The sequence below is a fragment of the Nicotiana tabacum genome, chromosome 18, assembly GCF_000715075.1.
Source record: "Nicotiana tabacum cultivar K326 chromosome 18, ASM71507v2, whole genome shotgun sequence".
Lineage (NCBI taxonomy): Eukaryota > Viridiplantae > Streptophyta > Magnoliopsida > Solanales > Solanaceae > Nicotiana > Nicotiana tabacum.
Genome location: NC_134097.1, coordinates 66,903,700 through 66,975,788, shown reverse-complemented (window position 1 = coordinate 66,975,788; position 72,089 = coordinate 66,903,700). Strand labels below are relative to the sequence as shown.

At 38.4% G+C, this 72,089-nt stretch overlaps 3 protein-coding genes across 5 annotated transcripts; 2 read left to right on the top strand and 1 right to left on the bottom strand.

The window, feature by feature from the left end:
• The first annotated feature begins 49,170 nt into the window (after window positions 1–49,170).
• Window positions 49,171–54,363, top strand: LOC107766618 (cyclin-T1-3). Of its 2 annotated transcripts, XM_016585429.2 has the most exons (8): window positions 49,171–49,309; window positions 49,418–49,504; window positions 50,654–50,971; window positions 51,148–51,229; window positions 51,582–51,716; window positions 51,799–51,974; window positions 52,086–52,237; window positions 52,958–54,363. In XM_016585429.2, the coding sequence occupies exons 3-8, from the start codon at window positions 50,742–50,744 to the stop codon at window positions 53,464–53,466; spliced, it is 1,284 nt and encodes a 427-aa protein (XP_016440915.1). In that variant the 5' UTR covers window positions 49,171–49,309; window positions 49,418–49,504; window positions 50,654–50,741; the 3' UTR covers window positions 53,467–54,363. The 2 variants fall into 2 exon arrangements, with proteins under 2 accessions (XP_016440915.1, XP_075093053.1); XM_075236952.1 differs by lacking the exon at window positions 49,171–49,309 and having other exon boundaries at window positions 49,337–49,504.
• A 186-nt stretch (window positions 54,364–54,549) lies between these two features.
• On the top strand, window positions 54,550–55,014 carry LOC142172527 (uncharacterized). The gene has a single exon (XM_075236167.1). It carries the CDS (start codon window positions 54,550–54,552, stop codon window positions 55,012–55,014), a length of 465 nt encoding a protein of 154 aa, XP_075092268.1.
• A 3,384-nt stretch (window positions 55,015–58,398) lies between these two features.
• LOC107766619 (conserved oligomeric Golgi complex subunit 4-like) lies at window positions 58,399–63,446 on the bottom strand. Of its 2 annotated transcripts, none has more exons than XM_075236950.1 (3): window positions 63,326–63,446; window positions 60,077–61,693; window positions 58,399–59,165 (listed from the first exon to the last, which is right to left on the bottom strand). In XM_075236950.1, exons 1-3 carry the CDS (start codon window positions 63,356–63,358, stop codon window positions 58,536–58,538), a joined length of 2,280 nt encoding a protein of 759 aa, XP_075093051.1. In that variant the 5' UTR covers window positions 63,359–63,446; the 3' UTR covers window positions 58,399–58,535. The 2 variants fall into 2 exon arrangements, with proteins under 2 accessions (XP_075093051.1, XP_075093052.1); XM_075236951.1 differs by lacking the exon at window positions 63,326–63,446 and adding an exon at window positions 61,824–61,997.
• Between the last annotated feature and the right edge of the window lie 8,643 nt (window positions 63,447–72,089).

Genomic DNA, 72,089 nt, shown 5'->3' with positions numbered 1-72,089 from the left:
CTCGTGAGACATAAGTGAACCTAGTGCTCTGATACCATGTTGTCACGGCCTAAAATCCATTAAAGGTCATGATGGCGTCGAACACCACTGTCAGGCAAGCCAACAATTTAATACTTAATTTAAGTCTCATTTTAATATTTTTGAAATCATAGTGTTCCTTCAATTAGATAGCAGAAGGTGGAAAATTCAGAGTAAATAATAATGTTTGCAACAAATATCAATACTAAATAACCCATAATCATCCCAAAACCCGATGTCACGAGTGCATGAGCATCAACTAGGAAAAATAAAATAAAATACAGCATCTTTCCGGAATATAAATTTGGACAGGAAAGAAAATTATAATACTCTAAAGGAGACTTTGCTGGCCGCAGATCGTAGCATAAGATGTTGCTCACCTAAGTCCTCGTATCGACCATGTCGTTGCGCCCACTAGGCCACTAGATATACATGTACATGTACAACAAAATGTACAGTAAATGTAGTATGAGTACGAAAATAACACGTACCCAGTAAGTATCCAGTCTAACCTCAGAGAAGTAGTAACGAGAGGTCGACTCCGACACTTACTATGGCCAACAATAATATACTAATAATATAATTAATCAAGGATTTTTATAAAACGGATGTAACTCAATAGCATGAAGCAAGTAAACAATTCTTTTGTTAAAAGGAGATTTCCAAAAGTTTATTTTCATCATTTATCATATGTATCTCAGGCCAATGAAGCAATATCAGCTACTATAAATTTCCAAAGCAACCAAATAAATCATGCACAAATCATCCCAAGGTCGTACAACCCTATCTAACATATAAATATAAACTGTGCACTGTCGAGGGTCAAACGACGCGAACTATAGATGCATCTATTTAATCTGCCGAGGCGTTCGGCCTGCTCCATGAAAGAAAACACAATCAAGCAGTCAATCAAGAATTCATTAAGTAGCAATTATCCAAGGTAATGTCAATTCTCATTTAACGGTCAAGAAAACGAAGTATAACCTTTCAAAAATTCATTTACCATGTTCATAATGATTTAAGCAATTTAAATTAACAACAAGGTTGCAAATATCGCAAATATAGCATAATTATGGTCCTAGACTACCCGGACTTAAGCATAATAGTAGCTACGCACGGACTCTCGTCACCTCGTGCATACGTAGCCCCCACAAATAGAAGCACATATTGAATTATTTCACATATGGGGTTAATTCCCTCTTACAAGGTTAGAAAGGAGATTTACCTCACTCTGAAGTTCCACAGCTGGCTCCCAAGCCTTTCCAACAACTCAAACTGATGTCTAACGCTCCAAAACTAGTCAATAAATGTGCAAACACATAAATATATACTCTAATACTCATTAAAATCCAATTTATAATAATTTCCAACTCCGCTCGAAAAGTCGATAAAAATCACCCTCAGACCCACGTGCCCGGATTCCAAAATTTTTTGAATATAAATTTTACCCATAACCTCACGAATTAAAATATATAATTTATTATAAATTTCATGCCTAAATTCATGATCAAAAATACTAAATTCTAGGTTTTCTACCAAAAACCCCATAATCTACAAATTTTCATGCTCAAATCCTTATAGAATCCATGTATTTAACTTACAATAGGTGGGAATCACTTACCTTATGTTGCTTGATGAAAATGCCTCCACCAAGTGAGAAATGGAAGAAAAATAAGCCAAGTCCCGTTTATAAAATCCTCCTCTGCCCAGCGATCCTCGCACCTACGGTCACTTGACCACTTATGCGGTTCCGCAGATGCGACAAATGATCCGCTTCTGCGGAGATGCCCCCAGCTGGCTGCTCTGCTTCTGCGCCTTCCATTCTGCAGTTGCTGTCTTGCTTCTGCGGCGAGATGGACGATGACCGCAGTCTCAGCATTTCGCAACCAAAATTGCATCTACGCCCTTCTTGGCTGCTTCTACAGCTCCACACTTGCGGCCCAAACCTCGCAGGTGCGGTTACACCAGAAGGTAGCTGCTTCAGCCCTTCTTCCAAGTCCAAACTTGATCCGTTTACCTTCCGAATTCCACCCAGGCCCTCGGGACCTCAACCAATTTTACTAAGACGTCCTGAAACACATTACAAACTTGTTCGAGGCCTCAAATCACATCAAACAACACTAAAATCACGAATCACACTCCAATTCGAGCTTAATGAACTTTAGAACTTCAAACTTCTACATTCGATGCCGAAACCTATCAAATCACGTCTGATTGACCTCAATTTTTGCACACAAGTCATAATCAACATTATGGACCTACTCTAACTTTTAGAATCGGAATCTGACCCGATATCAAAAAGTCCACTCCCGGTCAAACTTCTCAAAAACCTTCAAATTTCTAATTTTTGCCAAATGACTCTAAAATGACCTATGGACCTCCAAATTCAGATCCGGACGCGCTCCCAATACCAGAATCACCATACGGAGCTTTTTCCAGACTCAAAATCTCAAGAAGACATCGATAACATTGAAATGCACTTCAACTCAAATTTATGAAATTCTTCCAAAATGCCAACCTTCCACAATAGGCGCCGAAATGCTCTCAGGTCATCCAAAACCCGATCCGGACATATGAACAAGTCCAAAATCATCATTCGAACCTGCTGGAACCTTCAAATCCCGATTTCAAGGCCGTTTACTCAAAAATCTAACCTTAGTCAATTCTTCCATTTAAAGCTTCCAAAATGAGAATTTTCTCTCCAAATCAACTTTGAACTTCCAGAAATTCAATTCTGATGAAGCGCCGAACGAAGCGCTAGAGCTCAAAACGGCCAATTGGGTCGTTACAAATTGAGTCTTTGCAATTGTAGCCCTTTAATCATTAACCCTTAAAGTTAATTTAATTAAGCTTAGTTAATCTTAATTAAATATGGTGCAAGTATAATCATCAAATACTTTGTAAATTACTGTATTTAATTAATTATTTATTAAAAATACTTTATTTACTCAAATTATGAAGTTAATTTTGGATTATTTAAATAATAAGAGAATTAATTAAAAATCAAAATTAATTTGTTGAATTAATTATAAAACTTGTGTATCAAAGTATAGAAGTAAATTTGATAATTTTAAAATAGTAAGGGTAATATATTTTATAATTATCTATTACCAAATTATTAATTTAACACCAATAATTACTAATTTATATTATATTTACATAAAAATAAATATTATTGATTAGAAAATATTTTCAACTTATTTATTGTAAATTATTAAGTATAAATAATTTAATTTTAAAAGGGAGGGTCCAAGTTGGTTGTCAGCACCCGCGATCGTGATGCACAGTGTCACGACCCAAAATCCCTCCAAATGAGTCGTGATGGCACATAGTCTATAAACTAGGTAAGCCTGGCATTTTGTATAATAACATGGATATTTACTAACTTTAAATTAAATTACTCTGAACAAATTACAATTCCCAAAACCGGTGGTACGAGTCATAAGCCTTCCTAAGAGTAGTTAAACAAAATAAATACAACATTGTTCCAGAACGATAAGGAACCAATGGAACGTAAATACAAACAAAGGTGACTCTGAGGCCTGCGAACGCAACAACAGGTTACCGTGAGTCTTCACCGCGACGACCCCCACAGCTATTATCGATCAATACCTGGATCTGTATACAAAAATATACAGAAATGTAGTATGAGCATACCACGGTGATGCCCAGTAAGTATCAAGACTAACCTCTGATAAGTTGGTATTTTACCAACTTATCTTGTCTTTAAACCTATACTTTTTGCTATATTTGAGTGATAAAATCGCGTGTTTAATGTCATTCACTTCTATTTTACAGGTTGTATGTGATTTAGAGGTAATGGTGAAAAAACTAAGTAAAAACAAGTCAAAAGAGCTAAATTGGACAATGAGAAATTGCCCAATGGTTTACTCTTCGCGAACGCGAAGGTACTATGTGAACGCGAAGAAGCAGGCAGCTAGACCTTGGCGAACGTGAAGTACACAATGCGAACGTGATGAAGCAAAACATGAACCTTCGCGAACACGAAAGTGTGAACGCGAACGCGATGACTGAGTAAAGCAAACCTTCGCGAACGCGAAGTCGTCACCGCGATGAAGAAACTGGGCAGTTCTGGAATTTCACATTTTTGAACCCAAACCCTTTAATACCCAAACCAACTCATTTGTAAAAGATCTTTGGCTTATTTTAGTTCCAAAAGACTAGAGAGAACAAGTCTTGAAGCTAGGGTTTTGCACACACACTTGGTTTTGAAGATTTCAAGCTTGTGGTTAAGGATTTCTTACCCATTTATGTTTATTTCTTCATTTTCTTGCTTTGTATTGAATATTTAAGTGTGTAGTATTTATTTCCAACACTTGAATCTTGTTTATGGAAATATTCATATTTAAAGTATGGATTAAATACCTTGTTGTGCTTATGTATTGAATGATTTTTATTCTTTTATGTAGTGAGTTATTGTTACTTTAATTATTCTTGTTCTTTAATGTTTCCAAAAGGATTAGATAACCCTAGGACTCGCCCATTAACTCCGAATTGATTTTGAAAAAGATAATTTGGGGTTGGGAAAGATTAATTAACAAGAACTTGAGGTTTTAACTCTCATTTTATAGATTCTACCTAGGGATAGGATTGAAATACTTGTAGCCATTCCGGGTGTGCTTAATCTCTTAATTGTTTTAGGGATAATTCAATTAGAAAGTCTTGTTAGTCTTTGGAAGAAGCTAATTAAGAATTATTATCCGTGGCTAATTAACATAAAGTCGTTCATATTTGTAAAATCGTGAAATACATTGGATCGTCACTTGAGTGTAATTCTCGATGCATCCATACTTGTAGCCATTGATCATTTTACTTGCTTTCTAGGTTAGTTTATATTTTCGCATTTAGGTATAAAACATTTTCTCAAATCAATTTTTAGTGTTTGGCATTGGGCGATAAGTGATAATTCTCTTACATTCCTAATCGTCTACTTATTGTTCTCTGTAGGATTCGACCCTGACTCATAGTTGGGTAAATTATATTGCATGCGACCGTGTCCATTTACTTTTTAGTAGTGGATTTGGACGTCATCATAATTGGCACCGTTGCCGGGGAACAATTTGGCGTAATTTAGGTTGTTTGAGAAATAAGCGTAAGTGCTTTGGTCCAAACTTGTGAATATTTGTGTAATTATTTTTCTTACCTTGGTCTATTTTTCTTGTTTGTTTCTTGTATATTTTCTTATTTTTGAAAAAATGGCATCATATAATGAAAATTGGTCGGATGGTAGTTGTTCATACTTTGATGACCCTTGTCCTTATTGTGGAGGACCACACTCGTGGCAAAATTGTTTAAATTCTCCCGGGGGTGGATTGTGCGCACAATCTTAAACCTATGAGTGAAGTATTTGTGATAAGTGTGGTTTTTAAAATGGTCATTGGGATGATTGTGCTTATTTTTCCTTCCCTTCCCCAAGCCCCCGCTATGATGATTCTACTTTTTGTGATGAAAATTTTAGGGCTATGGAAGTGGAAGAAGTTGAGCATGGCCGAAATGGAGAGTTCAAGCTCATGTTGGAGTGCCTACTTGAAGGAGGAAATAAAGAACAAAGTGTCTTGGAGGAGCTTTTGGAAAATAGTCTCCAAAATGACTTGGCACTTGAAAGGTTGCACTCACAAATGGGAGAAATGCTTGAAGCTTTAGAGGTCCAAAAAGCCTCGGAAGTTAATGATAGCCAAGAATTTTTCTTAGATGTGGAAGCCGAAAATCCTTCCTTGGCGCTTGATAAAAACCAAGAAGAACTCTCAGATGCTCAAGATGAGAAGATGATGCTCATGTTGGAGACCATTCTTGAAAATGAGGAGAAGCACAACTTTGCACTCGAGGACTTGAAACAAGGCTTGGCTCATAATGATGAACATATCCACACTTCGGAAGAGCAAATGAAAATATTGGTTGAGGCTCACTAAGCCCACCAACTTGAGAGTGTGGAAGGAAGCAAGAAGAGTCCAATTCCGAGGAAGAAAGTGAGCTTTACTTTGAGGATTCAAGAATTAAACATCCGCCAACTGACTCCATGAGTATTAATGATGTCGAGAAAAATATTGAATTAGAGTCAACCGACGTAAATGAAAATATGGTTGATATTGACTCTAGTTCGGGGGAAAAAGAGGATGTCAAAATCCGGGAAGCATTGCAATTTGGAGGTTTGAAGTCACATTCCAAGCATTTTTCAACATTGAAATTGTGTGGTGATATGGAAGATGAACTACACGAATCAATGGAGGATTGCGAGGAGGAAAAACTCATGTCATACATTTTACAATTTGAGGGAAAAACAAGGCAAAATGACATTCCTCACATGAGAGACAAGAAGTGCAAAATGAAGAATTTAAGGCTTGGCTTGATTATCGACTTACCATCCCCCATCACCCATGGTCACAAGCTTGATTCAAAGTCAGGTTCCCAGTTCATATCATCCAAGTGGCGAGAAAAGTGATAAAGTTGACTTGTGTCGTGCCACGACGTTAAATGGGTGCTTGGTGGGATGCAACCCATCGGTTTTTCAAAATTTTTAGTCATTTTTAAAATTTTCTTTTTTAGAATAGCTTAGAATATTATTTGTAATTAATCTGCCAAGTTTTAGATTTTTTGGAATAGATTTGAGCAGGTCGGAGTGTTCCGGAGAGCCAAAATTAGTAGCTGCCAGAACTGTTGAAGTGTAGGAAAAAGTTACTCTTCGCGAACGAGAAGGTTTAGAAAATTGTAACCCTTCACATTCGCATTCATTTCACTCGTGTTCACGGCCTTCAGCATGGTTTACCCTTCGCGTACGCAGACAACCCTCACGAACGCGTAGGGTTGGGTAAGTGGAAATACAAATTAGCTACTGGAAACGAGAAAATTCACCCCTTTTGCTCAAACAACACTCCCCTCTACTCCTTAAGCCCCAAAATCAATTCATCCCTAATCTTCAAGTTTCTTGCAATTTTTCATCTCCATTCTCAACGTATGTGATTTCTTCGCTTCCCTCTTAAATTTTTCTTTTCCTTCTTGGTGTGAAACAATGGAAGAACTTCCATGGTTGATTGGTGCATAGGGTTCAAAAATTTTGTGATCTTAAAATGTCAAATTTGTGTGTGCAATTGGTTGTGCTTGCTGGGTGAGGTTGATTGAGTGTGAGTGTTTGTCTTTCAAGAAAAATTTAGGCAAGATCTGCTCTTAAATTGTCTGTAATTGAACAAAGAAAAGTGGTCACCCCAACTGTTTGAAGAAAATGCTGAAAGAAAACATGTTCTGGGCGAGGAAGATGACCTTCACGAATGCGAGGGTCTTCCCGCGAACACGAAGGCAAAACAGTGGAGGCAAAAAATTTTGACCTTCGTGAATGCGATGGTCTGCTCGCGAATGCGAAGGTCTGATTCTGGGCAAAACTTTTTTGCTCTTCGTGAACGTGATGGTCTGCTCGCGAACGCAAAGAGCAATCACTGGCAGTCCCAAAACTGGCAAAAATAGTAGCTTCGCACAACTTTGCCCAGGACCTTTTTTGCCCATTTCTTCGGCCTAAATACTTCCTAATACATTGTTTTAAGTGTCTGTATGAGCTTTTAACATTGTTGGTCTATTTTGTAGGTACTTTGGGCATAAAATGGATCCGGAACACCATGAATGTGAGCACGAACATGTCTTTGGACCTGAACAAGAGGAACCTTTGATCATGAGCGGTTTCTATCAGCAGCTTGTGAGCGAAAATATGATGAACTCCTATCCAAGACCATCGTCTGGGAAAGAGGTATAAACTTGGAAAAATTTAAAGCTAAAATGCCGGGCTTCTACACGTGCTTGGTAGAAAGTAGGTGGATTTGTTTTCCCGAGCAACCAAATAATGCCAACCACACAATAGTTCTGGAATTCTATGCAAACGCCTTGAGGACCGACTTCCAAGGTGCCTTTGTTAATATTGTGTGGGGCGTGCAAGTCCACTTCAGCCCTGAGATAATCAATGATATTTATGGACTTCCCAATATTGATAATGAGGACTACAAAGACAGAGCCAAAGCAGGAGGAAACTAGTGGCTAGTGGATAAGTTACATGATGGGGTTACCCCGAAGTGGCTGACAGTACATAAGGGAGTTGATTCTCATGATTTCACGGCTGAGGCAAAGACATGGCTCTCCATTATCTGTTCAAGAGTGTCTCCCTCTACAAATGACACTGATGTGACACCAGACAGGGCACTGATAATTGCTGCTATCATGGATGGACTACTTGTGAACGTGGGGGAGCATATTGTCTGAGAAATTGAGGAAGCCACTCATGGGAGGTCCAAGAGCCTTTTCTTCCCATACTTTATCACTAGACTTTGCTATGACTCTGGGGGGGCCTACACACCCCAATGATGTTGAGAAAGGTCCAGGAAAGCCGATGATCCATCCCTTGCTAAAAAAGGGACCCAGTGACAAACAAAAAAAAAGAGGAGAATTGATATTGCTTCCCCTTCATTTGGGCAGTTCTCTGAGGCCACCACTGATCCCTCCAGATCTTTTGCACCTTCATCAGGGTCCTTTGACCCCATGGGACCACTCCAGTCCGGTCCTCACACTGTGCGCCACTTATCGAATCAGATATATGGAGTAGATGCGCATGTTAGGCAGCTTATAGCTGACCTTCCACTGGCCCACCTGGGGCCGGCACATCTACTGGGACTGGCACATCTACTGGGGCTGCTACCCCACCATCCATGGAGGATATGGTCAAAGAGCAAAAAGAAATCATGGGCAAGATGGAGGCCATTAACACCAGGCTGGAGAACATGAGTCGCCGGCAAGGAAAGATTGAGAAGAGGCAGAGAAAGTTCAAGGAGAATGAGAAGAAGAAAAGCAAACTGATGTCCAAGATGATGCAAAAGCTGAGTACATTTTGTGGTTCACATGAATCGGAGGATGATGATGATACGAATGTGGAGCTCAAATTTCCCACCACCTCCAGTTCCGACTGATGCAGTATTCAGGGAGCACTTTCCACCATTTTACTCTATCATGTTTAGTTGCATTGGGGTTATTGCAACATCTTTAGCTGGGGGTGACTTCTTGTATAACTGTTGTCTTGTATAATTGTGGATAACTGTGGACATGGCAGATTGGTACTTTGGTTGTTTTTATTTTATTGTTAGTATATTTTTATGTGATGTGTGATATTATTATATTTAGTAGCTTCTTAATTTTTTTGTTTAATATATATATATATATATATATATATATATATATATATATATATATATATATATATATATGTTTTAGTTACTTGATTTTTATTAGCTTCTTAAATTATTTTTTTATATATAGTATGTTTTATGTTAGTGGCGATATCCTTGGTTTTCTTTGTACCACGGTTCTTTTTTCAAGGCTGCAAATTTTTCTTCTTGAACCGGGTAATTGTAGAAAATTTTTGTCGACTTTTCCCGATGATGGATAGATAGACAACTTTTTTAAGGGAATTAGTCTTGTAGTTAGATATAGCTTATGTTAATTTAGGAAAATAAATGGTTTGAGTTGGGGTTTTAGCCCATTGACCAAGTTGTGGCTTGCTTGATACCAACATGATTTAAACCTCGACATATGAATTTTTGGTTGTTGAAAAAGAAAAATAATTGAAGTAAAAATGTCATGACTTTTAGACTCAAATTTTTTATCTTTGATTCACTAAATAGCTTCCTATGCTATACGCAACCTCTTTGAGTCATTGGTTTCAATTGGATTTTGGATTTGTATTCCACTTGAGTGTTCATGTTCCATGTGTGGTGAGATTTATTATGAGTTCTTTTGCATTACTTGTAGTCTAGAACTTGCCCGGAATGTGCTTCAAGGCAAAATCATAGACTAACTTGGTTTGAAAAATGATATTAGGCCTTCCTTGGACAGCTATTGTGCCTTTAATTTCCTACCCTTAAATATTTTCCCTAGTCAACCCATTTTGAGCCTTTAACCTTGTTCTTTGGCAACCATGTTACAAGCTTTAATCCTTTGTTCTTTATTGATCTAGCTTTTGGCACCCTACGTCCCTAAGTACTTTGAAAGTGTAAACATAGGCTAAAAGCCTAAGTTTGGGGGTGAAGGTTGGAAAAGTTGTTATATGGAAGTTGCTTAAAAAGGTAAAAGGTAGAAAAAAAAAGTGAAACCTTCCTTGATTTTGAAAAGGAAAGAAAATGAAAAACAAAATATAAAAAAAATAATATATAATAAAGGGAAGATTAGGTGTGGAATGAAAAGTGAAGAAAGGATGGAAAATATTTTTGAAGGAAGTGGACTTTAATTGTAAACTTTGTAGTGCTTGGGGAGGTTTTGAGTCACTCTAACCAAAATTGTGCCCTACCTTAACCAAAAACCTAAACTACAACCCTTTAAGTCCTAATTGATTTTGAACCAAGTTGTCTACATTAGTGGAGGAATACATGAAGGGCAAGCCTATGGTACTACTTGTATGCATTTGAACATCTTTTTGAGAGAGTTAAATCTTTCCATTTGATATCATATTTTTGTTTTGAATTAAGATTTATGAGTGTGGGATCCTCTCTTAAATGTGAGGGCACATCAGATTTGAGTTGTGAATTTAATCTCATTTTCAATTGGAAGGAATGACCAAAGAAAGTTAATTGTGATAGAGAGGCAAATTTTGAAGTTTTAGTGCCATGACTTGATTGCTACTTTGATTTGCATTAGTGTTTGAGCACTTGGAGTGTAATGAAGTTCATGAGAAGTGCTTGATAATTCATATGCTTTGGAGTAATTGTTGGTACCAATCGAAGTCATGTGTTTGTGCTTAAAGTATACCTTTTTGGCTTAGCATGATAAGGATGCAATGTTGAGTTAAATACTTGGGAGGAGATTTTGTCGCTTTCATTGCTTGAGGACAAGCAATAGTTTAAGTTTGGGGGTTTGATAAGTTGGTATTTTACCAACTTATCTTGTCTTTAAACCTATACTTTTGCTATGTTTGAGTGATAAAATCGTGTGTTTAATGTCATTCACTTCTATTTTACAGGTTGAATGTGATTTAGAGGTAATGGTGAAGAACCCAAGTAAAAACAAGTCAAAAAGGAGCTAAATTGGACAATGAGAAACTGCCCAGTGGTTTACTCTTCGCGAACGCGAAGATACTATGCGAACGCGAAGAAGCAGGCAGCTAAACCTTCGCGAACGCGAAGTACACAGCGCGAACGCGATGAAGCAGAACATGAACCTTTGCGAATGCGAAAGTGTGAACGTGAACGCGATGACTGAGTAAGCAAACCTTCGCGAAAGCGAAGTCGTGACCGTGAATGCGATGAAGAAACTGGGCAGTTTTGGAATTTCACATTTTTGACCTCAAACCCTTTAATACCCAAACCAACTCATTTGTAAAAGATCTTTGGCTTATTTTCAGTTCCAAGAGACTAGAGAGAACAAGTCTTGAAGCTAGAGTTTTGCACACACACTTGGTTTTGAAGATTTCAAGCTTGTGGTTAAGGATTTCTTACCCATTTATGTTTATTTCTTCATTTCCTTATTTTGTATTGAATATTTAAGTGTGTAGTATTTATTTTCAACACTTAAATCTTGTTTAAGAAAATATTCATATTTAAAGTATGGATTAAATACCTTGTTGTGCTTATGTATTGAATGATTTTTATTCTTTTATGAAATGAGTTATTGTTACTTTAATTATTCTTGTTCTTTAATGTTTCCAAAAGGATTAGCTAACCCTAGGACTCGCCCATTAACTCCGAATTGATTTTGGAAAAGATAATTTGGGGTTGGAAAAGATTAATTACCAAGAACTTGAGGTTTTAACCCTCATTTTATAGATTATACCTAGGGATAGGATTGAACTACTTGTAGCCATACCGGGTGTGCTTAATCTCTTAATTGTTTTAGGGATAATTCAATTAGAAAGTCTTGTTAGTCTTCGGAAGAAGCAAATTAAGAATTATTATCCATGGCTAATTAACATAAACTCGTTCATATTTGTAAAATTGTGAAATACATTGGATCTTTACTTGAGTGTAATTCCCGATACATCCATACTTGTAGTCATTGATCATTTTACTTGCTTTCTAGGTTAGTTTACATTTCCACATTTAGGTATAAAATATTTTCTCAAATAAATTCTTAGTGTTTGGCATTGCGCGATAAGTGATAATTCTCATACATTCCTAATCACCTACATATTGTTCTCTGTGGGATTCGACCCCGACTCATAGTTAGGTAAATTATATTGCATGTGATCGTGTCCATTTACTTTTTAGTAGTGGATTTGGACGTCATCAAAATTGGTGGGATAGTGACGAAGAACAGTAAAAACACATACTGGTCAAATGAAATGAATAGGATGGGATAATAAAATATTGAGATAAAGATAACGAGGTAATACCAACAGCGGAGAGAAATCAAAATACAAACAGTAGGAACAATAAAGGGAGAACATGGGTAATAACTAACTATAACCAAGTAAATCAACATTGACATAACAAGAACAGAGACAAGTAAGAATGTTCTCAAATGAAGAAGGCAATGCCAACACAGCCAATCACATCATGCCTACTACACAATCCCGACCATCTCAATCCTCGATTTCTCATATCATGATCTTAACATCCGAACCTTCAGCACACATGGCACCTTGTGCCCGTATATTTTCCATCTCACTTTTAACAACAAAATCCACATGTTATACATTACATAATATCCGTACAAATGCACTCAAGATGTTCAAGAAGTCTCATTTACATAATATAAAGTAAATTACAATTTTTAAACTAATTAGGAAAAAACCAGCGAGAAAAGTTGAAGTTGTTTAATATAATTAAATGCTAGCAGTATGAAGTAATATAGGATAATAAGAATAACAACGGCTATAGCAGAGACAAAATAATCACAGAAGGAATACAACTCAATACAGAGATAACAACCGGGGTTCTCTCAGTATCCTGAGGATCTCTTAGTATCCTCAATATGTGTGCTGGGTATCTCTCGGTATCCCAAGGATCTCTTGGTATCATCAATATATGTGTTGGGGATCTCTTGGTATCCTCAATATATGTGCTGGGGATCTCTTGGTATCCCGAGGATCTCTTGGTTTCCTTAATATATATGCTGGGGATCTCTTGATATCCCGAAGAACTCTTGGTATCCTCAATATATGTGCTAGGGATCTCTTGGTATCCCGAAGATCTCTTGGCATCCTCAATATATGTGTTGGGGATCTCTTGGTATCCTTAATATATGTGCTGGGGATCTCTTGGTATCCCGCAGTACTATCCAAATCAATATAAATGTATATGTGCACGGCATCACCCTTCGTGCCTTATCACTCCTCCTCACCCAAACAGTAGAAACTACAACATCCTATCAAGGGAGTCAACAATAGAAACAATAACGTCCCAGCAAGGAAGTCAACAAGACATAATAAGCACGTGATAACTACACTGGTAACCACAACAATTGGACATGTAACCTATTTGCACGAAGTCATAGAGGAACTCATAATCAAGAAGTAACAAAACAATAAGGAAGGCAATCACTTCAATTAAGGCAATTAAGGGTCAATGTAACACGTAAGAATTATAGGAAAGCTAACAACATCATATGGAGCATATAGAGGCAATTTAAGCAATTAGTAAAAACCAATTATAACGAGCTACTTATCACATAATGAACATAAGGACCTAAGAATCCTAGAGCAAATTTCCCGCAAATAAGTCCGAGCACACACTCTTCACCTCGCATGCACGGACTACAATTAGCATAGAAGACTCAAATCCTAAGGGGAAGTCCCACACACAAGGTTAGGCAAGATACTTACCTCAATCCGGCCAATTCAATACTCAATTTAGCTTTTCCTTTACCAATTCATCAACGCTCAGCTCAATCTAGCCAAAAATGACTTGAATACATCAAGTAATGCATGAGAAAATAACTTCAATTAACAAAACTATGATTCTTATACAATTTGCAAAGATCAACAAAAGTCAACTCCTCGGTCCCGCACCTCGGAAACCGACAAAATTTATAAAAATCGAACACCCATTCCCCTACGAGTACACCCATACAAAAATTATCTAATTCCGATACCATTTGGTCATTCAAATCATCATTTTACATTTTTGAAAGATTTCACAATTTTTCCCAAATTTTCCTTTAGATTCTCATGAATTTGATGTTAAATCTAAGATATAATCACAAAATATAGTTGAAAATAGATTAGAGACACTTACCCAATAATTTGGAGAAGTTTGGGTCTTTGGAAAATCGCCTACGGAAGTTTAGGGTTTGAAAAAATTGAAAAATGGGTGAAAATCCCGTCAAAAACCTCACTTAACAGGCCTCAGATGTCGCCTTTGCGACCCATTCCGAATCCTCGCAAATTGCGACCAAGGAAGGGATGGCAGAAGTCGCATTTGCGACAAAAAGTTTGCATTTGCGAACTGGGTATCACAATTATGAAAAAGTTCGCATTTGCGACCACACCAGAAACCAACAATTTTTCCCGACACGAAAATGAGCATAACTTCCTCATACGATGTCCAAATTTGATGATTCTTTTTCCTATGGCTCCGTTTCAATACGTATCAAATGGTTCAAACAAAACTAAATTTGGATCTCAGTTGCTCAATGTGGTATCATTTTTGCTTGAAGAAACGACGATGAAGCATCCAAAAAACAAGCGCAACATAGCCTAAACCTATCCGAAACTCACCCAATCCCTCGGGGCTCCAAACCAAACATGCACGCAAGTCTAAAAACATCATATAGACTTGTTCGTGCGAACAAATCATCAAAATAATATCAAAAATTATGAATTTAACCTCAAAATTCATGATTTTCTAACTTTCAACCGGACGTCCAAATCACGTCAAATTAATTTTGATTCTCACCAAATTTCACAGATAGGATTTAAATATCATAACCAACTTGTACCAGGCTACGGAACCAAAATATGGGCCCGATACCAACGAGTTCAAACATTAATTAATTTATTTATTTCCTTTAAAAACTAGCACAACAATCTTCTTCAAAAATTGTTTTCTAAGGCTCGGAACCTCGGAATTCAATTCCAGGTATACGCCCAAGTCCCATATTCTACCGCGGACCTCCCGGGATCGTCAGAACACAGATCCGGGTCCGTTTACCAAAAATATTGACCAAAGTCAACTTAAAACTAAATTTTAACTCTAGAAATTACTATATTTTTTCCCTATTTTTGCATAAAAGCTTTCCGGTTTCACGCTTGTACTGTGCACGCAAGTCGATACACATAATATGAAGCTACTAATGACCTCAAACTGTCGAACTGGATGCAATTGCACAAAATGACCAGTCAGGTCAGTACACCCTCCTCCATTTAAACATATGTTTGTCCTTGAACGTGGCCGGAGTCGTTCCGAAGCCATCGAACCACTGCATGAGCTCACCATACATACACCCGGGGGTGATTCCCCATCACCCAACCTATGCAGAACTGATAGTGCAACTTAACTGAAGGTCTCACCTCCTCCTTAGCCCATAACACTAGAACAGAACCCAAACCTCAGCATCTGAAATTCATCATATGATCTGAATTCCACATCATCACACTGCATGAGCCTTAACAAGATGAATCGAGCTAAATTCCAATCCAGAATACAATCACACGCTGCTTCACACAACTCAAATGCCCGAAGCAATAACCTTTAACCACCATAGCTGCTCAAATAACATCTTGGATGCTTCCAACACACCTCGCATCGAATATAACCTCATTCCGGACCTCCACATCATTGTTCATGATAAAGAAACATGCGGGAACTCATAGCCGCCCATGAAGACAACAAGTCAAGAAGCTCTCTCGCCCGCCAAGGGCCATCACCCAAATCTTAGCAGAAACACCCTCATACTTCCAAACACTCCCCCACCCCAATACCATAGCACTAATCTCAGGTCTAAGAACCTCATCTCAGCCAATACAAGAAATCTAACTAACAACTCATCACGGAACCACATAGATTCTTACATTACATAATTCGTACACCAAATCAACAATAACTCAATTATGCAGCACAAATAAAGGAAAACAAAGTAGAAGAATTATCTAACAAGTACAACATGTGTGACAACAAAAGTATAGGCTTTTTATCAAATCGTCTCGCAGAGGGAAGACACAACACCAAATAAACACAAGGAAAGGGTATCCCACATAACATCCGTTGCGGCGTGCAGCCTGCTCCCAAATACTCATCAAGCCAAAATGCTCGGGTTCACTAAATATATGAATACTGATATCAATTACAATCCCACATAACATCTGATGCGGTGTGTAGCCCGCTCCCAAACGCTCATCGAGCCAAAATGCTCAGGTTCACTGATCACATGAATACTAATATCAAGCACAACATGGTGCATAAGTAAAACTGTGGGAACAATGAATAGAAGTAATAAAATAGGAGAGAAGTAAGCACATATAAGGTGCAATGAGCAAATCAACATCACGAGGGCTATCTCACCCGCATCGCCATAAGGCCTGAACAGAATTATAACATGCATGGGGAATAACCGCACAACCTCACAGCTCACCACAACATAAGAGAGCAGCACATAACATAGGACAGAGGCACAAATAATGTCCATTCTGCCTGAGAACATAACTAAAATGACAATCTCACAAGAGCACACAAACTTGAACTGATACAAAACACATATTCTCATTGAGCTTTCAAATAGTCCCAACCAAATCCTGATTCTTCCCAATTAGATAAATATGCTTCAAAAGATCCACAACAACTTATCAGTATTGTATGCTATTAATTATCTCATTCTCAACATTTCTTCAAAGTCTACAAACAGGAATTAGTTCACATATGAAGGCATCTAGCCCCAAACCTATGGAATACCAAAATTTCCATACCCAACTCAACTACACAAATCAAATGGCTGATATATCACTCACACCCTATTATTCTACTGAAGCACCCATATAGAGCTTCTTGCCACGTAACAAAACATGAACCTCGAAAACCTCAAAACCCAGTAATCACCATGCTACTAGCTATGCACCCGCAAACCGAAACTCAAGGTCCTTTCCAAAAATGCACACCCTTCACATATGATAGCCAATGAGGTCAACTCGTTATTAATTTCTAATACCTATTCAGGAGAAAGTCACAATGTACCACATATTCCTTACGCCCATAGTAGCCAGCCGACCCAAGTCGTTGCCCAAACCATCGAGAACTCCCCGAGATCCACCCGTACATAACTAAGCCATTAGGACCGTATCTCCCCAAATCAACCGAGTCACGCAAACCTTCCAATACCAGAGTGCTGCCACAAATGCTAGTAGAGAATTCCCATTCAAAAGGACCAATTACTTCCATTACTATGCTGACCCAACACTACTAAGCTGACCTATTTCTTCGGATAGTCGATATGCAATAATCCCAATCAAAGTCCCAAATACAGATGATCCTAACACGAACCACGTAGCCAGAAGCTCATAAACCACTGCATTTCCTCTGAAGCACCCCGTTCTACTGCAACCACGATACCTACGCTAAATAGACCTTCTATGAATCTGAAGTTGTTCCTCCGACTCCCCTTGATGCTGAAATGTAGATCCATTAATGACACATAAACACTGTAAGCCCCAACATCATCCTGTGCAAGATCTCAAACCTTGGTCATATCCAAAATCCAGGTACCCACTAATACCACATATACGCATACCTCAGGCCAAATTTGATATAATTCTAACTCTGCAATCTGAATGCCGTTATTGAACTCCTCACTTGGCGCAAAGCCATAGAAAACAACGTCTGATGATCCGCAACACTAACATTCACAACTCATACAACACAAATCACAAGGTACTCCAATACCACTAACTATTCCCAATCAGCACCCACCTCGTGGCCTTCCCACAACTGCGACGACTAGTCGACCAATCAATACTTCTCAAGCTCGCACTCATCAACCAGACGCCGGAAACCGCTGCGCCTCCATATGAACAATTGAATAGCCTCTCAATACCTCCGTATCTTCAGTCTAGACAACACGTTAAGACAATGTCTGAGCATCTCTGACTCCTTCGTAGTTCGTCTGTAGCATTACGAACCACTGGCGCATAGCGAACGCTAAGAGCGTAATATTATACACGAGTGGATGTAAAGGGACATAAGTCAAATACTTCGAGTTGAATCAATATCGCACGATAAGGAATGAAAGAAGTGGAATTTCCTAACAGTTTTGTAGCCTCTCTAAGATAAGTACAGACGTCTTCGTACCGATCCGCAAGACTCTACTAAACCTGCTTATGACTCGTAGCACCTATGAACCTAGAACTCTAATACCAACTTGTCACGACCCAAAATCCCTTCAAAGGAGTCGTGATGGCACCTAGTCTCTAAACTAGGTAAGCCTGACATTTTCTGTAATAACATGGATATTTACTAACTTTAAATTAAATTACTCTAAACAAATTACAATTCTCAAAACCGGTAGTACAAGTCATAAGCCTTCCTAAGAGTAGTTAAACAAAATAAATACAATATTGTTCCAGAACGAGAAGGAATTAATGGAACGCAAATACAAACAAAGGTGACTCAGAGGCTTGCGAATGCAGCAACAGGTTACTATGAGTCTCCACCACGACGACCTGCACAACTACTATCTATCAATACCTGGATCTGTACACAAAAATGTACAGAAGTATAGTATGATCACACCACGACGGTGCCCAGTAAGTATCAAGACTAACCTCGGTGGGGTAGTGACAAGGAACAGTCAAGACACCTACTGGTCAAATGAAATGAATACGATGGGATAATAAAATATCGAGATAAAGATAATGAGGTAATACCAACAATGGAGAGAAATCAAAATACAAATAGTAGGAACAATAAAGGGAGAACACGGGTAATAACTAACGATAACCAAGTAAATCAATATTGACATAACAGGAACAGAGACAAGTAAGAATGTTCTCAAATGAAGAAGGCAGTGCCAACACAGCCAATCACATCATGCCTAGTACACAATCCCGACCATCTCAACCCTCGATTTCTCATATCATAATCTCAACTTCCGAACCTTCAGCACACATGGCACCTTGTGCCCGCATATTTTTCATCTCACATTTAACAACAAAATTCACATGTTATACATTACATAATGTTCGTACAAATTCACTCAAGATGTTCAAGAAGTTTCATTTACATAATATAAAGTAAATTACAATTTCTAAACTAATTAGAAAAACCAGCGAGAAAAGTTGAAGTTGTTTAATATAATTAAATGCTAGTAGTATGAAGTAATACAGGATAATAAGAATAGCAACGGTTATAGCAGAGACAAAATAATCGCAGAAGGAATACAGCTCAATACAGAGATAACAACTGGGGATCTCTCAGTATCCTGAGGATCTCTTAGGATCTCTCGGTATCCTGAGGATCTCTTTGTATCCTCAATATATGTGCTGGGGATCTCTTGGTATCCTGAGGATCTCTTGGTATCCTTAATATATGTGTTGGGGATCTCTTGGTATCCTCAATATATTTGTTGGGGATCTCTTGATATCCTGAGGATCTCTTGGTATCCTCAATATATGTTCTGGGATCTCTTGGTATCACGAAGATCTCTTGATATCCTCAATATATGTGTTGGGGATCTCTTAGTATCCCAAGGATCTCTTGGTATCCTCAATATATGTGCTGGAGATCCTTTGGTATCCCGCACTACTATCCAAATCAATATAAATGTACATGTGCACGACATCACCCTTCACGCCTTATCACTCTTCCTCACCCAAACAGTAGAAACAACAACATCCTGGCAAGGGAGTCAACAATAGAAAAAATAACATCCCGGCAAGGGAGTCAACAATAGAAATAATAACTTCCCGGCAAGGGAATCAACAATACATAATAAGGGTCATGGAAAAACCAAGAAGCACGTAACCTCAACAAAATACAAGACATAATAAACACGTGATAGCTACACCGGTAACCACAACAATTGGACATGCAACATATTTGCACAAAGTCATAGAGGAACTTACAATTAAGGAGTATCAAAATAATAAGGAAGGCAATCACTTCAATTAAGGCAATTAAGGGTCAATGTAACACGTAAAATTAGAGGAAAGCTGATAACATCTTATGGAGCATATAGAGGCAATTTAAGCAATTAGGAAAAATCAATTATAACGGGCTACTTTTCACGCAATGAACATAAGGGCCTAAGAACCCTAGAGCAAATTTCCCGCAAATAAGTCCGAGCACACACTTGTCACCTCGCATGCACAGACTACAATTAGCATAGAAGACTCAAATCCTAAGGGAAAGTCCCCCACACAAGGTTAGGCAAGATACTTACCTCAATCCAGCCAATTCAATACTCAATTTAGCTTTTCCTTTCCCAATTCATCAACACTCGGCTCAATCTAGCCAAAAATGACTTGAATACATCAAACAATGCATGAGAAAATAATTTCAATTGACAAAACTATGATTCTTATACAATTTGCAAAAAGTCAATAAAAGTCAACTCCTCAGGCCCGCACCTCGGAACCCGACAAAATTTACAAAAATCGAACACCCATTCCGCTACGAATTCACCCATACAAAATTATCTAATTCAATACCATTTGATCATTTAAATCATCATTTTATATTTTTGAAAAATTTCACAATTTTTCCCAAACTTTCCTTTAGATTCTCATGAATTTGATGTTAAATCTGAGATATAATCACGAAATATAGTTGAAAATGGATTAGAGACACTTACCTAATGATTTGGAGATGTTTGGGTCTTTGAAAAATCGCCTATAGAGGTTTAGGGTTTGAGAAAATTGAAAAATGGGTGAAAATCCCGTCAAAAACCTCACTTAACAGGCCTCAGATATCGCATTTGCGACCCAGGGTTTGCAATTGCGAACCCTTGCAAACTGCGAACAAAGCAGGGCTGACAAAAGTCGCATTTGGGACAATTTTGCATTTGCGAACTGGGTATCGCAAATGCGATGAAAAAGTTCGCATTTGCGAACACACCAGAAACTAGCAATTTACCCGACACGAAAATGAGCATAACTTCCTCATACGATGTGCAAATTCGATAATTTTTTTTCCTATGGCTCCGTAATTTCGATACGGATCTAATAGTTCAAACAAAACTGAATTTGAATCTCATTTACTCAATAGGGTATCATTGTTTCTTGAAGAAACGACGATGAAGCATCCAAAAACAAGTGCAACATAGCCTAAACCTATCTGAAACTCACCCAAGCCCTCAGGACTCCAAACCAAACATGCACGCAAGTCTAAAAATATCATATGGACTTGCTCGTGCTATCAAATCATTAAAATAACATCAAAAACTATGAATTTAACCTCAAAACTCATGATTTTCTAACTTTTCAACCGGACGTCCAAATCACGTCAAATTAATTTCGATTTTCACCAAATTTCACATATAGGACTTAAATATCATAACAAACTTGTACCAGGCTCCGAAATCTAAATACGGGCCTGATACCAATGAGTTCAAATATTAATTCATTTATTTATTTCCTTTAAAAACTAGCACAACAATTTTCTTCAAAAATTATTTTCTAAGGCTAGGGACCTCGGAATTCAATTTCAGGCATATGTCCAAATCCCATATTTTACCACCGACCTCCCGGGATCGTCAGAACATAGATCCGAGTCCGTTTACTAAAAATATCTACCAAAGTCAACTAAAAACTAAATTTTAACTCTAGAAATTACTATTATTTTTTTTATATTTTTGCATAAAAGCTTTCCGGTTTCACGCCCGGATTGTGCACGCAAGTCGATACACGTAATATGAAACTATTCGTGACCTCAAACTGCCGAACCGGACGCAATTGCATAAAACAATCAGCCGGGTCGTTACACACAGCCTCTTCAAGCCTTCGCGAACGTGACCCCTGTGTCATGAACGCGAAGAGCAAAACTACCTACCACCATTAACACTACTCGAACGAGATGCTTGTGTCGCGAACACGAAGAAGCCCACACCAGATATCATACTTGCAGTACAAATATGAGTGAAATGGTATGAAACCCATCCGAAACACACCTGAGGCCCGCGGGACCCCGTCCAATCACATCAACAAATCCCAAAACACAACACAAATCTACTCGAGGAATCGAATCACACAAAACATTATCAAAACCACGAATAGCGCTCCAACTCAAGCCTAATGAACTAATGAACTTCCAACTTCTAAAACTAATGCGGAACCATATCAAATCAACTCTGAATGACCTCAAATTTTGTAGGCAAGTCCCAAACCTACTCTAGCTATCAGCTCAATGCCTGAATTTATTTTATTGTAAATAATATAGTATTGTAAGATATATGAGTAGTAACACGAAGACGACAACAATGACAAGATTAACAATAATTATATTATATATTGTAAGGTAGAAGATCAAAAGTTGAATATGAAAGACCAAAACGACCCTATATTTTTGGACTTTTATGCCCTTAAAATTAATAATATTTTCCCTAGAATTATCAAAGAATTTATTAAGAAACGTATATTTATAAATTCTTGAGTTTACAAGTTAAGTTCGTTAATTCTCATACATATAATAATCTAAAATCTTCTAGAACTACCATTTATAGTTATCACATATCATTTATATGAGATGTACGCGTAATGCATATGCTTAGAGACTAATGATATTATAGATAACAAAAGGTAAATCTCTTAATTTGCTAGACGTACTATATTAATAATAAGATGATGTCTCTTTATATGTTGTTAGATAATCTTAATCTGATGAGCTAATCTTAATTCTAATTCATGGGATAACCTTTTGAATTGAATTAGAAAAAAATAAAATCTTATGTTCCTCTAACATATAGAGAATACTAAAAAGAAGGTCAATCAAAGGTACATGCCTAATTCCTTTTCTTTATGATAAAATAAGTGAAAAGGGTCAAAAATATCCTTAACGTATGAAAAATGGCTCAAAAATATCCTAATTTCACCTTTTGGTTTAAAAATAACCTCAACCTTTATTTTTGGCTCACGGATGCCCCTCAAACTAGCATAATAAATCTGGGTTAAATTTGACTCTTTAAAACAGCCACGTGGTTAATTTAGAATTAAATTCAAACCCACCCATTTTGTAACTGCCCCGCTCCATATCCGTTTCTTTTAACCCTTAAATCCCGATCCTTCATCTTCATTAGAACAAACAGACTTCCTTGTATTTTCTATTCTATGAATGAAAGCATAAATACTCGTATTTTATGGTTCAATATATATACGATTTTCCTGACTTGTGTATGTCTTAAGTTCTGGTAACAACATTTCAAGAGAACTAGACCAATATTGAGAAAGAAAGGTAAATACGCAACGAAATTTAAGTTGAAAAAGAAAAAACTTTCAATAGTGTAAAATCATCACCAATTGGAGGAAGCAATGAATGATTAACAATATAAATTTAATATCCAAGCATTGAGTGTTGAACCGCATAGATGAGATGTGGACCACTAATTGCATGATGGAATAGGCTCCCGGTAGATTTAATTCTCATTTGTGTATCATGAGAGTCGGTACATGAGGATGAAGGATCGTGGGAGGGGCACAGGCAGATCCAGGATTTGAAGGTTACAAGTAAATAGAGGAGATCCAAAATTTGAAGTTTAAGGGTGTCATTATATATATATATATATATATATATATATATATATATATATATATATATATAGTGGACGGAAAGACCGAATAGGAAGAATGAATGATTCAATTAATTTTTTATTAATCCAATTAGGTCTTTTATTTAAAAAAAAATGCAAATAAGTTCAATTTTAGTTCAACCTTTTTACGCTTGATTTACTATTTTCCAGATAAAAGTACAAAAATAAATTATCCATGAAAGTACGCATGCAATTAGAAAATTTTCTTAAAGTGTAGCTATATAATGTTTGATTTGATTAATTGATCATTATTCTTGGGTTAATTTTTCAATTTAATTGTTGAGTCATATGAAAATTATTTTCAAAAGCAAAATTTTAAAGTTATCAATCTATAAAAATCAACTTAAAACCTCTATTAATTAGAATTTTTTTCAAAATCCAACAAATGATACTGCTCAAATTATACTCCAATATGTAAACTAATGTTGTATCACTAGAAAGAGAGAAACTATATATTAATTAGAATTTTAAAATTACGTATCGAAAGAAATTGCCTATGAAATAAGATATAATTGTAGGGAGCAAAATGAATACTAATGTATAGAAATTTAACCAAAGAAAGAATATAGAGGGATTTAGTAGCAAACAACCGGAAGAAAAAAGAGGGAAATCTAGGGTTAATAAGTAGGAAAAAGATCTTAAAACAAAGAAACGTAAATTTGTTGATGCAGGGAATAGAACTCAGATCCATGTGGTAGATTACAGACTTCAAAATCAAGTCAGAGCCATGGCACCCGCTCGGTGTTTGTGTAATCTAGGTGCCACTTTAGATATATAGCTCGTTTTTCATAGATATCAACATATTTATTAAGAATTTTTATCGAAGTGTGCGGGTGGCGTACCACTCCGATCTGACAAGGTAGATTCGCCCCTAGGGGGAGAGGGGGATAAGGTTAATGAGGATGAAGGATCAGCATAAGGCTTAAAAGAAACAGGTTTGGAACGGGGCGGGTTTAAACAATGAGTAAGTTTGAATTTAATTCTGAATTAAACACGTGGCAAATCATAATAGGCCACGTGGCTATTTTAACCAACCAAATTTGCTCCAGATTTATTCTGTTAGTTTGAGGGGAATCCATGAATCAAAACTAAAGGTTGAGGGTATTCTTAGACCAAAAGGTGGAAGGAGAGTAATTTTGAGCTATTTTCATACATTATATTTTTGGTCATTTTCCGTAAAAAAAATGGTAATTGACAAGAATGGCCCCGTAAGAGGCTTGTCTTAACCATATGTCCTTGTAATTGATGGTTGATCACGCCCAACTATGCTTTATAAAAGGACAAAGCGGTCACTGCAAATATATTCCAGTTAACAAGTCCGGAGTCGAATCCCACAGGGAATTAACCTATCAATCATAGCTATTGGACTCACAGAAATTCACGTATTCAATCTTTAGAGATATTTGAGTAACAAATTGGGTGTTTATTAACTAAATATTATATAATAAAAATGCAGCAATTAAGAACTAGCTATAAACGGTTTGTAAGCAAGAATGAGAATGGTCTAAGGTTCTGATTTTCCCTCTTGTCAGAATCCTTTCCGCTATGTTTGCTATAAATTTGCCTTAAGTTTCTCTATCGATAATGAGCACTCTGACTGTCTTAACTCTCTCCCGAGTAATTATGATCATGCCCAACTATGCCTTATAAAAAGGACAAGCGGTTGTTGCAAATATAATCCAAGTATTTAGCCAGAGTCGAATCCACAGAGAATTAAGCTACCAATTACTTTTGTTAGATTCACTGAATTCTCCGTAATCAACTTTCCAGATATTTTGAATAACAATTGGTGATATTTTTACTACTATAACTGAATAAAGTTAAGTAAACTAAAAGCTAACTATGATTGAGTTGTAAACAAATAAGAGAAGGATTTAAGGTTGTGATTTCCCCTATTGATGGAATCCCTTCCTGTTATGTTTCGCATAGAATTGCATAATCGTCTTTATCGATCATGTGCACTCTTACTACCGTAAATCTCTCCCGAGTAATTAACAACAATTTATTAGACGCACTCTCCCGAGTTACGCTAGCTGGCTTTTATCACAACTCACTTTAGATCGCATTCGTTATCCCTAATCCCACCTTTAAACCCTCGGTTATTGATTCCTCATATACTTTGGGAGTGGTGTTGTTTCAACAACTACCTAAATATGCACTCTATCCCGAGTAATACATATTAAATAGGCACAGCTAATTGAGGATCCTATCAATTAACTACAACAAGAACGTAGTTGAACAAATAGAGATTAAACTGGGCAAACTATATTAACACAACAAGAAGTTCATCCCTCAACAGGTTCCATCAAAACCCTAGACTAAATAATTAGCTACTCATAATCGTGTTCATAATAACAGCAGCAAAATTCATCATGGATGATAAATACAAAAGGAAGAAAGGTAGAACTCGATGTCGAATTATCCTCATGGCCTCTTGCCTCTTCTTGTCTTCAACAAAGCTACAAAAACCTTGATAATGTCTTTTTAGGCAAGCTGGATCTCTTATAGTTTAAGTGGAATTACCCCCAAACTTCCAAGTTTATCCCTGAACTTATGTGCTCCGGACTGGACTAGCGCGGCCGCGCTTCGAACCGTGCTAGTGGCTACGCATATCGCTAAGTGTTCTGCCTTGATTTCCTGCTCTAGCGCGGTCGCGCTAAGGCCGTGCTAGAGTGGTTCAGCATTTTACCTCTTCTTTCACACGTACTCAGCTCCGACGGGCTTCCCTTGCTTCAATTTAGTGCCAAACACTCTCCTAAGTCTTCATAAGCACAACTTGCTCCTGCAAAACATGAAATTCATAATTAGAGCCAATTTATCGTCATTTAACCATCCTAGAACAGTGAAGCATAGTCAAGTTGGGGCATAAATAGTCGTCAAACTACATAAATCTTGCCTATTATCAACAACCCACACTTAAATCATTGCTAGTCCTCGAGCAATCCACCATACTCTATATAGGTTCCTTCATTAAGTTTTTCCCTAATGTATCACACCAAGAACAAATCACCAAAGTTACATCTAGTAGTGTACCATCTTTGCCTCAAGAGTCGACTCTCACGTGCCGTGCAATATTCATACTTACTCAAGTTACTCTATACAGAGGTCAAGACTTACCTTTCCTTCGTGAATTACATGCCCTCATATCTCACAAGAGAGTAGTTCCATAAATAATAATATTAAAAATAATTAGGAACTTAGATAGACAAAATTCGCTCACTCTCAAAAAGAAAATTCATATGCCACACAGATGCACAATAGGCTTGCCCGTAGTGTACTACTCTATTAATCGAGCCCATTCAATTTAAGATCAATTAGGACTTCATTTGGTTGTAACGTAGGCTAAGAGACGAATAAGATATATTTGGATATAGTGACTAACCTCCCTAAGTACTTCTAATACAATCACATTCGCATTCAGAACCATACTGATGTCAGACCAGACATTCCACCACACTTCTATTTATAATACCCCAAACTCAATTAGGTGCAATTGCATCAAGTCACCAATTATCAAGTACTACATTTGCTTATTCTCTTTTTTTTTTTTAAGTGGTGCTTATTCTTTTATTTTTTGAAATATTGCACTTTTTTCTCTATTTCATTGGTTCCACTCAAAAACCAAACCACCACCCCACACTTTAACTTTTGCATATTTCATAACCATTCAAGTACTCATGGGAGGTAAAGGGGTTCAAACAGATGGGATGTTCAAACAATTGGGTAAGGTTTGTAATGTGGTTGCCAAAGAAACAGGCTTATAGGCTCAACGGGGTTAACTACTATGTATCGCATTTAGGTGGGTCTATTTTATATATCTGGCTTAACAAAAAATGCTTATATCACTTCCAAGACTGAATAAAGCTACTATTTCGCTTTGCAAACACACGGGGCAAGTTCTAGGCATCAAGTGCAGAGCATAAAATACAATACAACTCACACACACACGGCACATGACTCACTCCAGATTGGCTTATCAAGACACTCTCGTTTGAGTACTCAAGTCAGTTACAAGCATACAATTTAAGGTACTCTAACAAGAATCAACCACTGAGACTAAGTGTCATACTCTAGTGCCTATTGTGTTCAGGTGTATCAACACCAAGGGCTTCTCTTCCTATTTCAGCTCATCGCCCATAAGTAAAAACTAAAAACTAGAAACAAAATAGACAAAAACTAACTACACCCGATTCAAGAAAAACCCTTGGAAAAGAACCGTGACCCAAAGAAAACCCAAGGGGAGTTACTACACTACCTAAAACAAAAAAAATCTTTTTGTTATTTTCTTTAGACTTACTTCCCTCAAGAAAACTGTCTAAAAGATTCGTCATCAGGAAGAGTCCAACATATTTTTGTTTTTTTTCCGTCGTCTTATACCCTCAAGAACCCCGTGGAAAGAGATCCATCGCCGGGACAAGTCGACTTACCTAATTTGATTGCTACTCAAAACCACAAAAACAAAGAAGACATACACAATCAAGAAAAACTGAGAAAGCATAAAATAGTCAAGTTCCTACATATATACACATACATTGAAGTATCCCCCACCCCACACTTAAAAGGAAGACATGTCCTCATGGCATACAAAATAAAGAACAGTTAGGTAAAAGAACTTCCCTGATTGATCACTCTTGATCGGAGACCGTCTTCGGGTTCAGATTGCATGCACGACCCAGAGCTCGCAGCCAACCCAATATTTTCTTCCCAATTTCACCTGTTGGGCAGCCACCGCGTCAACACATGTACCTAAGTTAACGACCAAGGTACGCAATCCTGCCACCTCCTGTTCTAAGGCTGTGAACCAGGTAACCCGAGCAGCCCCAAATGGTCCTACAACCTCTGCAATCTGCTCATGGGCCGGTGACTCTGCCCTTACTTCCTCCTATTCATCCTCCCCTTCCTCAAAGTCATCGGATTCATCACTATCATCACCACCAACTGCCACAGGCTCCTTTCCAGTAGTTACCTTATCAGCTCGGAACTTGGAGTTTTTTGGCACTATCCCATCCACATTCAAATTCTCTGGCATCTGAGCAGCCCGGCAAAGCCTAGTGAGAAAGGGAAGAAGAACACATACCTCTTCACCGGACAACGAGTGAACATCTCCTCGTGAATCAACTTGGCCACGTCAAAGTTGTGACCACTTATAAAGCACCAAATTACAGCAGCTCGAGGAGCATTCACCTCCGCGATGTTGGAAGACGGGATCAGGCGGTTGTTGATGACATACAACCAGCACTTCCCTTTAAAGGTGAGCGCCGCAGAGTGAAACTTCTTCCCATCCATACAATTTCCTTACCGAGTAAACAAATGGTTGCAAAGAATCTCTCCCACTGAGTGTATTTTCTTCCATATAGTTCATAATAGTCTTCATACTCATCCATAGGAAGGGGCAACTGGTATATCCTCTAAATAGCCTCAACAGAGGCATCTACGGCCTTCCTGCGCACTGTTACTATGCCATTCACATGTTATTTTACATTGGCATAGAATTCACGAACAACCATCACATTCCCCTCGTCTGGCTCTTCAAAGAATATTTGTAGCCCCCTCCTTACCAGCTCATTATACAAGTTAGGGCAGCCCAGCTGGAGCAACCCTATATCTATGCCCCTCTCCGGTATTGGTTTCTTAGGGGCATTATCAGCAAAGCGGTCCTGAGCCTTGGCAGAGACGAACCTGTTACTATCAAAAAGACGAGCATGAGCTGACCCACGCGCCCTGGAAGATCCAGCTTGACCGCTGGATGAAGCACTGGTGGTGCAGCATTTCTTGGTTGGTGCCATAGTTCCTAGAAGAGAAATAGCATTAGCATAGCACAGCACAAAAGGTGTGACTCAACTGCGGTTACTCATACTTCACCCGCCCAATTGGTCACAATTACCATTTATACTCACTGTGTTATTTAAACAAATACCTTGTGGGCATTATATACCGGAACTCCCAATTAAACATGTTGTAACCCAATTACCACCACAAATTCACCCAACTAGTTAAGATATACAACTCCACAAACATCAGCACCCACAAGCACTAGACACACACTACAAATTACTTCCAAAAAAAGATGAAAAACTACTACATAATTAAGAAATAAAAACAAAAATCTGTAAAAAAAAAACACATTACCTATAGTGAGAGGAGAGTGTGAGAAGTGAATAAGAGTAGGGGAGGGTGTGGCTTGAACCTTGGGGAATTTGGGCTGGGATTAGTTGGGAATGGAGAAGAGAGGAATTTGGAGAAGAAGGGAACTAGGGTTGGGGTTCGTTGGGTGTTTGATAGGAGAAAGGGGAATAGTTAGGGTGGGGGGGGAATAAAAAAACTAAAATAATTAACATACAAAATAAAAAAATAAAAAAAAAATGTTAAGTTAAACAAAGTGGCAAGAGGACGGTACTAGCACGGTCGTAGTGCGGTTCGAGCACGGCCGCGCTAGTGAGACAAAATGTTTGGCCATATGCATAGGCACTAGCGCGGGCGCACTACTGGGCGAGATGATGAGGGAGAATGTTTGGCCATATGCGCGGCCTATAGTGCGGGCGCACTCTTGGGGCTCAAAATTTTTTTCACTTTTTTACCTGTTCCTTCCGCGTCTGATGGACTTATCACTCGCCCAAGCTCACCTGCATTGGTTAGTACTTACCAAAATAAAAATTAACAAATACTAACTATACTAAAGTCACTATGCATTGGGTTGTCTCCCAACCAGCGCCTTAGTTAATGTCGTGGCATGATAGTTACAACAAGTCAATGGGTTGTCTCCCATGCAGCGCCTGATTTAACGTCGCTGCACGATGTAGATGAGTGCATTTAAGGATCGCTCGACCTCTGAGGTTCAGTCAGATGGATCACTAACACTTTCTTGGGTTTATCCATGCCCACATATGGTTTCAATCTTTGCCCATTGACTCTAAATGTATGGGAATCTTTTTCTGAGGCAATCTCTATGGCACCTGAAGGGAGCACTTCGACCACCCGAAATGGTCCAGACCATCGTGACTTGAGTTTACCCGGAAATAGCCTTAATATTGACTTATAAAGTAACACCTTGACTCCGGGATTGAAATTTCGCTCAACAATGTTCTTGTCGTGCAACCTCTTCATTCTCTCCTTTTACAACCTCGTGCTCTCAAAAGTAAGAAATCGGAACTTGTCTAGCTCATGCAATTCTGTGACTCTATTTGTTCCCGCAATCTCAATATCCAGATTTAGCTGTTTCATTGCCCACCAAGCTCTATGTTCTAGTTTTGCTGGCAAGTGACAGGCCTTCCCGAACACCAACTTATATGGTGACATACCAATCGGTGTTTTGAAAGCAGTTTTGTAGGCCTAGAGTGCATCATCTAGCTTTTTCGCCCAATCAGTTCTTGTGACGTTCACAGTCTTAGTCAGCACATTCTTTATCTCTCTATTCGACACTTCAACTTGTCCACTGGTCTGAGGATGATATGGGGTTGCCACCTTGTGGCGCACATCGTACTTTGGTAGCAATTTCTCGAAGGCTCGATTGCAGAAGTGAGTGCCTCCATCACTGATAATAGCTCCCGGGGTCCCGAAACGAGGAATATATTCTTTTTCAAAAACCCCACCACCACTCTTGCATCATTGGTGGGGAGTGTTGCAGCTTCCACTCATTTGGACACGTAATCTACAACAACAAGTATGTACTTATTGCCAAAGGAGCTGACGAAGGGGCCCATGCAGTCTATCCCCCATACATCGAACACTTTAACCTCTTGAATTGGGTTCATGGGCATCTCATGGCGATGGGAAATGTTCCCGGTTCGCTGACATTCATTACAGCCCTTCACCCATTTATGTGCATCCTTAAACACTGTTGGCCAGTAGAACCCAGCTTCTAGTACTTTTGTTTCCATCCTGACTCCTCTAAAATGTCCTTCATATGCCGATGCGTGACATGCCTGCAAAATAGAAGATTGTTCTATCTCGGGGACACACCTCTGGATCATATTGTCAACATATATTCTAAACAGATAAGGTTCATCCCAGTAATACATGCGGCAGTCACGATAAAACTTTTTTTTTTGCACAGAGGAAAGGTCATAGGGAACTATACCGCTTGCCAGGTAATTTGCAAAGTCTGCATACCATGACACTTCCTCAAGGCTTGTGGCGAGTAAATACTCATCTGGAAAGGTTTCTAGAATATCCTCTACCTCAACTGAGTTTTCAGCTCCTTCAAGTCGCGATAGATGATCAGCGACTTGGTTTTATGCGCCCTTACAGTCACGAATCTCCAGGTCAAACTCTTTCAATAACAGCACCCAACAAATCAGGCGTGGTTTGAACTCATTCTTTTCAATCAAGTAACTGAGAGCAGCATAATCAGTATATACAATTACCTTAGAGCCAATCAGGTATGATCTGAACTTATCAAATGCGAACACCACAACCAGCATCTCATTTTTAGTCATAGTGTAGTTCAGCTGGGCTCCACTCAATGTTCTATTGGCATAGTAAATTAGGTGCATTAGCTTGTCTTTCTGTTGTCCTAGCACTGCCCCCACTGCGTAGTCACTGGCGTCACACATGAGTTCGAATGGTTGCTCCCAGTCGGGGGCAACAATGATGGGTGCTGTGACTAGCCTCTTTTTCAACTCCTCGAATGCTACCCTACAATCATCAGAAAACAAGAAGGGGTGATCTTTTTCTAACAACTTACAGAGAGGGTTGGCAATTTTTGAGAAGTTTTTAATGAATCTCCGGTAGGAACCGACATGCCCGAGGAAGCTCCTGATTGCCTTGACTGATGTGGGGGTGCCAGCTTTGCTAGCACATCAACTTTAGCACGATCCACCTCGATTCCCTTGCTTGATACCCTGTGTCCCAAGACTATACCCTCTTGTACCATGAAATGGCACTTTTCCCAATTAAGTACAAGGTTAGTCTCTATACATCTCTTCAACACTCGGGTCAGGTTTGTAAGGCACTCATCGAATGAGTTTCCCACCACTAAGAAATCATCCATGAACACCTACATTATGTCTTCAACCATGTCAGTGAATATGGCCATCATGCACCTGTGGAATATGGTTGGTGCATTTCATATGTCAAAAGGCATCCTCCGAAAGGCATAAATTCCATATAGATATGTGAAAGAGGTCTTCTCTCTGTCCTCTAGTGCAATGGAGATTTGGTTGTACCCTGAGTACCCATCCAGAAAATAGAAATGGGACCTCCCTGCTAGTCTGTCAAGCATCTGATCAATGAAGGGAAGTGTGAAGTGGTCTTTCCATGTGGCCAGATTTAATTTCCTATAGTCCACACAAATTCTCCAGCCTGTGATGGTTCTTGGGTTTCAGCCTTCTTTGGTGCTCCCTAAAAGGTTTGTGCCCCTCTTCCAGCAGAATTTTATGCATACAATATACCGGGCTGATCCCCTTAATGTCTGCCATGGTCCACCCGATGGTAGTCTTGCACTCTTTGAGTACCTGTAAAAGCTGTTGTGCCTGCACATCTAACAAACTAGATGAGCTAATAACAGGTAATGTGGAGTTAGGTCATAGGAACGCATACCTGAGATGGGTGGGCAGTGGCTTCAACTCCAGCTTTGGTGGATCTTCTATGGATGGCTCGGCTGGAGGAGTTTCTCTATTTTCTAAGTGCAAGGGCTCGAATTCAAGTGTTCTCTCCCAAAACCCTCTGCCCTCTAGAGCCAGCACTGTAAGGCCCCGTGAAAACTTGTACACAAAACCCGGTAGTTTGGACCTTTTGTACTAATCTATGCTATAAAAAGTCAAGAAATACTGTTTTCCATAAAATGCGATTCTGCGGTCGAGTATGCGGTCGCATATCAGGTATGCGGACCGCATAATCTCCGCAAAGTGAGTCAATGTGTTGGTCAAATTGGAGGTTAAATCTGCGACATGATATGCGATCGCATAACCGATATGTGGATCGCATAGTCGTCGCATATTTCCCTTGGGATTTTTGTAAGGGGCAGTTCTGCGGTGCATTATGCGACCGTAGAACGAGTACACGGACCGCATTTCTGCCGTATACCCAGGCAGTGTGTTCAGATTTTGGGAGCACTTTTGCGGTCCATTCTGCGGACTGCATTTCCACTCTGCGATCGCAAAGTGCGATCGCATACCTAACCCGGGCTCCAATTTTCTAAATTTTAAACCCGACCCCTTTTTCAATGAAACACCCCAGCCCCTTATTTTAACCTATTTTCTGAACAAAACTAGAGAGAGCGAAGAGAGGATTCTTGAGAGAGAAAGTCTTGTCTCCATCAATTTGATTTTTCAAAGTCACTCGAGCCGGGGAATTTCAAGTAATTGTCTTCATCTCCGTTCTTGAAGGTAAAATCCCCAACCCTTTTTTATTGTTTTCAGATTTAAACAAAAATGGGGACTCTCATGCGTTAATTCTTGAAAATGGAAGTTGAGATACACATGCATGTCCTTTAAAACCTAGAATCTAGTAAGAGGAATTGGGTAGAACTAAAGATTTGCAAAAAAGGGGTTGGAAACCTAAAGTTCGGGCTGAGTTTGTGAACTTCAATTCTAAGTTATATGTGCTAACTTGTGAACTAGATTGACGGTTCTAGGCTATTGGTGAATTGAAAGTAGAAGTTAAAAAGGGAATTCGACTCCAGGTATGTATGGCTAACTTTAACCTTTGTAAAGTCACCTTGTTGGTGTACCGGTAATGGGTATGTGTTACTTATGTGGACTATTTGTGAAATTCCTGTGATTAATGTGCCTTGAACGTTGTTGGTTAAGTTTTCCGTTATTGAGGTATGAGTAAAATGGCAATAACACAAGTGTGTGTGGGTATGAATGTGTTACGTGGTAAGAGCTATGGAACAAACGACGGAAAGAAATCGTAATTGATACAATTGAAACAAATGTGGCAATATCATACATGACTTGTTGTGGGCAATTATCGTTGTGACTTGAAATGTGTACGGGTCATTGTATATGTTGGAATTGGTATTGATGTTTATGAACACTCTTTGTGAATTGTTGTTGTTGTTGTGTGAAATATGATTGTTCGGTGGGATCGGGTTGTGTGCCGCAACACGAAGTAATAAGGTGTGGGTTGTGGTGATAAGGGTGGTCGAGGTAATAAGGGTGGCCGAGGTAATAAGGGTGGAAAAGTGATCAAAATCACTATTGAAATAAAAATATGTGAAAGTTGTGAAACCATTGATATGATGAAATAATGTTGAAAGGGGAAAAGGAGAGATTGTGGAGTTGCTTGGCTTTGGTTGATCCTTTCATGTGCATTGATTGTTGATTCTATTACTGTTTGTTGTCTATGCATTTCTTGATTTTACTTGGGGTAAAGTTTGTTTATACATACCAGTACAATTCAAATGTACTGACGTCTCTTTTGCCGGGTGTGCTACATTCGTGTTATGATTGTAGGTGGTTCCATAACAGGTACTCCAACCCACCGACAGTAGCACTCCTTCACCTCCCGTCAGCTGAATTGGTGAGCCCCTTTCCTCTCGGGGCCCTGAGTGGCTCATGCTGCTTTTCTTCCTGGAGTCTTATTTTGGTATTTGTGTAAGGTATAGCCGGAGCCTTGTTGTCGGCATTTTCGTATTATTCTTCAGTTGTATTTAGAGGCTCCGCAGACAGGAAACGTGGGTTATGTACTTGTGTATTTTGGGCAGTATAACTTGTAAACCACGCTAAGTAACTATGTATGTTATGTAAATCTCATAAGAATGTGTTTAAATTTATAAATGGCCATTTCACTTGGTTAATGGGTGATGGAAATGCAGGGTATCACGTGGAATAGGAAAGGCACCCAGGTTCGCTTGGCTGGGGGCTACCCGGTCGAGCGCCGGTCGCGCCCCTCAGTTTTTGGGGCGTGACAAACTTGGTATCAGAGCCTAAGGTTTTAAAGTGTCCTAGGATGTATCAGAGCCGTGTCTAGTAGAGTCCTCCTTATCGGTGTGTTGTCAACCACATCTATAAGTTGGAGGCTACACGGGCATTTAGGAAATTACCTTTTTCTTTGTTACTCTATATCGTGCGGTGAAGTGAAAAGTGGAAGTATTTACATCTAACTCGTGCTCTGTTCCAAATTTTCAATAATGGCACCTAAGAAGAGGGCTAGACTCGGTCTCGGGGCCAATGCCACCCCAAGTGTGGCTGTGAATCATGTACCGGATGCCGTAGGTGAGAGTGACTCCCCGGTCTCGAATCTGCCTGGCCCATCTATTCCAGACCAAGTATTCCTGTTCTAGCTGCGGCAGAGGGTGCTATCATCCCTCCCGCTGATATTCCTGATCTTAATGCAATTCCAGCTTCCGGTCCCGGGGTTTCTGATAGGGACCTTAGAGGAGTCATCCATATGTTGACCCAGTTAGTGGCCGCTCAGGCCCAGAAATCTCATGATGCCCATGTGCCCCCCAGTGGACAGGGGGATTCCGCCAGCTCCAGAGTCAACCAGTTTCTGCGGTTGGCCCCTCCAAAGTTCACGGGCACAGACCCAGAGGCCGATCCGCAGGATTTCCTTGATGAAATGTATAAGACCCTTCGAGTGATGAAGGCTACAGAGACGGAAGGGGTTGAGTTGGCTTCATACAGGTTGAGGGGAGCAGCGTATTCGTGGTTCGAGATGTGGGAGGATTCCCATGGGGAGGGAAGACCTCCAGCTAGATGGGATAAGTTTGTAGATGCATTCATGGACCACTTCTTGCCTGCCGAGACAATAGCAGCTCGTGCCACAGAGTTTGAGGTCCTCAAGAAGGGCATTATGAGTGTTTGGGAGTACCACATGGAGTTTGTGAGGTTGTCCAAGTATGCTCCTTAGTTAGTGTCGACCATAGATGCTCGAGTTCGGCGATTCGTTCAGGGTCTTAGTCCTTTGGTGGTGAATTAGGCTGCTACAGCGGCCTTACACTCAGATATGAATTATGGGAAGATTGTAGGGTTCGCTCAGGCCATAAAGGCTAGGAAGTTGAAAATATGGGCAGAAAGGGAGAGTAGCAGCAGGGCCCGATCAGCGGGTCACTCAGGGAGACCAGTTCCGTGGAGAGGGCCGTCAAGGCCATCCCAGTCATATGCCCAGTCCTCAGCAAGTGCACCGCCATCTGTGCACAGTTATCAGCAGAGCAGTCACTTGAGATCAGGTTCAGATAGTAGAAGACCCCATCATTTCGGTCGTCCAGGAGGGAGATCACAGCAGCAGGGGAGGGCTTCATGCCCCAAGTGTGGGAGGTTCTATTCCGAGACTTGTTATTTGGATATTCCGGTGTGTTATAGATGCGGGGTGAGAGGTCATATCCAGCAGGACTGCCGTGCGCCCAGTCAAGGCATGGGTATTGGATTTTCTCAGTCATCCGGTTCTTCAGCTGCCACATCATCCGTGCATCCTCCAGCCCCAGCAAGACGCGGTGTAGTTAGGGGTGGAGCTCGTGGTAGAGGTGTACCTAGCCGGTTTTACGCCTTGAGTGGTCGCCAGAGTGTAGAGGCCTCCCCAGATGTTGCTACAGGTATCTTGTCTGTTCAGGCCATTGATTGTTATGCTATTATTGATCCGGGGTCCTCTTTGTCTTATGTCACCCCATTCATTGCTTCAAGTTTTGGGGTAGAACCCGAACAGCTTTATGAGTCGTTCTCTGTATCGACTCCGGTTGGTGATTCTATTACAGCCACGTGAGTTTATAGGAATTGTGTTGTCATGGTATGTGGTCGTGCTACCACGACCGATCTTATTGAGCTTGAAATGGTGGATTTTGATGTGATTATGGGAATGGACTGGCTTTATTCGTGCTTTGCTAAACTTGACTGCCGAACGAGAGTCATGAGGCTTGAGCTCCCTAATGAGCCGGTTATTGAGTGGAAGGGAAATGGTGTGGTGCCGAAAGGTAGGTTTATTTCCTACCTTAAGGCTTCAAAGATGATTAGGAAGGGGTTTATCTACCATTTGGTCTGGGTGGCGGACACCACTTCAGAAGTGTCTGTCCCCGAGTTCGTGCCAGTCGTGAATGAGTTTCTTGAAGTGTTTCCGGACGAGCTTCCAGGGATCCCGCCAGATAGGGAGATTGATTTCGGGATTGATGTATTGCCAGATACGCGGCCGATATCTATTCCACCATACAGAATGGCGCCAGCGGAGTTAAGGGAGTTAAAGGAACAGCTGAAGGATTTATTAGAAAAGGGGTTCATACGGCCAAGTGTGTCACCGTGGGGTGCCCCGGTTCTTTTTGTCAGAAAGAAGGATGGGTCACTCCGGATGTGCATTGATTATCGACAGCTTAACAAGGTCACCATCAAGAATAAATATCCATTGCCTCGGATAGATGATTTTTTCGACCAATTGCAAGGTGCGAAGTTCTTTTCCAAAATTGATCTACGGTCCTGGTATCACCAATTGATGATCAGAGAACAGGACATTCCTAAGACCGCTTTCAGATTTCGCTATGGTCACTTTGAATTCTTGGTCATGTCTTTTGGGCTAACCAATGCCCCGGCAGGTTTCATGGATCTTATGAATCGGGTCTTCAAGCCATTTCTAGACTCCTTTGTGATTGTTTTCATTGATGACATCCTTGTTTATTCGCGAAGCTAGGAGGATCATGCTGATCACCTCAAGGCAGTTCTGCAGACCCTTTATCAGCACCATTTGTATGCTAAATTTTCAAAATGTGAATTTTGGTTGGAGTTCGTTACCTTTTTGGGCCATGTTGTTTCCAGTGAAGGGATTCAGGTGGATCCCCAGAAGATTGTAGTAGTAAAAGATTGGCCTAGACCCACGACCCCGACGGAGATCCGTAGCTTCTTGGGTTTAGCGGGGTATTATCGGAGGTTTGTGGAGGGATTCTCTACCCTCGCCTCCCCTTTGACTAAGTTGACGCAGAAAGCAGTTAAGTTCTAATGGTCCGACGCTTGTGAGAAAAGTTTTCAGGAATTGAAGTCGAGATTGACCTCGGCGCCGCTATTGACCTTGCCGGAAGGCACGGAAGGATTTGTGGTTTATTTCGATGCCTCCAGGGTCGGTTTGGGGTGTGTGTTGATGCAACATGGGAAGGTTATAGCGTATGCTTCAAGCAACTCAAGAATCACGAGAAGAATTATCCGACGCATGATTTGGAGCTTGAGGCAGTTGTATTTGCCTTGAAAATATGGCGGCATTATCTTTATGGGGTCCATGTGGATGTGTTCTCGGACCACAAGAGTCTCCAATATTTGTTCAAGCAGAAGGAGTTGAATTAAGGCAGCAGCGGTGGTTAGAATTGATCAAGGATTATGATATGGATATTTTATACCATCCAGGGAAGGCGAATGTGGTGGCTGACGCTCTCAGTCGGAAGTCCATGGGTAGTTTGGCTCATTTGGGAGCGGATCAGAGGCCTTTGGCTCGGGAGGTTTATCAATTTGCCAGTCTGGGGTTCATATTTCGACCTCAGACGAGGGGAAGGGTATGGTGCGTAATGGAGCAGAATCGTCACTGGTAGCGGAAGTCAAGGAAAAACAGCTCATTGATCCAGTATTAGCACAGATGAATGAGGCAGTTTTGAATAACAAGACTTTGACATTTTCACTCGATGGTGAGGATGGTGTATTACAATGTCAAGGTAGGCTATGTGTTCCAGATGTGGATAATCTTCGGGGGAGGGTAATGGTGGAGGCTCATAATTCTAGGTATTCTGTGCACCCAGGTTCTACGAAAATGTATCGTGATCTCAAGGAAATTTATTGGTGGAACGGTATGAAGAGGGGTGTGGCGGACTTTGTATCTAAATGTCCGAATTGTCAACAAGTAAAAGCTAAGCACCAGCGGCCTGATGGGTTAACTCAGCTTGTGGAAATACCAATGTGGAAATGGGAGATGATCAACATGGATTTCGTGGTAGGATTACCTCGCACTCAGCGCAAGTTCGACTCAATTTGGGTAATAGTGGATCGACTCACCAAATCAACTCACTTCTTGCCAGTCAAGTCCACGGATACTGCGGAACAATATGCTCAACTGTATATCAAGGAAATAGTAAGGCTTCATGGCACTCCACTTTCTATTATTTCAGATCGAGGGGCCTAGTTCACAACTAATTTTTGGAAGACATTTCAGCAAGGTTTGGGTACTCAGGTGAATCTCAGCATGGCTTTCCATCCGCAGACTGACGGTCAAGCGGAGCGGAATATTCAGACGCTTGAAGATATGTTACGAGCCTATGTCTTGGATTTCAAAGGTAATTGGGATGATCACTTGCCACTTATAGAATTTGCTTACAATAACAGCTTCCATGTTAGCATTCAGATGGCCCCGTTTGAGGAATTGTACGGGAGGAGATGTAGGTCTCCGATTGGATGGTTCGAAGTGGGTGAAGCAGAATTGTTAAGGCCAGATCTCGTGCACCAGGCTATGGAAAAAGTTAAAATCATTCAGGAAAGGCTAAAAGCTGCTCAGAGTCGCCAGAAATCTTATGCGGGCATTCGTCGAAGAAAATTGGAATTCCAAGTAGATGATTGGGTGTTCTTGAGGGTATCTCCTATGCAGGGAGTCATGCGATTTGGGAAGAAAGGGAAGTTGAGTCCTAGATATGTCGGGCCGTATCTGGTCACTCAAAGGATAGGACAGGTGGCCTATAAACTGGAATTGCCCCCTGAAATGTCATTAGTGCACCCGTTGTTCCATGTGTCTATGTTAAAGAAAGTGGTTGGAGACCCATCCACCATCATGCCAATCAAGGCTATCGAGGTCAATGAAGAGTTATCATATGAAGAAATTCTAGTCGTTATTCTTGATAGGCAAGTCCGCAAATTGAGAAACAAGGAAGTTGCTTCAGTTAAAGTGCTATGGCAAAGTCAACAAGTCGAGGAAGCCACGTGGGAAGCGGAAAGTGAAATGAAAGCAAAATATCCCCATCTGTTTGAACAAGTCTAGTAGTGATCGTGCGAACTCTTGTCTCTAAGTAAATTGATGTTGTGTTCAATCTGGTGCAAAGACACCCCATATTTTTCAGTAAAAAGCTTTACTATTGTAACTCCTCAAGTTGTGCAAGAATTGTATGTGTTGTGATTAATTGAGTCATGCGCAAGCCCCTTTTTGGTAAGTGAAAGTTTTGTAAGAACTCATGTGATAAGTGAGTGATTAAAGGTAGTGTAGATTGGTAATGATTAATTGAAATGCGTATAGTGTATTGAAGTGGTTGGACTGTATGGAACTCATTGAAGTGGCCAAATTATGTGCAGGTATTGAGGTAATGAATTGTATACCAGTTGTAGGGATAATAGGGATAGCATAATGGTGCTTGGAAATAATGTTTTGGGGGCTCTCTGACAGGTAGATAAGTCTAATTACAAAAGAAACTCTAACAAAATATTTCAAAAAGGAGTTTGCATTTCATGTTTTCAAAACCAACCGATTTCCAAAATCCTCATTCGAGGACGAATGATTCTAAATGGGGGAGGATGTAAGGCCCCGTGAAAACTTGTACTCAAAACCCGGTAGTTCGGACCTTTTGTACTAATCTATGATATAAAAAGTCAAGAAATACTATTTTCCAGAAAATACGATTTTGCGGTCGACAATGCGGTCGCATATCAGGTATGCGGACCACATAATCGCTGTAAAGTGAGTCAGTGTGTTGGTCGAATTGGAGGTTAAATCTGCGACCTGATATGCGATCGCATAACCGATATGCGGACCGCATAGTCGTCGCATATTTCCCTTAGGATTTTTGTGAGGGGCAGTTCTGCGGTGCATTATGCGACCGCAGAACGAGTACACGGACCGCATTTCTGCTGCATACCCAAGCAGTGTGTTCAAATTTTGGGAGCACTTTTGCGGTCCATTCTGCGGACCGCATTTCTCCTCTGCGATCGCAAAGTGCGATCGCATACCTAACCCGGGCTCCAATTTTCTAAATTTTAAACCCGACCCTTTTTTCAATAAAACACCCCAGCCCCTTATTTTAACCTATTTTCTGAACAAAACTAGAGAGAGGGAAGAGAGGATTCTTGAGAGAGAAAGTCTTGTCTCCATCAATTTGATTTTTCAAAGTCACTCGGGCCGGGGAATTTCAAGTAATTGTCTTCATCTCCGTTCTTGAAGGTAAAATCCCCAACCTTTTTTATTGTTTTCAAATTTAAACAAAAAGGGGGACTCTCATGCGTTAATTCTTGAAAATGGAAGTTGAGATACACATGCATGTCCTTTAAAACCTAGAATCTAGTAAGAGGAATTAAGTAGAACTAAAGATTTGCAAAAGAGGGGTTGGAAACCTAAGTAAGTTCGGGCTGAGTTTGTGAACTTCAATTCAAAGTTATATGTGCTAACTTGTGAACTAAATTGACGGTACTAGGCTGTTGGTGAATTGAAAGTAGAAGTTAAAAAGGGAATTCGACTCCAAGTATGTATGGCTAACTTTAACTTTTGTAAAGTCACCTTGTTGGTGTACGGATAATTGGTATGTGTTACTTATGTGGACTATTTGTGAAATTCCTGTGATTAATGTGCCTTGAACGTTGTTGGTTAAGTTTTCCGTTATCGTGGTGTGAGTAAAATGGCAATAACACAAGTGTGTGTGGGTATGAATGTGTTACGTGGTAAGAGCTGTGGAACAAACGACGGAAAGAAATCGTAATTGATACAATTGAAACAACTGTGACAATATCATACATGGCTTGTTGTGGGCAATTATCGTTGTGACTTGAAATGTGTATGGGTCATTGTATATGTTGGAATTGGTATTGATGTTTATGAACACTCTTTGTGAATTGTTGTTGTTGTTGTGTGAAATATGATTGTCCGGTGGGATCGGGTTGAGCGCCTCAACACGAAGTAATAAGGTGTGGGTTGTGGTGATAAGGGTGGCCGAGGTAATAAGGGTGGAAAAGTGATCGAAATCACTATTAAAATAAAAATATGTGAAAGTTGTGAAACCATTGATGTGATGAAATAATGTTGAAAGGGGAAAATGAGAGATTGTGGAGTTGCTTGGCTTTGGTTGATCCTTTCATGTGCATTTGATTGTTGATTCTATTACTGTTTGCTGTCTGTGTATTTCTTGATTTTACTTGGGGTAAAGTTTGTTTATACATACCAGTACAATTCAAATGTACTGACGTCCCTTTTGCCGGTGGTGCTACATTCGTGTTATGATTGTAGGTGGTTCCATAACAGGTACTCCAACCCACCGACAGTAGCACTCCTTCACCTCCCGTCAGCTGAATTGGTGAGCCCCTTTCCTCTCGGGGCCCTGCGTGGCTCATGCCGCTTTTCTTCCCGGAGTCTTATTTTGGTATTTGTGTAAGGTATAGCCGGAGCCTTATTGCCAGCATTTTCGTATTATTCTTCAGTTGTATTTAGAGGCTCCGTAGACAGGAAACTTGGGTTATGTACTTATGTATTTTGGGCAGTATAACTTGTAAACCACGCTAAGTAACTATGTATGTTATGTAAATCTCGTAAGAATGTATTTAAATTTATAAATGGCTATTTCATGTGGTTAATGGGTGATGGAAACGCAGGGTATCACGTGGAATAGGAAAGGCGCCCAGGTTCGCTTGGCTGGGGGCTACCCGGTCGAGCGCCGGTCGCGCCCCTCGGTTTTTGGGGTGTGACAAGCACCCATTCTGCCAATTCTTCCCCATTCACCTCATCTAAATTCACAAGACATGCAGCAAGAGGATCCTCAATAGTCAATGTCTCATCATCCTCTTCCACGATTATATCCACGGTATCAATAAGAGAACAATTGGCGAATTCACTTGGTCACCTCATAGATTTCTGCACGTTGAATATTATCTCCTCATCGTTCAACCTCATCTTGAGATCCCCAGTTTCACAATCAATAAGGGCGTGCCCTGTGGCTAAGAACAACCTTCCCAATATTATGGGAATTTCTTCATCCACTATACAATCCAAAATCACAAAATCTGCAGGGAACACAAATTTCCCTACCTGTACTAACACGTCATCTATAATACCTGAGGGTCTTTTCACAGTTCTGTTAGCCAGCTGTAACAACATAACGCCAGGGGCATCAGATTTATGCTAGACCCTAAATCACAGAGTGCCTTGGCAAAGGCAAAGTTACCAATGTTGTAGGGAATTGTGAAACTCCCTGGATCAGACAACTTCTCAGCAAATAGTCTGGTCACCACACCACTGCAGGTCCGAGTTAGAGTCACTGTGGCCAAATCTTGGAAATTGAAATTTCGGGACATCAAGTCCTTCATCATTTTTGCGTAACCAGGCATCTCCTTCAAAGCATCAATCAATGGAATATTTACATGGAATTGTTTCAACATCTCCAAGAATTTCTTGTATTGTTCCTCTTTCTGGTATTTGTCTAGCCTCTATGGGAATGGTGTTGGAGGTCTATTCTTCCCAATGATTTGGGCTTTCTCTTTATCAAACACCACCTCAACTACCAATTCCTAGGCTATCTCAGCTTCTTTCTCAGCCTCAATCTGTGTGTTGGTTTCTTCCTGGGCATGTTGTACTGTCACCTCTGTCAGTTTTGTTGAATCATCTAGCTCAATGGGCACTGGTACAAGTGTCTCAGCCTGTCTGCTTTCTCGATCCCTCTCTTGCTCCAAGTTTAAGTCTCTGCCATTACGTAGACTCACTACCATCAGCTGCTTCGGGCCTTGATCTTTTGGATTTACCTGCGTGTCTGCAGGCAATGTCCCATGAGGACTATTATTCAAAGACCATCGAGATCTATCCCATTTGCACTTCAATATTCTTTATAGCTGACTCATGTGCATCTACTCTTTCACTCATTTTCGCATTTGACCCAATAACCTGCTGCATCATTACCTCGAGTCTAGCAAAGCCATCTTCTTGTCTCCTACCATGTTGCTGCTGAGGAGGATGATAACCCTACTGCTGATTTTGATTGTTGTATCCCTGTGGCCTTTGGTAGGGCACCACATTATTGTGAGGTCGCATGGCTCCCATATTTCCATTATTGTGTTGTGGCTGGACTGGCCTGTATGATTTATTCTGTTGTCCCCAATTATGACCACCCTATCTCGAACCCCATAATTAGACACATAATTCATGTCTCCAGGGTATTGATGATGATCACCTTCCGCATTCCATTGTCTACCAATTGGCTGACTGATGCAAGATGTGCATAAGCCCTCATTGGTTGTATCTACAATGTGCACCTGCTGCTTCTGCCATGACTCTTCCACCTTTTTGGTGAGTATACTCATTTGTGTCATTAAGGTGGCCATATTTTCAGAAAGACTGTTGGATGGATCTAAGGGCACTGAGTGAACTACTGGTGTAATAGGTGCATTCCTGGTTGTCCACCCCGAATTCTGTGCCATCTTGTCAAGAAGGCTCTGGCTTTCTCTCCATGTTTTTTTCAAGAATGCTCCACCAGCTGAAACATCAACATTAGCCTTCATGCTATCTGTCAGACCCATGTAAAACCGCTGCCCCAACATATGATCTGGAATACCATGGTGCGAACATATAACCAACATCCCTTTGAATCGTTCCCATGTTTCTTGTAGTGTTTCCATTGGTTTCTGTTTGAAGCTCAAAATTTCATCAAGTTGCTGAGAAGTCTTGTTGGGTGGATGAAACTTATTCACAAATTGCTTGACTAACTCCTCCCAAGTCGTGATGGAATTAATGGGGAGTAAATTTAGCCAAGTCTGGGCAGCTCCTGTCACTGAAAATGGAAACAACAACAGCTTTATTGCTTCCTGAGTTACGTTGGGATGCCTTTGGGTTTTGCAGATTGACAGGAAATTCTTCAAGTGTTATTGAGGATCTTCAATGTATGACCCCGAAAATAGTCCCTTGTTTTGCAACAAGTGTAGAATGTTGTTTGTGATTTGAAAAGATTCAGCCTGTATCTATGGGACTAATATCGTTGTGGCCAAATTCTCTATTATGGGTTGCGCCCAGTCATATAGAGCAGCCTCTGGCACAAGAGGCACCACAACTGGCATAACCGGGTCTACCACGTTATCCCCCATGTCTGGTTTAGGTTGTTCAGTTGATTGTTGTTGTTTGGTTTTTCGATTGGCCCGATTCAAGGCCTTGAAAACTTTCTCGGGATCTGATAATGCTTCAAATACTTCACCAATTCTCGATGAGTTTCTAGGCATGCACATGTACAACCAAGTCAACAAACGTTAAAATTTCAATGTATAGATTGAAAATAAAGAAAACTAACTACACTAAGAATTTTTGTATTTCTTTCAACTATAATTGATAACACTGTTAATTCCCCGACAACGGTGCCAAAATTTGATCACGCCCAACTATGCCTTATAAAAAGGACAAGCGGTCGTTGCAAATATAATCCGAGTATTTAGCCTAGAGTCGAATCCACAGGGAATTAACCTACCAATTGCTTTTGTTTGACTCACTAAATTCTCTGTAATCAACTTCCCAGATATTTTAAATAACAATTGGTGATATTTTTACTACTATAACTGAATAAAGTTAAGTAAACTAAAAGCTAACTATGATTGAGTTGTAAACAAATAAGAGAAGGATTTAAGGTTGTGATTTCCCCTATTGATGGAATCCCTTCCTGTTATGTTTCGCATAGAATTGCATAATCGTCTTTATCGATCATGAGCACTCTTAATACCGTAAATCTCTCCCGAGTAATTACGACAATTTACCAGATGCACTCTCCCGAGTTACGCTAGCTAGATTTAATTACAGCTCGCTTAGATCGCATCCAAGGTTTCGTTATCCCTAATCCCACCTTTAAACTCTTGGTTATTGATTCCTCACATACATCGGGAGTGATGTTGTTCAACAACTACCTAAATATGCACTCTCTCCCGAGTAATACATACAAAATAGGCACAGCTAATTGAGGACCCTTCAATCAACCACAAGAATAATATAGTTGAACAAATAGAGAAAATACTACGACTCAATTATATAAAAACATAACAAGAATTTATCCCTCAACAAGTTCCATCAAAACCCTAGACTAAATAATTAGCTACTCATAATCGTGTTCATAATAACAACAACAAAATTCGTCATGAATGATAAATACAAAAAGAAGAAAGGTAGAACTCGATGTCGAATTATCCTCCTTGCCTCTTGCCTCTTCTTGCCTTCAACAAAGATGTAAAAACCTTGATAATGTCTTTTTGGGCGAGCTGGACCTCTTATAGATTAAGTGAAATTACCCCCAAACTTCCAAGTTTACCCCTGAACTTATGCGCTCCGGACTGGACTAGTGCGACCTGCCTCAATTTCCTGCTCTAGCGCGGTCGCGCTAAGGCCGTGCTAGAGTGGTTCAGCATTTTATCTCTTCTTTTCTTTCTTCTTTCACACGTACTAAGCTCTGAGGGGCTTCCCTTGCTTCAATTTAGCTCCAAACACTATCCTAAGTCTTCATAAGCAAAACTTGCTCCTGCAAAATATGAAATTCACAATTAGAGCCAATTTATCGTCATTTAACCATCCTAGAACAGTGAAGCATAGTCAAGTTGGAGCATAAATAGTCACCAAACTACATAAATCTAGCCTATTATCAAATTACAACAATATACTAGAAAGATTCTCCCGAATTACGCTAGCTGGCCTTAGTTACAACTCACTTAGATCGCACCCAAGGTTTCGTTATCCCTAATCCCACCTTTAAACCCTTTATATTGATCCCTCATATACGTTAGGAGTGGTGTTGTTCAACAACTACCTAAATATACACTCTCCCCCGAGTAATGCATACTAAATAGGCACAACCGATTGAGGGCCCTTCAATCAACAACAATCACAATATAGTTGAACAAAGAGAGAAAATATTAGGGCAATTCTATATTAACATAACGTGAAATTCATCCTCCAAGAGGTTCCATAAAAACCCTAGATTAGGAGTTTAGCTACGCATAATCTTTTTCACAATCATAACGATATAATTCATCCTCAATGATAAAAACAAGAAGAAGAAAGGTAAAAACTCTATGCCGACTCTTTCCGGTCTTCTTAGCCTCCTTAGGTCTAAAATTATGTCAAAATTATGTCAAAAGTATGTCAAAGGTGCTCAAAATATCGTTTTTCATGTATATATACCAAGTAGGGTCGAGCCCAAGCAATTATACTTTCTCCTACGCTTAAAAGGACACTTTTCCAGGTCAGGACGTCCGCGGCCGCGGATTCGACCGCGGACTGACCGCAGATTTGCATAGTGTTCTGTCCGCGGCCGCGGACCTAACCGCGGACTGTTTGGAATTTGGAAAAACGTAAAACATAAAAGTTGTAGCCCTTTGAATTAGCTTTCCAACCATATTATGAAGTCCAAATAGAGTTTTGAGCGAAAAGTTATGTGCATTTTATTAGACAGTGCGTAATATACCTACTCGATTCTTCGTTCGTTCTTAACTATCATCCGTTGAGTCGAATGAAATATGAAGTTTTATCTTTTTATTTTTTCCCTTAAATTTTCTTTCGAGTCTCAATGGAGATTTCATATTGAGATTCGCTCCAATTGCTACCAAAGCCAAAGTTGTCAAACCTTTCTTTCGTTGAAAAGGCTGATGAGCCAATCCCTGAGGGTACTGAAGATGAACTTCAAAGGTTCGGCAATTACAACTCAATGCGATGCTTGCATACAACTTGGAGAGAACTCCTCGAAGGTGTCATAAAATTCAGCAATTGCTTGGCAGGATGGAAGCCCATAAGATGTCGAGTGCACACAGTCATGTGTACTTATTTTTTATTTGTTAATCACGCGTCTCTCAATAAGTTATCTCAAATATTTTGTCGTATTTTCAACCGGAAAATTCTTAATGTAAAGGAAATTATAGTTCAGGGTAAAGGAAATACTTATTCAGTTTGCTAGCATTAATATTAGTATAATATCTTTTATTCATAGATAGCTGCTATTACCTAGAGTTTGACTGCATTCTTGGATTCGATTTTATTTCATATTGCTGTTATTCTTACTTGTTACAACTATCTTTTCATTTTCAGTTGTTCTCTAGCTGAGAATTTATTGGAAACAGCCTCTCTACCCTTCCCAGGAGTAGGGGTAAGGTTGCGTACATCTTACAGCCTTACCCTCGCCAAATCCCATTTGTGAGAAATTACTGGATTTGTTGTTGTTGTTGTTGTTGTTGTTGGTAAAGGAAATACTTAGGAGTCGTTTGGTATGAGGTATAAGAAGGTATAAGGGTGGTATAAAAATTTAATATCATCTTAATACTCTGTTTGGTTAGCAAACCATGTATAAGTTATCCCGGTGTTAATTTTAACACCGGGATAACTTATACCTTATAGAAGGTGGGGTAATTAGCACCGGAATAACTTATACCTTCTTCTTAGAAATTATGCAATAGTCATTCTTAAACAACGTACCAAACAATGAATAAACAATAATCACATCATAGCTTATACCAATATAACTTATACCGACATAACTTATACCGATATAAATTATATTCCAAACGGACTCCTTAATAGTTTAAATACAAGCCTCGCAAAAAAGGTAATGTTAAGAGGTTTTAACGTGTACACTCAAAAGAAAAAGAAAAAAGACAGAAAGACACGCAAACATAGAAATCGCAACGTTGCCCTTTGCCCGATAAACAAAAGGGTAGTGTTTGTACTTGCAATTTGCCAAGGCTAGCTCAGAGAAAGAAAGAAGACCTTTCCAAAGGTAACATTTGTTGAGTCAACTTATCTTATTCCCACTTCACACAATATCTTTCTTCTTATTCTTAACCAACCTTAAACTATTATCATTAAATTTGCGTTTCTTTTTCAGGCTCTTTCTTTGCCAAATTCCTTGTTTCTTAGCCACTCTTCTACTCTCACAGCGGATATCGCAACCTTTATTCTCAATTTTCTTCAGGTTTGCTCTTTTTTTGTTTTTTCCCTTTCTGGGTTTTAATTATTATACAATTTAATTAAGGTAGCTCGGCAATGAGAAATTCAAGATCTTATTATCAAGATTCAATATATTGTGTTGAAAGTGGAAGCATGTGATTTGATAATGATGTTTAGATTTATGGCTTGTTTATGATTCGTGTTTTGGGTCAAATTGCCTTTGCTATTTTGTTCTACTTTCCTTTTGGGTAAGTTTTTCGCAGCTTAATGATACTTGATATGATTGGGGTAAATAAAATGATCAATTCTTAAGAGTTCTCTACAAAGATCATGTTTTCAGGTGTTTGGATCTGAAGTTTGTGTCATTTTCTATGTGTTGACTTTGTCTTAATGAATTCATACAGAAGGGATGCTCTTTGTGTGTCAACTAATCCCATTGTTTTGCTGAAATTAGCCTTCAGTTCCCTTTGTTGCCTCTCATTATAACTTCCAATTTTGTAGTAATGTTTTGATTAGTTACTTCTAATTTTGCAGTAATAAGCGCTCAAGTTATCAGCACATAATTGAGAAATCTCCATACCACCACTTCTTTCGTGTGAAGAAAATAGGTTTCAATTTATCAAATAACTACGTTATAGTTGGGATCAGCTATGTGAAATCTCTGTATGTAGTCCAATTTATTTAGGTCCTCTTCAGTAAAAGAATATCTTAAAAGTTAAAAGTACTCCATACCAGAAAGGTGAAATTAGAGAAGGGTATTCAATTTCTATGTTAAACCTGTCCAATGGATGTGTGTTACTTCCAAATGCACTGAGGTTTATTGTCTCTATGATATTTCTTTAGTGCAAATTCTTCTCTTCTTTTATCTTACCAATGTTAAACAATTTTCGGTAATTAAACAATAAACAGCCTTTGCCTTGGATGTCTATATTCAACAATAAGCAGTCTTTGGCTGTCAGCATTAGTCATTTTAAGTTATCTGTAAGCATGATTCCATTACGGTTCATGATGGAAAAGTAGGAAAAGGTTTAAGATTCAAAACGGATTAGCCATTTACTGTTAGCTGACCATGAATGCAGCTGGCTTGGAAGTTCTTGGCTCTATGAATTTTCTTGGATGATTAAACTTAGCAAGGATTCAACTTCCTAAGAAAGTTATATTTTTCTACTTGCAGAATATTCCAGTTACCTATTTGGAACGAAGAACTTATTTAGCTTCCAAATTCTGTTCCGCTAATCTGCTTGGCGAAAGAGGGAAAGAACATGGCAGGACAACTGCCAGAGAATCCTTCTCATCCAGAACTTGCAAGAGTTGCATCTAGCATGCACATTCAAGAAAAATCTCAGTATTTGACCCAACGATGGTACTTCACTAAAGAAGAAATAAAGGATCACTCTCCGTCAAGGAAGGATGGGATCGATTATGAAAAAGAGTCACATCTAAGGAAGTTGTACTGCTCTTTCCTGCAAGAGCTTGGCATAGAGCTGAAAGTGTAAGATCCACTCTATTTCAATCAGTAGTGAAAAGTTTGATATCTCTGTGTAGCAGGAGCACTATATCCTTGCGTTGGTCTCTTTCTCTCATTTCCGTACTTTTTTCCGAGAGAATTCATTCTACTTTTTTATGCTCAATTTCTCATAGGAGGTTGTTGAATATTTAATTTTTCAGGCCTCAAGTGACCATAGCTACTGCAATGATGTTGTGCCATCGTTTTTACATGCGCCAATCTCATGCAAAGAACCATTGGCAGGTAGAAGTCATTTCTTACTCTTGTAATCGCAATTGACTAATAAACACAGATCTGGTGTGAAGTCCTTTTAAGCATGTTTAATATTTGTGTTGCCAAACCGGGACTTGAGTTGCTTGACAGGATAAAACACTTGTATACACAATGTTATGTTTAGCTCTACCGTGAAGTAAAATATACTGCAAATGTGCAATTGTTGTCATAGTAAATTCTGATGTTACCCTTTGTAAGACTAACTGGAATTGGTTCAGATATCAACTTAAAGCCAAATCAGGCCTACAGTATTGCATTATAAGTACGTCCCTCTCTTTTGATTCATCATGCGCTCTTTGGTGTGGCACTGCATTCTGTGCAGATTGTCGCGACGGTGAGCATGTTCCTTGCCTGCAAAGCTGAAGAAACACCACGCTGGCTGAGTGATTTTGTTGTTGTTTCCTACAAGTTAGTTTATAAATGGGATCCATCAGCTCCACTGAGGATCAGACAAAAGGTATGTCATCAATTATCACAGCTTTGTTATTTCCCACTAACTTCTATTTTTTTTTTTCCTAATGTCATGCTTCATATCACAGGATATCTATGATAAGGAAAAGGAGTCGATTGTAGCTGGTGAGAGAATGCTGCTTGCGACAGTTGCATTTGATCTTAACATCGAACATCCTTACAAGGCACTTGTTGCAGCTATGAAGAGGTTGGAAATTTCTAACAAGGAGATGGTCAAAGTAGCTTGGAATTTTGTGAATGATTGGTTAGTATCTTTTCACGCGATGGTGATGGTTCTTTATTTGTAGAATGTGATTCACTTATTTTCTACTTCCAAATTTTGAACTCCAGAAATTAATAATCATGTCGTTGGTAGGCTTCGCACAACACTGTGCTTGCAGTATAAGCCCCATTATATCGCTGCTGGTTCCATGTTCCTTGCTGCTAAACTTCTGAAAGTGAAATTGCCTACTGGAAAAGGGAATCCCTGGTGGATGCAATTTGACGTTGCACCGAAGCAGTTAGAAGGTATGTTATATATTTACGGATTTACCCATATAGTTTTCGCAATTCCATGTCGCTTAAAGGTGATGAAAAAAGATCTCCATTGTAGAGTTAAAATCATAATAAAGCTGATGAGTTCTTAAGAAGACAGTGAGCAACTGAATCTGCAGGTTAACTGTCGAGCTTTTAATTAAATATCAGAGCTGTTCTTTCTGCTAACAATTCAGACAATTAGGTTTCAGATTTTCACGTTTGGATATCTTTGGTTCACTTAGATCGACTTTACAACGTCTTCATAGATTAGAAGAAAAACACATAGGAAATGCGGTCTTGTTTTAGTAATATTTAAACGGTTGGGCAAAGACATGTAAAGTTCTAATCATGTCAAACTTATATTATTCACAAATGCAAACTTATATTATTCACAAATGCAAACTGATATACACTCGCAATATCTTAAGGAAACACCAGAAGAAAAACCCTACTCTGTACGGAAGACCTGTTTGCAGCTAACTTTGTCTCAAAGGAAAAAGTCCTGAAACTATGACATGCTTTACACTGGATAACAGTTATTAATCCAGAAGTTGGAGTCAGTACTTTTGGTTGTTTGACCTTCCATGTATATGTTTGGTTTTCTTATGAACTAACCCTTATTCCTTGGTAATGTTTCCCTTCCATCCTATTATCCTGTTCCACGACCTTAGTAACTTGAGCACCTAACTTCTTCCATTTGTTCTTTCTCAGAGGTTATTCAAAAGATGCTTCAGTTGCTGGAGCAGAATCAGAAACAAGTAACACCACCCATGTCTGGCAGGTCGACTGAATTAAAGCCTGTTGGTGGAAAGGCAACATCAAGCAGCACAGAGTCTTGTATCTCAAGCGTGTCAGTTGTTGCACAAGATTCCAGGAATATGGAATTGGTGGAGGCCAGAGGGTCGTCTACCTCCGTGACATCCAAATGCAGCGAAAAAGAATCCGGCAACATCGTCAACACTAAGGAGACAGAGAGTGAGTGTGGTAGTGCAAATAGTGCAGTTGAGGATGGTGTTTGTCAGCCAATTAAGGACGACGCCAAAGAAGTAATTTGCCAGACCGTCTCTGCTGGTGACCACAATGGAAGTATTGATATTGGTCGAATCAAGGAGAGATTAAAGAGGAGGAAATTGGAAAAGAATTCACTGAAGAAATTAGCCAAGGATGATGAGATTGATAGTGAGGCTTGGATTGAGAGAGAGCTGGAAAACTTGGGATAGTGCCACTTTCTGCTAATGCATTGGATGAAATAGGTTCTATGGAAGTACAAGCAGAAAAGCAAAAAAAGACACACTTAACTGAAGATGCATTTGAAGTAGCAAGGTGCTGAAAATGCAGGTGTGAAACTTTTCAGCTAAGAAGTTTGATATTCAGAAAGTGTCGACCAGTTATGGTAACATATTTCTGCATCTGGTTCAATCTTATTTAGCAGATAATAGACTCCAGATACGGAGTCTACTTCGCATAATGTTGACTTTTCATGCCTTGATGTTTTTATATAAAGGGTATGATTTTGTGCATATACATGCAGTCCATTTATGCTAAGATAAAAAACTTTATCAGCACAGTAATAACAAAATTTAACTGTTGAAAGATGGGATGCCCGAGAGAGATGGTAAAATGTATGTGGATTATCCAAATGTTTGTTGAGCTTGGGTAATAAGCGGCGATTTCCGGCTGGTCTTTCTGAATAAGAACTAGAAGAGAAGTCTCTCTTTAATACAGGGAGGGTCTGTTTTATTAACTGGGAATTCCCCGAGGTTAAGTGGCGGGAGGGTCGCATGATACGGATCCTCTAACGTAAAAAGAAAGAGAACAGCAAAGGATATCAGTTGGGAAGGCATTGTCTAGGAACATAGGCTGAAAACATGGCGATTTGGGTCCTTTGATAAGTTCACTTTTGCAGCTGGTTTTTATTACTACTATTGTTTACAGCTGAAGGAGTAAGAGGTCAATTATTTCTTCTTTGTTTTCTTAGTACCCCCTGTAACAAGGAAGCACTTCAGTAGTCATGTACCCAGAAAAGATGAAGAAATTGTCAAGATGTACTTTGCTTCGTTATGAACAATTTTGCTCGATTAATAAGCAAACATGTAGGCGACTTGGATTGGATGTCATCATAGTATATTCTATCTTGAACGGAAAGCCCTCTTATTTGAAATGCCAATGCAACCAACACTGCATTTTGGATGAAAATCATTACTCGATGATCTATATGCTTATGGTTAATTGCAGGTTTAATTTATCCAAAAAAAAAAAAAAAAGTTTTCGACATAATTAAATTAGTTGTACACTGTTCGTGAATGTCAGAAGAAGATATGGAGCACATGCTTTTTAAATGTCCTTATTCAAAATCCATATGGGACCAACTGGAAAATACCTACAAATACTCAAATCAGCCACCTAATGATTACACGCTGCACAAATGGATAAAAACACAATGTCAATCCAAAGCACAGTTCAACGGATACCTCAATAAGGCCGATGCCATTCCTTTTATCCTATGGCACATCTGGTTACACAGGAATGACATAATATTCAAGAACAAAAACAATCCTCTTCAACTAGGGCATGTTGTCAGTAGCACCATTGAATACAAACTGCTCACAGATTCAAAAAGGCCGTCATGTCCTAAGATGACTTACATTAAATGGAAGCCACCAGATATGGGTTTCTTCAAACTAAACATAACGGCTCAAGCATCGGCAATCCAGGAAAGGGGGGCATTGGAGGTGTATTTAGAAATAGTGACAGTAATTGGATTCTGAGCTTCAACATGACAGTGCCCCATGCAACCAATATTTACATGGAGGGCTTAGCACTCATGCATGGGCTAAGTCTAGCGCTACAAAAAAATCTCATGCTGTTAGTAATTGAAACAGACTGCAATGATTTAGTCAACATGCTCACTAGCAATTCTTGCCTTTATCAAAACTTGATAAATGATTGCAGATGGATGCTATCTAGAGCGGGGAACAGTGACACGTGTGTTCATGGAAGCAAATGGAGTCGCCTACCTTATGGCTAAGAATGGAAGCAGCTCATCTGTTTTTGGAAATCCAATGTTGTATTTAGTTCCGCCACCTTTTGATGTTTCTACTTTTGGAAAGGACAAGCTAGGAACCATGGGTCCTAGAGTAGTCCCAATTTGTAATGACTCTTAAGTTTGCTTGAATAAATATATCCGCTACCAAAAAAAAAGAAAAAGGAGTTTTCAGCCAACTAAGTAGAAGTCTTCTCGTAAGGAAAGAAACCATCAAATTGCAGCAAGATATAGATACTAGTCACAGGCAAGTACGTATGTTATTTTTAAACAAATGCATTTGAATTATAAAGTAATCAAATTACATAAATCAATTTGTTTTCCTTCTGAGGCTTACCGATTACAATGATGGTCAAAGATTGCTAGTAAAGGTATTTAGTCCGAGAAAATGATATTACAGATTATTTTTATTGTACTCCTCTTGCTAAAGAGTTATGATTCTATCCTACCCCTTTTATATTGACGCAAAGACACTCGCAAAATATAACTTGTTCAACTTAATTAAACTCTATTGATTTACATAATCATCCATTAGATGCCAAAGGATTAAACATTCATAACAAAATTCAACTTGCCATAGCAGCTATTCAATAATGTTACTGACACTTTAGCTTTAAACCTGGAAAAGCTTCCTCTGTGATGAGTCTGTCTCCACCACCAATACAATAGGAGGGAGGGCAAAAACAGAAACAAAACTCTCTCTATATATGTCGCTGTTCACCCTGCCAACAAAATCTTAAGAGTAAAAAGACCAACATTTCAATTCATCCGGAGTGGTTGGAGGAAGGTTTTAAATTGGAATGAGTACATATATTAAAACATGCACATTTCCATCTAAAAAAAGGTCTAAGCATGTTTAGCTATTCAGCAGAGATCAAAAACCAGAGCCAGCCCTAAAGAATCACTACATACTGTGGACGCTCTTATTCACTCCTAATACTACACCACAGAGTAATATCCATTAATACATTAGAATCCAATAACTATTTAGCATTGGGTAACAGTCTCCTATCGACAACCTGAACTAGGAATCGACCTGTCTGATTCACTCCTAACACTGCATCACAGAATATTATCCATTTTAGAATCACAATATTCACACACATCAACTAACATTTTAAGATCAAGTTCAAAATTATTCGAAAAAATTGCATTTTTCAGTTTCCGAAGCAGAACACATGCACGGGCGCACATACACTAAACACGAACCTCTACCCTTCTTTACAGGATATTGACATCCAGCCTCATCAATGGAATTTCAATTGAGTGAATCCAATGGCCTCAGAAAGCTTCCATACTCCTCAGTAAATATACGCTCAAGAAGCTATAAAGAACAAAAATACAAAATTAAAAAAATAAAAGAGCAAAAATTTTCAATGAGAACAAAAACCAGGATTTCGTCTACCAATTTCAAGAACAAATGAACTGAATCTAGACTACAATTGCCTAGTTGACTCCTCAGAAATCTTTAGCAATTGGCTAAGGATGGACTTATTAAATCAGGCAAACCATCCTAGTAAAGTAATTTAACTGCAGCTATTGCTGATAGTTATAACTTAAGACGACAACATCAAACACTGAAAATAAAAAAACAAGAATAATCCTGAAAGAAACAAAGAATTAAGCAAACTGACCAAAGCGGTACCTTCTGAGATTCCTCATTCATGATTCATTGTTGCAAAACCTTACCTTTCATAACAAAAGATAGTCCACTCTTGGGATATCAATACAATAAAGTGGAGCATTATGCGTTGATTCTGCAGCCTCTGGAGCTCCAATGGCAGCATGAAGACATTCAAGAACAACCCTAGTGGCAGCCAAAACAATTACTTTTTGACCAGATTTAGCTGAGTGCAAAGTAAACCTTATATGAACATGTGGGAACATCTGACAACATACAGAGAAACTACACATGTATTCTGAGAACAACTGATGTAAGATATCGCCTAGCTATGATTTGTTAATTTTATACTCAAATAATCCCACATAATTCATTTAGGAAATGGAAATTAGAAAAGAAGAAACATCTACCAGCACAATTCAGGAACTGACTTTGAAAAATTAGGTACAATTAAAGAACCATCAAGGCGTCAAAGAACAAACACTGTTATTAAATCCTCATCCATGCAAATTGCTGGTATTATAAAGAGCACACAAGCACATAAGAGTGAAACATATTGATTAAATGCGACGAGAATAAACTAAGTTGCGAAGCCAGAGAGATGAAGCAGACCAAAGAACCAAAAAACACTGACAGGAAAGGACCCAAAAAAATGATGTCAGCAGCCTCAAAGGAAGTAACAAGAATGCAATATTATTGAAGTAAATTGATGTAACAGCCCGCGAGCAAGGGAAGGAGCCAAAGAAAGCGAGCAAATCCAGGAAGATGGACACTGAACAACAAGAAGGAAAAGAGAAAATGACGAAGATGTGACAGGCAATGCAAGTGTAAAATGGCTCATGTGACACTCCAATAAGCAGGTACGTCAGCACCGAGAACGGTAACTAAGACTTTTCAGTAAGATAAACTTTTAGGCACGGGGAAGAAACGAAAATCAATAGAAAAATGACCAGCTTTTCGGTCAATACATAGCAACCAGTGCACAGCATACAGGCCATACCCTCACAGAGAAAATTGCAAGTTCTAGAACTACCCTAGGTGAGCAAGCAGAGATGTCGACAGTAAACTCCCTGCTTTGAGGAAAATTATATCATGTGACACATACATAATTTGAAATCAATTGAGGGACAATGTAAAAAATGCTGGAACAAGAGGAATAAATGGTCCTCCAACAGTGACCAGCCAAATTACCAAAGAAGAAACACAATCCAAATAGCAAATAAATGATGCCGGGCTCAACCAGCAATCAGATTAATTTCTGCGAACACAAATTACCTGTGATCTTCAAACAGAGCTAAAGACACGATCTTTTTATTTGACAAGTAATATCTCAGTGCATTTTGTTCTACATATATAATCACTGTGATGAGAATGAGAGAGCTGCTTTGAAGATTGTAGAAGATGAAATCATATGCTAAAGAGCCACGTTAAGACGAGGATTCAGAAGAAATGTCAAAAAGTAAAAGAAAGATATTTGACATAAGAATGAAAATGGAAAGCACTGAACTATATTTCAAAGATTTCATGCCCATTACAATCTCTTACGGAAGTTAAATAAACCTGAAAATACAAAATGTAGCATTGTAACAGCATATAAAGAAATATTGAACAAAATAAACCATGGGTTACAACTTAAGAGCCGCTATTGCTTCAGACTTGAAGTCAACCCTCAAACTCAACACTCTTCTAACCTCAGCTGGAGTAAGTCTCCAGGTCATGGGTCCTGAGTTTTCACCCCAGAAATCCAGAATCTCAGAGACCTTCTCCAAGTTTAATATTGTAGCCATTTGGGTTAGACGAGCAAATTTGTCCCTAACAGTCCTCTGGGTCATGTTTGAGAAGTAGCTGACAAGAGCTCGAACATCTCTGTCAAGTTGAAGACCTCCAAGTTGACTGAATCTTTTTTGCATCATGATAACCTCAAGCCGCTTAACAATAAAGTCAATGACCAGATGCACAAGCGAGTCATAATTGTTAGCAGTCATTAATGGCTGAAGCCAAGCCACATTGCTTTCTACAGCATGGAGAAGCCTTTGAACCCATGGGTCATTTACCTCGTTGTCAGCATATTCAGATTCTGACAGCTCATAGCTGATTGTTGCAACAGTATCCAACACTGGCCGGATTCGAGGTGTCACAGTAGCCACTAGTTGTTCCAAGCCGATATTCAAGGCCTTCTTAAAACCATTGCTCATCTCATTCAATTCAGATAAACAGGATTTGACCCTCTCTCTATCTGTTGGTGCAGGAAACACCTGACAATGCAATCCAATTAAGACTAGCAAAAGGAATAAGGGTAGCAAAAAAGAAAGAATAATCTAATAAATGTAATTTCTGCATAGGATTTGAGGTTATAATTCAATCTGAAGGTAATCTCAAAAAGCACAACCAGTTTAACATTCAAAGATTAAAGGCAAGAGATGAATGTAACAGACAATCATTCTAGACAAATTAGATATTCAGCGACCTTCTATCAAAATTTGGAATACTATCCCGGCTGCAATTTGGTGGTGCATCTGGAAAGAGAGAACTGATAGGTTGTTTGATAGTAGGAAGAACAGAGTCATTGATATCAAACACAACTGTATTGTTTTGCTTAAGTTTTTGGTGTAACATGGCAGATGTACATGCTTCTGACCCTTGTGCCATGATTGACTTTATTAGCACATTACACAATTTGTAATGTTGTTTCTTTTTCTTGTAACCCATCCAGCAACTTCTTCTTGCTGGTTTTATTATATATAAAATATATATATATATATATAATACTCTTACACCCATCAAAAAAAAAAGATTTCAACGGTATTTGAGAAATCAAAGAAAAAACAAAGAGCAACCTACACATGGGTATAATCCCAGATTCCCAATCTAAGGTTATATATGGGTATGTTAAACTTTCAACGGATTCTCAGAAAGCACAATAGTTTTCATGTCGCAAGACTATAGTATGAAATGCATGCAACAGAAAATCCTTTCATAATTCAATGTCCAATTTACTTATCACCCAGAAAAACAAATAAATACACCAAAGAAGTACTAGCATACATGAAGGCGAGCAACAAAATTACAGCTTTACTTATTCGCCTCTTAAAAAGCAGATGTCATATTCAAAAACTAGATTAACATTAAACAATACGAAGGATCAATACATGAATTTAGGACCAACCTCAGCACATTGTTCTTCAATCTCATGCCGTAGTTTCAATGCATACTCACTGCTCACATCCATATTATTCAAAGCCGTGGCGATCTCCGTACCAGTCTTTTGCACAGCGACGCCACCAGTGAACAGCTTTGCTCCAAGATTAGGCTCTCTGACCTTCTGCTGCAAAGCCTCATTGAACTCACCACCCAACAGACTTACAGCACTACTTAACACTGCAATCACGGAGTTGATATTCGAAGTGGATATGGACCTCCGACAACAACTCTGCAGAACATAGAACACATCGTCGACCATGGAAGTTGTGAGACTATCAAACACGAGTTCATCAATTTTTATAGCTTTCCTCACATTCTCAACCATGAAGTACCCCTCCAAGATCACATAATAACCAGTTATATCTTGGACAACCTTACTGAAATTGCCACTCCTAAAAGTCTTGGTGGCACGGGGACCTAATTCGGGATCAACAGAATTCAAGCCCCTAATCTTTGATATCATATACCCAGTGTAATCCTCACCCAACTGAGTCAAAGACAAGATCTCTTCCAAATATACTTCAATCTCTCGAGGGTCCGGTCCTTCAACTCCAACAGATAGCAAATTACTCTTATAAGAATTAATCTCAGAAGTCACTTTAGCTAGTTTCCTATACTCCATGTACTTCTTTATAATAGTGGAACCGCGAGAATCACACTCTTCTTGAAGTTCACATGTAGCATAAACAATGCCATCCTCTCCACACAAGCTCCTTAAAGTTTCATCATTCTCTTCAATAGCCAAGACAATATCTTTGAATAAATTAGTCAAACAGGACACAAAATTAAGCTGGTTCTGACCTGAGCCCTGTTGATCGCTCATCATTTCCACCAATTGCTCGTACTCGAGGCGCGATCTCATGGCAATAACCTTCTTCAAATAGGCCACGTAGACTTGCAGTCCCTCCTCCTCTAATCCCAGCGGCGGATACAGCCTGATGAACCGCAAAACAGTGGAATGATCCCGCTGATCCACTGCAGCAGCCAACCTGCGGCGAACAATCCCTTCAAGCTGCTTCTTGGAGGCCAAGAGCTGGTCTCTCTGGTCGGAGGCAGCGGAATCCTTATACTTAGCGTCAAGATGGAGGAAGGTCTGGACGTAATTGGCGGCAGATTCGAAGTCCTCGGAATCAAGCGCCTTGTGGACGCCGTCAAGGCAATTAGAGCGGTGAACAATGGCATCTATGCGAAGGAGAGTGTCGTTGACGCGCGATTGAGCAAGATCGAGCTGGCGGACTTTGGCGCTCACTTGATCGGCTAGGAGAGAAGTGGAGGTGACGTTGGATAAGAGGTGATCGGCATCGGCTTTAACAATGTCGAGCACTTGAGTGGATTTTTGGAGGCCGGAGAGCTGCTTGTCGAGATCAGTGCGGTGGGAGAGGATTGTGTCCAGTTCTAGATCTAGGGCTCGCTGATAAGCAATGCACTCGTGGAGAAGACGAGTCATGGCTCCAACGTCGGTGAGGTTACGCACCTGCTCCAACGCCTCCGGTGTCCCGAATTTCAAGGAAGATGAATCCATTTCAGACAAGGTGCTGTTGCCATCGTCGGCTTCTCCTCTCTGCGCCGTCGACGACATTTCCTGTCCGGCCAGATGAAAACAGATTGAGTCAGATTTAAGAACGTAGCTAAGGGATTTGTAATGGGGTTATTAATTTGATTAACATAAGTAATATATTCAGGAATTGATTTGGAGGGATCAGTGACGTTACTTGGTATCCAATTGAATAAATTACTATGGTACTGAATTTTGAGTAAAATTCATGTAGAAACTCATGTTCCTCTGGGAATGAATGAAAAGAAGAAGATGGGAATTTAGGGGTAAGAAGACCAAAAAGTCCCTACGGATTTTCTGGAGAACTATAATGTACGTACATTCTTCTCAACTACTGCTCTGCTCTTTTGATTAGCAAAACAATTTATATTATACAACTAGTTAATTAGTCAAAACCTATTCAATTTTTGAAATGATACTTTTCTAATACTATTAAATTACTGAAAGTAGTTTAAAACATATTTTTTATTTATTGTCGAGAACACAATATCGACTAAAAAGGAAATTGATAAACTTTCAGTGTCACCACAATTACATAAAGTTACTTACACTTGTAGGTTCTACAGTTTGTGCTTGTAAACACATGTTTCATTGTATAATCTTAATGTATTCAAATATTTAATATATTTAAATATTTTTTTAAGAAATTCTTTGAGACCTTTAGTTGGCAATATACTGCAGACATTTTATTTTGTTTGAAAAGAAAAACTAAATTCTAATATTTGCATAGTTTGTAAATTCCATCATTATTTTATGAATATCTGATTTAATTTTATTCTCACACAAATACTTCTTTGTTTTAACTTTATCCTTTCCAAGTGTAAACGTGCATACATGTACATACTTACAAGAATAACAATCTTTGATATATGTATTATTATCATAAAAAGTTTAAGATTTTCACTACTATAACTTTCTCCGATTTTAAATGTCACAAAAACCGCGCCCCCACAAAAATATAAAAGTATTTATTTTGCTAATATAAACAAAGAATAAATATAGGGGTTTTTAAATACGAGGGTTGATAGTCCAAAAGGTTTATGATTCAAAATCAGGAAATAAAAAAAATTAATTTACTAAAAATGTGACTAATTCTTTTGAATATATTGAATTTAATTTTATATATAAACTTTTCAAATTTATTTGATTCCACCATTATACTCACAAAGTAAATAAGAAAAGGCAAAAAAATTACTATATCTCATAAAAAGAAACAAAAGTAATAATTTTTATATACCCAAAAGAATAGATTAAAAAAGACTAATTTTCTTCTTCTTCTTCTTTATTCTCCCTTTTTATCTTCTTCCTCGTTCTCTTTGTTTATTCCCTCACCCACCACTTATTCAACAAAACCTGAAATTACAAAAAGACAGCCATGCGTTTTGGATGCAATTCTGATTCCCTGCATTTTATCTTTTCTTTCATCAATTAGTTTTTCCCCTTTTTAGAAATTGCCTTACTAATCTTGTTCACGCTGTATTTATTGACATCTCATTTTTTAACATTCCATATTTTAAAAAAATCATCACTTTATTCCACATATTGAAACTCACAAATAAAAAAAGAAACTAGTGGCAGCTAATAATCCATATGACAGTAAATTTTTCCTAAAATAAAATAAAATAAAGAGTTTGGATATGAAAATTAATGGTTTTTTACCCAAGATAAATGAGGCCGGAAGATAGCCACCATGATGATTGACAAAGAGTATTTATTCTTTCAGTGAACACAATAATTCCAAGTGATTCGGTGACTTTGAATATCTTGTCCTGCAATAGAAAATATGGAGTTATAAATTTTTTCAACAAAAATAAAAAAGGAAAAGAGTCATAAGGAAAAAAGCGAGAAAGAGAAAAAAACAACAATAACAAAATACACAAGAACCAAAGATAAACTACATAGTCAATTAGTCATAGGCGAAGATATTTTACGTGTAAAGTAAGGAAATGATACAAAATAGTTCTTTCAAAAAGGAACACAGGTCGAAGAAAAAGGAATTCGTTGATTTGTGTTTCAACTAATTAAATGTGATAACGGAGCATAAGCATGAACTTTTTAAGTATGAAAAGTGGTGGTGAATTGAAACAAATATAGAGGAAATCAATAAAGGATATGAGAATGTAGGCTTAATGGTCTGATTAATCTCTGTGTTGTATTAATTAATCATTATATGTCGAGCGTTAGGAGTGTGGCGCCCTTTCGCAATCGGTTGTATCCGTTTTCTTTATTGTTAAAAAATCACATAAATGGAAAAAATTCTAAAAAGGCTAAAAATTCAGGAAAAAAGAATAGTATGAATGCTGGCCAAGGAGATGCGTCATGTCAGCACTCTTTGGCCCTCCTTTATATATATATATATATATAGATTATATTCATCTTATTGGTTTTTAATAGAACTTGTAGCTAGGAGTGTGCATTCGAATCGGTTTATCGATAAATCTAATCGATTATTTGTTATCGGTTTATCGATTTATCGATTTCGATTTCGATTTCGAAAATTTCTTATCGAGTTATCGATTTCAATTTCGATTTTGTCCACTTCGGTTATCGATTTATCGATAAACCGATAAGATATACTAAAAAGACAATTATACCCTTATTCTATATAACCTTTCCTTTACCTTAACTTATTATTTCCATTTTCCTCCAGCCTTATTATTTCCTAATTTCCCTACCCTATTATTTCCTCTTCACGACTTCACCCGTTCAGTTCAGGCGCTGCTTCTGCCTTCTGAAGTTCCTTAAGATTTTCCCCTACCCTATTATTTCCTCTTCACGACTCACCCGTTCAGTTCAGGCGCCTGCGAGCCGCTTCTGCTTCAGTTCAGAATCTGAAGTTCCTTAAGAGTCAAGCTCTGCTCAAGCCTCAACGTTTTTTGCAGAACTGTTCTGCTTCTGCCCTTTTAGAGCTGAAGCCTCAAATTTTCTTCACTCAAAATTCCTCCTTTCTTGGTTTCTCCCACAGATCTGGTAATTCTCTATCTCCAAATGGGTTCTCTCAGTAACTTTTTTTCTATTTGATAAGGGTAAATTACTAAATTTTATAGAAGCTGTAAACGTGATGCTTGGACAAATGCTTAATTTTATATAAGTGTACACACTAACATCGATTCTCAACAAGTCATTGAATTGAAAATACAAAACCTACTTAAGGCAACAATGTAAAACAAGGTTTGTATTTTATTTTGATATGTAGATTCAAGAGCGAGGAGTACTGACTTCGTCTTGCTTTGGTTCATTCAACTCGTTTAAGACTGTAAGTTACATTCTTCATTCACTTCACATGGCTGAAAATGATAATATTGATAAAGTGGCTGATGAAAGTAGAGGTTCCGAGTCTACGACTGCAACTACTCACTCGACAGTTACAAAACAAAGGAAAAAATGATCTCGAGCATGGCATTTTTTTGAAGAAAAAATTGATGCTAAAGGAAATAATAAATATGCATGTAGATTTTGTGGACAAGAATATTTTGAGACAAAAGGCAAAAGTACGACACAAATGAATAGTCATATCGATAAATGTCCAAAGAATCCTTATAAAGTTGAAAAAGGTCAAAAACTATTACAATTTCAAACATTACTGGGGGTAATAAAGGTGGTCTTATTCCATGGAAATTTGATCAAGAAGAGTGTAGGATGGCTTTGTGTCGTATGGTGATTGTTGATGAACTTCCATTTAGTTTTGTTGAGAAGGAAGACTTTAGAAACTTTATGAAAGTGGCACAACCTTGTTTTCATATTCATTCCCGTACTACTGTTACACGTGATTGTTTTGCTCTTTTTAATATGGAAAAAAATAAATTAATGAAGTTTCTTAAAGGAACAAGTCAAAGAGTAAGTCTTACCACTGATACATGGACTTCTATTCGAAAAATTAACTATATGTGCATCACAGCCCATTGGATTATTAGTGAATGGATTATGCATAAAAAATTATTAACTTTTCTCCAATTACTAGTCATAAAGGTGAAGATATGGCAAGGTGTATTATTGATTATTTGCATGAGTGGAGTTTGCAAAAGATTTTCACTGTCACAGTTGACAATGCTAGTTCAAATGATGTGACCGTGGAGAAGTTGTCTGACAAATTAGATGATTGGGGAACCAATTCCATGAATGGTCAACACCTTCACATGAATGCATGACACATATTGTAAATCTTATTGTGAAAGATGGTTTAAAAGAGTCAGGTATTCCTATTGCTCGTGTTAGATGTGTAGTCAGATACATTAGACAGTCTCCTGCTAGGTTGAGGAAGTTTTAGGAATGTTGTGAAAGTGAAAATATTGTCAAGAAGTCTTTATGCTTAGATGTTCCTACAAGGTAGAATTCCACATACTTGTTGTTGAGCAGGGCTATTGAATATGAGCATGCAATTAAAGAATATTCTGATCGTGATACCGTCTTGTCATGTTATCTTATGTTTGATGCCATTTCAAATGGAAAGCCTGTAGGTATTCTTACAAGAACTGATTGGGATGAGGTAAAGAGAATTGCACAATTTCTTGAAATATTTTATAATCTCACTTTGAAGGTGTTCGAGTCACTTTATGTAACGTCGAATGCCCATTTTATTGAAATTGGTCAAGTTGTTGTTTACTTAAATCGATTAATAACAACTAAAGATAAACTTTTGAGTGAGATGGCATTAAGTATATGGAAAAAATTTGAGAAGTATTGGGGTGAACCAAAAAAAATGAACAAAATGATTTTCATTGCTTGTATTTTGGATCCTCGCTACAAGTTTACTACTGTTAGTTTTGTATTAAGAAGATGTTTGGAGATGATGAAGGGACAATTATTGAAAAAGAGGTTCATACTTATATGAGTTCACTGTTTAATGAGTATGTCTCTAAGTCGGTTTCAAAAGATACTGGTGGTAAAGTTTCTACCTCTTTGCCAAGATCTTCATTCAGCACAATGGAAGCTTCAACTGATTTAGGTGCACTCTTAGATGAAATAAGGAAACATAAAACTGCAAGTGGAGGTGTAGATTCTAAAACAGAATTGGAAAAGTATCTTGCAGAAGATCCTGAAAATGAAAGACCGGACTTTGATATCTTGGCTTGGTGGAAGGTGAACTCACCTAGATTTCCTATTCTTGGTAAGATGGCTCGAGATATGCTTGCTATTCCTATTTCAAGTGTGGCATCTGAAAGTGCATTTAGTACCGGAGGGAGTATTCTTGCCCATTTAGGAGTTCATTAACTCCTAAATTGGTTGAAACTCTAGTGTGCCTTCAAGATTGGCTTCGAAGTGAATCGCTTCCTGTAAATGTTGAGGAAGATTTAGATTTTCTCGAGACACTCGAGGAAGGTATGTATATTTTAATTAATTTTATTGTATTTCTTAAGATAGTTAAATAATATATTAATTGCTTGACTTGTTAATGTATATTCTTATTAGATTTTACTAATCTTGACAAAGAGGCTTTCAGTTTGTTAGAGTTTGTTAGCTGCTATGTAAGTTCTCCATTTTAAATAATATACTTGTAAAAGAATGTGATGTATTAAAAAGTTATTAATATTTTTCTTAATTTCTTTCAGGTTTAAAGCTTGGTGTCTTAAAATTGCTCTGTGCAAGAAGAAGAGTTGCAGGTCCAATTGCACGCTCTAATCTCTATTGTGTTCAATGTTCATCCAGCATAATTTTCACAAGAACAGTTCAGCGCTTAACATTCTGATTGCAGGTGTATTAAAATTATTTGAGATTGTTTGATTCTGTGGCTTTAGCTGTCACTAAAGGGTTTGACAGCATGTCCATTTTATTTGAGATTGTTTGTTATCAGTTGGTAGCAGGTTGGTGACTTCTGATTGTTGTAAAAGCATTTGTAACTTGTTCTGTTTGTTTTTAGTGTGCTGACACTTTTCTGGTCAAATGAACAGTCAAGCAAAGGAAAAAAAACGTAAAAGAGAGAGCAAAAAAAGTCTATGTTACTGTCTGTAGAAGGAACAGTTGTTACTATGATTATCTTAAGTTATTCTATACTTAAAGAACATCAAATTTTTTTATTGGTGTAATCGATAACCGAATCGATAAGCCCCAAATATCGATAAATCGAAATCGAAAAAATCGAAACCTTATTGAAACGATAACGATAAGCATATGTATAATTCGATAACCGATAGGTAATTATCGATAAGGGTCAAAATCGAATCGATAAATCGAATGCACACCCCTACTTGTAGATTTTTTGTGAAAATTTATATAAACATATTCATGATACTTGCTTGATATTTAATGTTTAATGTAATTATTTTGGCATATCTCTGGATCCTAACATATATAGTCCAATATTATTGAAATGCTTTAAATTGTTTTTTATTCTTTCACTTTCAGTGAAAATGTATCATGTAAATCTTATCAACAATTATTGAATTTGTTGATTAGTATGATCGTGAAGGACTTCATCAGAATTATAAAATTTCTTTTAATATCCAAATAAAAAAAGTACTTATAATGATTCTTCTAGCCTTTAAATCAAAACATACTAGATTTCAAGCTTTAATCCATTTTATTATTAAAAATAAATTTATGTTATAAAATCTTTAGTAAATGTGGATGTCCATTATTCCCACTACTTTCACTCATGATGTAAATAACCTCTCACTACTCATCACCACTATGATTCTAACTCCCACACCTCCATAACCCCTCCCCATGATCTCAATTGTTAATGTCATGTTTAAGACAATCATTTTGTAACCTTCATATGTAATAGTATAAATAGAGGCATGAAATGTGAGTTGGAACACACTTGAACACTTGATGAAATAAGAAAGTTATCTCTTCTTCTCTTATTCTACTTATCTTCTTGTTTTATATTGTTACTTTGAGCTATTTTTCTTAATACGTTATTAGCACGAAATTGAGCTCTTTTCGTTGTTTAGGTATATTTGTTCATTTTTTTTTCATTGTATATTTTGATTTCATGATTAGTGTCTTTAATATGCAGTTTTATAATTTCTCATATCTCTAGATATATGTAAAAATAAAGAATTCTATGTTTCTTTATTTTACGTTATTTGCATGATTGTCATGTGAAAGTTGCTAATTTTTATGTTAATAGAATTAATTGAGAGAAGATACTTGTTTTATGTTGTTCGACATTTGAAATTGTGTTAAAGTTAGAAGATATTTTGTTCTAGTTAACATCAAAGATATACTAATAATTTGAAGAAAAAAATAGTATTCTTTTCTATGGAATTATCACTTTAGTGTATATAGATCACAAATTTGATATTATGTCAATTTTTAAGATTCTTTACGCTATTATCCTAATGATTTCTAATTATTTATCTTCTTTGATAGTTTTCACTATGTCGAATTTGTCAAAGCTTGAGTTTGTGGCACTTGACATTTCTGAAAAGAATTGTCTATCATGGGTTCTTGATGCTGAGATTCACTTAGCCGTTAAAGGCCTAGGTGACACTATTACTCAGGGTAATGAAGCATCAATCCAAGACAAAGCGAAGGCCATGATTTTCCTTCGTCATCATTTGGATGAAGGTTTGAAGGTTGAATATTTGACAGTGAACGATCCACTTGAATTGTGGACTGACCTGAAGGAAAGGTATGATCAACTTAAGGCTACTGTATTGCCAAGGGCTCGATATGAGTGGATGCACTTACGGTTGCAAGATTTTAAGACCGTAAGTGAATATAACTCTGTTGTATTTCGAATAACTTCCCAATTGAAATTATGTAGGGATGTTATGAATGATGAGGATTTGTTGGCAAAGACTCTTACGACTTTTCATGCCTCAAATACGGTATTACAACAGCAATACCGTGAAAGGGGTTTTAAAAAGTATTCTGAATTGATCTCATGCCTTCTGATGGTTGAGCAACATAATACCCTTTTGCTAAAAAATCATGAAGCCCGTCCCACAGGGTCAGCTCCGCTTCCTAAAGCGAATATGGTAGCTAGATGTGATAAGTATGGAAAAAGACAGAATAATAATCATGGCCATATGAATGTACGTAGGCATGATAATGGTAAGAGACGATATAATAGTCGTCATCGTGGTGGTCATGGAAAATGAGAGAACAATATGGGTTCTCAAAACAATCCTTCAAAAGGCAAAAGCGGTAACTGCCACCGTTGTGGCATGAAAGGTCATTGGAAAATTGAATGTCGTGTACCTGAGCATTTTGTCAGGATTTATCAAAACTCCATCAAAAGAAAGGCAAATAATATTGGAGCATCTTCTGCTAATGCCCCAGTGGAGTCTCACTTGACCTTTAAAAATAATTTTAAGGCAGGGCCTTCAAACAAAAATGATGACAATGCCGATGCAAATCTTGCTTTGAATGGTGATGATTTTCAAGGCCTCAATGATCTTACTCATTTGGAAGTTGAAGATTTCTTTGGAGATTAAAACTAAAGTTTGATCATTTTACTGAGGAATGCAATTATGTTGTTATTTTTATTTTCAGTATTTTTGTCTCGTCTAATATTGTTTTTATTTTCAAGTAGTACTTAAGTTGTCTTATGTTGTTGTTAATGTTGTTAGTTTTTTCGTATTTCTCATGATGTACTATTATTTTTTTATGAAGAAATTAAAATTTTCCAGTTTTCAATTGGATCCAAGATGAGTAATAAAGATTTATGTCTTTTGGATAGTGCTACAACTCATACAATATTAAGAGAAAAGAAATTTTTCTCTTATTTGGTTACGAAAAATAATATCTGGTAGTACAAAGTTGATTGAGGGCTCTGGAAGAGCGGCCTTATTATTACTTGGAGGAACGATATTAACTATTAATAATGCATTGTATTGTAGTAAGTCTCAAAGAAACTTGTTGAGTTTCAAAGCTATTCGCCAAAATGGCTACCATGTTGAGACATCAAACGAAGGAAAGGTTGAATACCTTTATATTACTAAAATAAAAGCGAGTAAAAAATATGTGCACGAAAAATTACCCGCATTTTTTTCTGGGTTGTACCACACAAACATTGGTGTGATTGAATCACATGCCATAGTAAACAAAAGGTTTACTACTTCTAATGATTTTATCATTTGGAATGACCGGTTGGACCATCCCGGTTCTAACATGATGCGCAGAATAATAGACAATTTAAATGGGTACACATTGAAGAACAAGAAGATTTTTCAATTTAAGGAATTCTCTTGTATTGCTTGTTCTCAAGGAAAATTGGTTATTAAAGCATCAACAGCTAAAGTTGGGATTGAATCCCCTGCATTTCCAGAACGTATACCGGGTGATATATGTGGGCCTATATACCCTCCATATGGACCATTCAAGTATTTTATGGTCTTGATAGAAATATCTACAAGATGATCACATGTGTGCTTATTGTCAACTCGTAATATGGCATTTGCAAGATTGTTGGCCCAAATAATAGGGTTAAGAGAACAATTTCTAAATTATGCAATTAAGACAATTCGTCTTGATAATGCTGGTGAATTTACATCTCAGGCATTTACAGATTATTGTATGGCCACTGGAATAAAAGTTGAGCATCGGGTTGCTCATGTTCATACTCAAAATGGTCTAGCAGAATCATTGATTAAACGCCTTCAACTAATAGCTAGACCATTGCTAATGAGGACAAAACTTCCCCTTCAGTACAGGGACATGATATTTTGCATGCAACAACATTTGTGCGCATAAGGCCAACCAGTTATCATAAAGTCTCCCCATTACAGTTGGCTTTTGATCAGGAGCAAAATATTTCCCATCTAAGAATTTTTGGATGTGCGGTATATGTTCCAATTACTCCACCAAAACGCACAAAGATGGATCCCCAAATAAGGTTGGGAGTATATGTTGGTTATGAATCTCCTTCTATTATTAAATATTTGGAGCCTATGACAGGAGATTTGTTTACAACCAGATTTGCTGATTGTCATTTTGATGAATCAGTTTTTCCAATATTAGGGGGAGAAAATAAACAACTGAAAAAAGAGATATATTGGAACGTATTATCTTTATCTCATTTGGATCCTCGTACAAATCAATGTGAACAAGAAGTTCAAAAGATCATTTATATGCAAAATGTTGCAAATCAATTGTCAGATGCATTTACTAACCTTCCACGGGTTACTAAATCGCATATGTCCTAGCTGGACAGTATGATGATGCAAATGAGTCTAGGCCATGCCTTAAATGTGGTAGACCAATTGGTTCCAAGGATAAGAATCCCCAAAAAAGGAAAGGAACAAATGATCAAATTGATCATAACATGGAGGCAATTGCTCAAAATGAGCATAAAGACATACTCCCTCTGTTCCAGTTTATGTGAACCTATTTCCTTTTTGGTATGTTTCAAAAAGAATGACTCCTTTCTAAATTTGGTAACAATTTAGCTTTAACTTACAATTCTACCCTTAATGAGAAGCTTTTATAACCACACAAATACTCTGGGCCCCTTTTTGACTTGGCTAGGACCACA

Coding starts and splice junctions, on each gene's coding strand:
- LOC107766618 (XM_016585429.2), top strand. CDS start 50,742: ATGGCAGGACAACTGCCAGAGAATCCTTCTCATCCAGAACTTGCAAGA. Junction 50,972..51,147: donor CTTGGCATAGAGCTGAAAGT/GTAAGATCCACT, acceptor TTAATTTTTCAG/GCCTCAAGTGACCATAGCTA. Junction 51,230..51,581: donor ATGCAAAGAACCATTGGCAG/GTAGAAGTCATT, acceptor CATTCTGTGCAG/ATTGTCGCGACGGTGAGCAT.
- LOC142172527 (XM_075236167.1), top strand. CDS start 54,550: ATGTCAGAAGAAGATATGGAGCACATGCTTTTTAAATGTCCTTATTCA.
- LOC107766619 (XM_075236950.1), bottom strand. CDS start 63,358: ATGGTGGCTATCTTCCGGCCTCATTTATCTTGG. Junction 61,694..63,325: donor TCCGGCCTCATTTATCTTGG/GTAAAAAACCAT, acceptor CTGGCCGGACAG/GAAATGTCGTCGACGGCGCA. Junction 59,166..60,076: donor TTGAAGAACAATGTGCTGAG/GTTGGTCCTAAA, acceptor TTGCATTGTCAG/GTGTTTCCTGCACCAACAGA.